General features: G+C 39.2%; 2 protein-coding genes across 3 annotated transcripts; both read right to left on the reverse strand.

Moving 5' to 3' along the window:
- Positions 1-3,326: 3,326 nt before the first annotated feature.
- On the reverse strand, positions 3,327-14,470 carry LOC131233956 (phragmoplastin DRP1E-like). Of its 2 annotated transcripts, XM_058230851.1 has the most exons (15): positions 14,140-14,469; positions 13,980-14,043; positions 13,785-13,892; positions 13,066-13,167; positions 9,250-9,300; positions 9,105-9,166; positions 7,705-7,795; positions 7,546-7,610; positions 7,098-7,292; positions 6,890-7,009; positions 6,725-6,795; positions 5,499-5,724; positions 5,210-5,260; positions 4,212-4,586; positions 3,327-3,598 (listed from the first exon to the last, which is right to left on the reverse strand). In XM_058230851.1, the coding sequence occupies exons 1-15, from the start codon at positions 14,275-14,277 to the stop codon at positions 3,470-3,472; spliced, it is 1,848 nt and encodes a 615-aa protein (XP_058086834.1). In that variant the 5' UTR covers positions 14,278-14,469; the 3' UTR covers positions 3,327-3,469. The 2 variants fall into 2 exon arrangements, with proteins under 2 accessions (XP_058086834.1, XP_058086833.1); XM_058230850.1 differs by having other exon boundaries at positions 13,785-14,043; positions 14,140-14,470.
- Positions 14,471-23,092: 8,622 nt separating this feature from the next.
- Positions 23,093-39,533, reverse strand: LOC131232705 (NAD-dependent malic enzyme 62 kDa isoform, mitochondrial). The gene is made up of 19 exons (XM_058229129.1): positions 39,304-39,533; positions 39,107-39,203; positions 36,833-36,951; positions 36,526-36,693; positions 33,289-33,417; positions 32,731-32,791; positions 31,606-31,709; positions 31,404-31,487; positions 30,516-30,622; positions 28,650-28,761; positions 28,387-28,500; positions 27,437-27,502; positions 27,197-27,269; positions 27,030-27,116; positions 24,244-24,298; positions 24,051-24,122; positions 23,715-23,777; positions 23,522-23,636; positions 23,093-23,446 (listed from the first exon to the last, which is right to left on the reverse strand). Exons 1-19 carry the CDS (start codon positions 39,472-39,474, stop codon positions 23,372-23,374), a joined length of 1,872 nt encoding a protein of 623 aa, XP_058085112.1. The 5' UTR covers positions 39,475-39,533; the 3' UTR covers positions 23,093-23,371.
- Positions 39,534-59,390: the final 19,857 nt, after the last annotated feature.

The raw sequence follows: 59,390 nt of genomic DNA on the forward strand, positions 1-59,390 counted from the left end.
TTGCAGATGGGTAATAATTATTTCCTTTATAATTACCGCATTGTTCCTAGGGTTTGAGTCGATGCTGCCAAATATATGTGGGGCCCACTGTGATGTATGTGGATTATCCACACTGTCCATCCGTTATACTAACTGAATTTAGGCATGAAACAAAAAAATGAGGCAGATTAAAAGTTCATGTGGACCACACCACAGTAAAAAGGAATCGAACACTCACTGTTAACAAATTTTTGGGGCCACTGTTGACTTTGGTGTGGACCACTTGAATGTTAGATCTGAATCATTTTTCGGCTCATGCCTCAAAACATTCTAGTAAAATGGATGGACGACGTGGATATGTCATATAATCACGGTGGGGCCCAAAATTTTAAGTCATTTCTTTTGGACCGTTTTTTGAAGCATAAATATCCGCATATTTTAAAATAGGATGAAATTGTAATAATTGATTATTTACAGGGCATTTACAATAAATTTCGCCTTAATGTGGTTCATTAGAGTTTTGAATGGGCGCGCATTAGCTGCTGACAGGTTGAGTAGCCAGACTCGCTACTGAAGTGACGTCACCAAGTTCCTTGGGTACCACCATGATGTATGTTTTGTATGGGCACCTTCCATCCATTTGCACAGATCATTTTAGGGCAGTATCCAAAGAATCAGTTAAATACAAAGCGCACAGATCATTTTAAGGCAGTATCCGAAGAATCAGTTAAATACAAAGCTCCAGTGGACCCAGCATAGAAGACAGTGGGGACAGTGACGCCCACTGTTAAAAACTTCTAAAGGCCACGAAAGTTTTAGATCAAGCTGATATTTGTGTTTTCCCTTATTTCATGTCTTTTTTAACTTTTGAACAGGTTGGATTTCAAATAAACATTATGGTGGGCCTTAGGATAGTTTCAACGGTGCTTATCATTCTCCCCACGGTTTTCTGTGGTGGGGTCCAGTATAAATTTTTATCTGCCTCATTCTTTGGTTCATACCATAAAATGATATCTCAAAATGGATGGACGGTGTGGATACAACACACACATCATTGTGGCACCCACAGAACTTGGTGATTTGATATCAAAAAAACAGTACATTGGGCCTTAGGAGGATTTTAGTGGTGGATATCCAATCACTATTGTTTTCCTATGGTGTGGTCCAGCTGAGATTTATATCCCTCTCATTTTTGGTTTCAAGTCATAAAATGATCTGTAAAAATAGATTAACAGAATGGATGAAACACATACATCATGGTGGGGCCCACAGAGAACCGACCACAGCCACCGGGCTGGTGGCGGGGGGAGTAGCCAATCCGTTTCCATTTTTTGGTACAGAGAAAAGCTTCATACTCTGGCAGTGAATGATGAGTGATACGCAGCACTTAGAAAATCAATACGTGCCATAGAAGTAATTCAAATTAAACTCTCCATATTATGAGTGCTAGTTTAGATTTATCATGCACCAAAAAGTACGGTTACTTGATAATCTGATCATCTGTTTGGTGAAAATTTACTGGACCGTTGAAAATGGCAAATAAAAATAATAAATCCAATGATCCTATTTCAAAAAATAAGTGCCCACGAATAAGACATTAGGATTGATAGAAAATTCTGATTTTGGTACCGTGACTTACTGACAGTGGGGTCCACAATTTAATGCTTTAATTTAATGTATGAGCCTGTACAATTTCTGAGTAACCGAGTATCAAGCGTCATAAGGCATAGTATTAAATAAAATAACTCTCCTTTGGGCAGGGACTATTTTTAGGATGGAACCCAGGAGAGGATTAGCTGTTACCCGGGTAACACGTTAGTGGGTGTTGCCCTGACCATGGGGCCCACCTTGATGTACGTATTGTATATCCACGCCGTCCATCAGTTTTCCCTTCTCATTTTGGGAATGGTCCAAAAATGAAGCAGATCCAAATATCAAGTGGCCCACACAGTAAGGATTGAATGACCACCATTAAAAACCTCACATTCAATGACCATAGTTTCCAGTGGTGTGGTCCACTTTACATTTGGATCTGCTTCATTTTTTGGAGTGCCCTAAAATGAGCTGGAAAACTGATGGACCGCGTGTATATACAGCACATACATCTAGGTGGGCCACACGGTCATGGCAACACCCGCTAACGTGTTACCAGCGCAACACCTAATCCGCTCCCTGCATGGAGGGGAGCGTGAAGGGCCCAGATCCTGCACACGTGTGCTAAGTCAGCACACATATAATGCACTCGTGTTTGTCACTTGAATATGAGGCGTGTGGAAATAGCATACCTCCCCAGCAGATGTGAGACCATGACACACAAATTCAAGTTCCGGTCGTTCATCAGGTAGGACCGACAGTGAAGATGACCATTAATCAGGTGAACTGTATGAGTAGATAGGCACCTTTAGAAAAAAAAAAGTGCGAGGAATGGTCAATTCCGATGTATACTGGCAGGCCTGATGAACGGACCAGACAGATTTTGGACCAGTGCACCACCAGATGAACGGTTCTAATTTCTAGCCAGCACACAAGGGAAAAATCAGATGGCTGCCGTCATCTTGAGTGAAAGCTTTTGGTTATGCTCCTTTCAAAACTGGGTCAGCACTTTCGTGGGTCTGGATTACCATGTGCCATGTGTACGGTTGTGAGTTCACCACCATTTTCAAAATGACAGTGAGCTACCGAAGGAGTCTGTCTAACCAGAGCCACAGAGCTGTTAGCAGGCTGGGCCCTGTCAAGCAGCATGCCTGCATCAAACTATTCACAGCTTTGGGGGCCCTACTTGCTAATGGCCCAAAGCTCAAACTCATCATACAGTTCTAACCGTTCAATTCAACTTTTGCAAAAAGAAAATGAAGGGCCTAAAAGTGGGGTTTGAGCATATCTGCAATTACAAAGTCTCTGAATGGGTAGTCCAATGAATTTTAAGGGTTCCAGAAAGGGATTGGTGCTCCCTAGCACAGTATTGTAGGGTGGCCAATTTCAGTCACCAGCTTGCATCATTAGATTCATCAGTCGTTCATGTTCTACTTACTAGCATACCTACGTTGTTGTCTCACAATCACGCTTCATTGAAGATCCTAACCTTTGAATCCAGGAATTGAAGCCATTAAATACACAATCGCCATTTTAGAAAAGTTTTTTTTACAATGGGCCAGGTAGTATAGAATCGAGAACATGAACGGCTCAAATCATCATTTAAAAATACACTCTGGGAGTGGAAATCATTCCCCCATACGGTATTGTGGCACCGAGGCATCACCCCCAATCAAAACCCTTCTGAAAAAATATACAAAACTCCAGATACATTGTAGGTGCCACAGAAACACACAATCCAAAACCCCTCCAGAGACATTAACTCACTCTGTGAAGAAAAATAGAAGAAAACGAGACAAGTAAATTACACAGCCGAAAACATATGATCCAAGAATAAAAGTCAGCCATCACTCGCAGCAATGGCAAATCCACATTTCTATATGTATATGCATCCATCTCATCTAACCCAAGCTACAGAATCAATTTCATCCCTCGCCGACTTGTACAATTCGAGCCTCCTGGCACATTGCTGTCGGCGCTCCATCAATGCCGGGTCCTCGTCTAGCAATTGTGACAGCTGCTTGCCCTGATTCAAAATAAAGAACACGAAGATCCACTTGCATAGTCAGTCCTGGGAAATATACAATGTTGAGGCATGAAGGCATACATGTGGGGTCTACCTTCTGGTGATCCAATCATTCAAATGATATGCCCCCCATGGTGTGGGGAAGATTTCCCCCATGATCACACCGTTGGATAATCCCATTCCTCCAAGCCATGGCCCCCATTAAAGGAAGAAAATTGGTTGAAATTTTCCATTTCCAATGGATGGCTATAACCATCTTATATGGGACACATTATGGCATGGCCCATGATGTGGTTGCCAAAAGGTGGCTGACCTGTAAATGGGTGGGAGGTTTCCTACAGAATCATCCTGCCGGATAATCCCAATCCTCCAGATGTGGCCCCCTATTAAATGTGGAACATTGGTTGAAATTTCCATTTCCATCAGATGGTCACAACCATCTTATATGGGACAGAATAGGGCGTGGCACATTATGAGGGGGCCAACCGGATCTCCAGGGTTTAGGTTCAATAAAGGTGTGGCCCAAGTGTACACCAGCTGGATTGAAGAAAAGGATGCTCATTTCCACAAAGAATCATATGGTACCACTATGGATATACTAGTAACAGAGTACCTCTTTCTTCCCCAGTTGGGTGTAGAAGTTGGTGAGTAATGATCGTTTGGCCTCTCGGACTTGACAATAAACAACGGCCTTTGGAATGGTGTTCCTCAGCGTATCCGATACCATCCCGACATATGAAGACACATTTGACCCTATCCTCCGGAAATGCATATCTGTGTATCGATCAGCGGCGGCAGAGGCTGTCGTAGGGTTCCCTCCCTTCTCCACTTCCTGTGGGAGCTTTCTGAAGAAATCCACAGTTAGATATGATGACTCCATTTCTACCAATCGCAAGGTTGTCTTGCGGCCATCATCACGAAATCTTTCTAAAGCCTCATTTGCAGCAGCTGCCAATTCAGCTTGGAATGTAGGAAACCGCTTCAACTCCTGCTCAACCAAAGGATCAATCGCACTTATTAACAGAATACCTGAAGCAGAGAAACTAGGGTCCTGAGGTAATCTATGGAGGCAGACAATTAAATGTTGAGCCCATTGTTCCATGATCCAAAGGTGGATTTGATGAGCAGTCCGACTGTTAGGGGATGCCCAAAAGATGCCAGATCTGGAAGGGCCTACAAATAAATGTGCAGCTGAGGAAAAATAATATCCAAAATGGTCCACACAAATGGGAGCAAACGTCAAGTATCGAAGGGTTTGGATCTTCCCATCTGGAAGTTTTTTTTTCAATATTTCCCATCCACGGCAGGGCCAATCATATTAATCATCATTCATCAATGACCTGCACCACCAAACCATGGACTCCACATGTACATAATTGGGAGCTCAGTAAACCACAAATTTTGGTTAGGCTCAGGACCTTCTAATGATTCCCGACGTCTACATCTCAATGCAAGGTTTAAAGCTGTCTAAAAATGGTACATATTGCCTGATATGTACCGCTCGACCATGAAAGATACTGCTGTATTGGCCCATATCAGCCCAAAACAGCTCCATACAACGCAACGATTTTAAACCTTTGTCCAAATGACATGTTTACTTAAAGCATTCACCTGAGTTTCTCCTATTGACTTCCGAACAAGGTCTTTCAAAACAAAGTGAACCTGCAAAAGATGTTTCCAAGAATGTGAATATAAGAATCAAACCTCAGCTAAAGATGCTTATGTTTCTGGTTTCTTTTTTTTAAAGCTGGGATCAAACTGGTCAGACCAATTTGCAACCATTGTGTCATCATCACTTTGGCACAAGGGTAGCCCCACCTAGAAATAGGAGTCGTGAAGAAAATGATGGTAGATGAGGGAAAAAAAAAACAAGAGAGAGGTAACAAATGAGATTGAGTACAGCATCCACTGAAGCTTCAGCTGGGCCCTTGAAATAATTGAGAGCACCATCAATCAGACGCCGATACCCTTGCTCAGGAGCAATCAGATGGGGCTGATAACCATCTGCTTCTGAAACCACTTTCCTCACGTTCTGCATAGAGAGATGCCGATCAAATGGAAGCTTCTTCAAAGCAGCAGGGAGTTGGTTGTCAAAAACCCCATATATCCGATCACCACCAGGCCGCCTGTGCTCAAGAAGACATTTCAAAACGAATCAATGCAAACTACATGTGAAGCAATTAACAGCCAAGATTGATCAGTTCGAATTCAAAATAATTAAACAGAAAATATAAAAACAATCACAACACACTTAAAAGAAACCCATGATACACCATTTGATTCTAGCACAAGCTCAAAACCACTATCATCGGTCCTGAATGTTTCCTTTCATCTTCTTGTCCAATAGTAACCCTCATAACTCTATCTTCACAGGTTGAATTTAGACTATTTCAAGTCATTGGAATGGTAACTTTCAAGCTTCCAAATGAGACCAAAATTGCCCTATTGAACAAGCTCAGGCAGTGATCTAATAATATCCAGTGCAAACAAGTGTAGACTCACTGGCAGAAATGGAGGAAGGTCCATTATCTACTGCCTAAAATGAGAACTTTTTTAGTAAGTTAACTGAAATTGCATTAAACTGGAAGAGGAATAGGATCCCCATACCACAAGAAGTGATGAAGCACACCTTCCTTAGCCAGGTCAAACAAAATGGAATCAGTGGCCCCAACTGACTGAGCAAATGAAATGTTTAGCCCAGCAGCAAAGCCCTGACTGAAATGAGAATGCAATAATAAATGGTATGGCCACTATCATTGTGCCACATTTTAGCGCATTTTCACCGTCAGAAGCATTTAACACATCCCAACATATTTTGTGGTTTCAGAAAACCCCCGACTTCACAAATTTCCACCCGGCAGGCAGCGCTCTGCACCATTTGCATTTTGGGATACATCCAAACAGATGATGATATTGAGCACAACATACAGGCTCCACATATAACAATAGAATATAATTTATTTTAATTTTTTATTATTATTTTTTGGGTTGGGGTGGGGGGGGGGGCCTGTAATTCACTTACATAGATTACCAAAAAGAAAATCACAGACTAAGTGTTTGTTTTGAAATACAAATGTAAATAAAACCTTCTATGCAATTGAAAAAAAAAAAAGTCAGTGCCTTTACCCTCCTTCGAGATGCTCTTTAAATATTCGGTCAAATGCACGACAGAGTTCTAGAATAGTATATAGTTGAGCCTGAAGATATACAAAATACGTGCGGGCATTAGTTTAAAGTCACTTGCAGTTACTATAACATTTTCTGAAAAGTGGCAGAGATAAAAGAACTCACTCCAGCATCAACAGCAATGGGCCTGCCAAGATGATCCATCTCTGATTCAAGCTCATCGATGCTTTTGTTTATTAAGGACGTGATACTTGGTATACGAGCCTTAATAACGGATTCCAAGTGCTGAAACCATGGTAAATAATTAAAAATGGTGAGCAATCTCAAAATCCATAACTAAGCAAAATTTATTTATGTGAGGTAAAAGTTCTACCCTAGAGAGAAGTTTTGCAAGATATTCTGATCCCATTTTACTAGACAAGTGTCCATAGTCAGTACTTGTCGCGAAGTACTCTCGCTCTTTTCTCCTAGCAGCAATCATGTCAACATTCTTGTTGATATCAGCTTGTGAACGATTAACAATTCCAACCCAAGGGTGTTGCAGCCGGTAAGACCTTCCTTCAAGAACCTTAAAAGATGCCAAGGAAAAAAAAAAGGGAACAAAGGCTAGTTTAGATACAGAGAAATTGGTAGAACTTCCAGAAAAGGCCAATTACAATGCCCCATCCTCTACCTGAATGATCACATGAAACTAAACTAACCAGTTATCATGTAAATGTAATATTGCCACGAATGACTAATTGCTGTGCATAGGAAAGAAATAGGGTGGGGGAATTGTCTTAATGTGATCACAGCTAAAATCATAGAGTCCAGTTACTCACATCCAGTGCATTTGTCCCCTTATCCATCAGATCTAATTTTGTCAAGACCCCAAATGTCCTCTCACCTAAGCACAGTCCAAACAAGTAACAACATATGAAAAGTGAACTAGAGTGATTATCTGTGTCTAAAGAAAATTCATAAATTTGACCAGATAATACCAGAGGGGTCCACTTCTCTAGCAAGCTTGATAGCATCTGATGTAGCTATATCTTGATTGGCAGGAGATATTGCTAGAATAATGCAGTTAGGCTACAAAAACAAGTCAACAGTTTGTTATGATAGAAAAGGTGCAATGTAAACATATATAAAAAGAATAAACAGAAGGACAGCAGATCACAGGCATGAACCTTATATGCTTAAATGACAGTACAAGAAACTGTGACAAAACAGCAACCAGAAATGCAGGGTGAACCTGAGATAATCAATTATGAAAATCAAGCCAGATCTGGGAAATAGGTTCTCAATTGTGGAACAAGCACTCAATTGTTGAACAGTTATTCAGTAGACAACACAGAGATGGCAACAACAGTCAAAGTGGGAAATTCACTAAAGAGGCTAATTAACATTAAGCCATGTTGTCACCTATCTTGAAGCAATTGAATTTAGCCACTCCGTGGCCCCATTGTAGAACTCTTGAAAAAACAAACAACTGCAACTAAGACAAGTTTAATAAGGAACAACAAGTATGTCAAAGAAAGATGCTATTGCCAATATGCAAGATTAGCTGGCAAAGGAATAATAATTCAACTCAGAAATTATGTACAGGTAGCATTATGGTCACCAAAATATAGAAACTATAAGTTCATGGCAAGACTGTTATGCTGAATAAGCTATCAGTATCATTTCTTCTCAGTAATTATCAAGATTTCGCTTCCTTGAACGCATCCTACTACCAACAAGGGAAAGAAAAGGATGCCTCCTCATCCTTCATAAAAACATGACAGCTTTAAGCAACCAGGACCATATGAATACAAGGGAAGAGCTTTATCATATTATACTATGATATTTGGGGGAGGAGCTAATTAAGGTGCATTTTCAAGCATCCTTGTTACAAATAATGGAAACTGATGAGTAATGAACAGCTTCTTCAACTAAACTGTTGATAGAGCCACACTTAACTAGAGAATCTGGTGGAAAATACTCGAGTTCTGTTTTGAGATACTCTCAAGGGAAGCAACAATATGGTTGATATCCTTGCTAAAGGGAAGATTGCGAAGAGAGCTTTGCATGTGGAGCAATCTCTGACCTTATAAGCATTTTTAAGTAAGACTGCCACATACAAAATTTACAGCGCACGCATATTTACTAAAGTGCCATGAATTTAGTAAATGAAAGACATGTTACACTTTCCACAGTTATTTGATCTGTGACATCCATGTATAAAGTGGAATCTCAGTCACCGTCAAAATTAGTCAATTCAGTCTTGGAAGTCTATCGAAATTAGAAAGGGCAATCCTCAGCCAAAAAGTTCTCATTTTGTTTCCCAGAACCCACTGCCATACCAAGTGGTTATGTTGTACTTGATTTAATAGTCAAACTAAAGATACTTAATCATTACCTTCTCGACATAAGAGCGGACCATGTTCTCAATGTCTTGAACAATACTATCCGGCTGTCCCTCTGCAAAGAAAAGTCTTGCATGAAATTCAAACAAAGAAACTTACCATAATGAACCATGTGAATTAATTTAAAAGAAACATTACCTACAGCAACTTTTGTCAATCCAGGTAGATCAATCAATGTTAGGTTGACAACTGCAGAAAAGCAAAGCAGAAAATAATGTCAATTTAGTGTACAGAACAAAGAATTCATGCGATCAAAGATGAGAGAACATAACGTACATGGAACAACTTGAGAAAAATGATGAATTAGTTTACAACAGGATTCAAGAAAAAATTTGATAGCAAGAGCAGAAAGAACCTAAGAAACAGCTACAAACAGCTATGGAAAAATACAAAATAATAAGCCAAAAATCATTGGCAATTTCATAAATATCACCATGAGATCCGTAGAAGATCAATTCTTGAGATATGTTAACAGAATTGCTACATTCAAGCTCAAAAACAATCAAAAGAGGGTAATCTTGTGATTTCTTCCTGAAGTGTCGAGCACATTCCTCTACTTCTATTAATCAACCCAATGGCATTCATAGCATTCCCTAATCTCTTCATGTCCCAACACAATGCCTGAAGTACCAACCAAGACAGCCCTTCACATCACCACCACTCCATTGATGATAGAAGGCCCGCATGTTATGGATGAGATTTGAGGGGCTATCTCGAATATAGATGGTAATAAACCTCCTGGTGCTGTTGGTTTTATGATCAATTTCTTCCAATTCTGTTGGGAGTTTATCAAGTATGATCTCTTGGCCCTTTTTTAGGAATTTTTCGAGAGAAATAGACCCATTAAGAGCCTAAATGCAACTCACATATGCCTCATACAGAATAAAAAAGGGGCCTTGGAGCTGCGGGATTTCAGGCTGATTAGACTCTTAGTCAGCGTCTATAAAATCATGGCTAAGGTCTTCACCAACAGAATTAAGAAAGTCCTCCCTCTTATCATCTCTCCTTATCAAGGTGCATTTGTGGAAGAGCATCATATTCTCTCTTATAGCCAATGAATGTATCCTCTTGAGAAGGATATTGCAAGAGCCGGGGATCGTTTGTAAAGTTGGCATGGAAAAGGCTTACGATAGATACATTCATTGGCTATAAGAGAGAATATGATGCTCTTCCACAAATGCACCTTGATAAGGAGAGATGATAAGAGGGAGGACTTTCTTAATTCTGTTGGTGAAGACCTTAGCCATGATTTTATAGACGCTGACTAAGAGTCTAATCAGCCTGAAATCCCGCAGCTCCAAGGCCCCTTTTTTATTCTGTATGAGGCATATGTGAGTTGCATTTAGGCTCTTAATGGGTCAATTTCTTCCAATTCTGTTGGGAGTTTATCAAGTATGATCTCTTGGCCCTTTTTTAGGAATTTTTCGAGAGAAATAGACCCATTAAGAGCCTAAATGCAACTCACATATGCCTCATACAGAATAAAAAAGGGGCCTTGGAGCTGCGGGATTTCAGGCTGATTAGACTCTTAGTCAGCGTCTATAAAATCATGGCTAAGGTCTTCACCAACAGAATTAAGAAAGTCCTCCCTCTTATCATCTCTCCTTATCAAGGTGCATTTGTGGAAGAGCATCATATTCTCTCTTATAGCCAATGAATGTATCCTCTTGAGAAGGATATTGAAAGAGCCAGGGATCGTTTGTAAAGTTGGCATGGAAAAGGCTTACGATAGAGACAGTCGATTGGGGCTTTCTAAGCTACATGATGTCCAGATTGGGCTTCACATCTAAATGGAAGAGTTGGGTTCTCGAATGTATTTCAACAGCTCATGTCTCTATTTAGATCAACGGGACACCTCCATTAGGGCTTTCTAAGCTACATGATGCCCAGATTGAGCTTCACATCTTAATGGAAGAGTCGGGTCCTTGAATGTTTTTCAACAGCTCATTTCTCTATTTTGATCAACAGGACACCATGTGGGTTCTTCAGCAGCTCTAGAGAAATAAAGCTAGGGGACTCTCTCTCCCCTTTCTTGTGTTGGTTGCTGAAGGCCTTACCAGCTTATTTTCCAAAGGGGAGAGTTGTGGGTGATTGAAGGCTTTAGATGGGCAATCTCTCCATCACTCGCCTCCAATTTACCGATGACACAAAGGCGTCATGCGAAGCGTCACATAGAGTAATAGCCAATGTGCAGGTGATTCTCAAATGTTTCGAGGCAGTGTCAGGGCTTATTGTGAATCTGAGTAAGAGTTTGATATCTGGAATTGAAGTTTGTAATTACCATCTCCATTCTTTGGCGGACCTCGTGGAGTGTAGCTGCCAAGGTTTCCCTATTTCATATCCGGGCCTTCCACTGGGGGCTAACTTCTTGTCTAATTCTATTTGGTAACTGGTTATTGCAAGGATCGAGAAGAGGCTCACTGCTTGGGATCACGAATACTTGTCATTGGGAGGGAGGATAACCTTAATAAAATCAATATTAGGGCTGCCTATTTACTTCTTGTCTCTGTTTTAAAATCGCGCAGGGGTAGCAGGAAAAATTGAGAAATCTACATAGTTTTTGTGGGGGGATTCCTTGAACCTGAGGAGATTCCACTTGGTGAAGTGGGAGGAAGTCCAAAAGGCTTAAAGTGGGAGGCCTTGGATTAGGTAAGGTTAGAGAGAAAAATATTGGCCTCCTCAGTAAATGGTGGTGGCGACTTGTCATTGGGAGGGAGGATAACCTTAATAAAATCAATATTAGGGCTGCCTATTTACTTCTTGTCTCCATTTAAAAATCTGGCAGGGGTCACAGAAAATTTTGAGAAATCTACAGAGTTTTTGTGGGGGGAACCCTGAGGAGATTCCACTTGGTGAAGTGGGAGGAAGTCCAAAAGGCTTAAAGAGGGAGGCCTTGGCTTAGGTAACGTTAGAGAGAAAAATATTGGCCTCCTCAGTGAATGGTGGTGGCGATTTGGTAAGGAAAGAGACGCAGTGGCATAAAGTAGTGGTCAGAAAAAAAAAATGGTTCATCAAATAGTGGTTAAGAGTTGAGACCCCACATATTGTCATAGTTCCCCTCTTTCTAAAATATGGGAAGAGGGGTTAGTGTGTTTTTCGGGGTATGGGGTTGTATTTTTCATTCATGTTTTCTGTTTTTTTTTTTTTTTTTCTTATCAACTCTTCTCTTATCTGCTCTCCCAAAAATTAAAAAATAAAATAAAAAGCCATGCCTCTGACTCAATAATGGTCTATCAGAGACAGGATCCAAGTTACCAGCACAGGCAAGCATGCTCTCAATTCAGTGCCTGAATAATCAGCTCTGGCCCAGGAAGAAGATGCCACACCTGTTCTAGTATTGACTGCTCTTGCCCAGGAGGTCGATGCCAACAGATCTCAAATTGACTGCAGTACTTGAGTTTTTTAATCAACTTCATTCTGTTTTGTTTGGGGTGTGCAAATGTCCCCAATTTGAAATCTAATTGCAAAGAAAGATGATTGGAACAGGAAGGTTTCTTTTTTATAACTTAATTCTGATTTTCTCCTTTTCTAGTCTCTCCAATCCAACTATCCAAGAATATCTAATTGCAAAGAAAGTTGATAGGAACTGGAATTGTTTGGAGGTGAATTTATGCATCTCCCTATCTCCCTGAGGAATAGAGTTTATTGTGACAACACAAATAATGGCATATGAAAGGTCTAATAACATGCACTCTTAGTGTACCTTGTTCTGAACTAATGATAAGCAATTCCTAACATTTCAAAGATGCATGATTATACACGTAAAAAATAAAAAGGAAAAAAGAAAGAAATGATTATGAAAAAACATGGGATACATAATCACAGCTAGAGATAAAAAGAAACGGGGCTCCACTCATTTCAATTGCTTACAGTACAATAAATTACCAAAGCTGGCCGTTAACAAATAACACAAAATGGAGAAAATGAACCACTCAACCAGCCATATGTACGCACCATTTGGAGAATATATGCTGAGATGAATAGGAATTGGAGATATCTGTTTAGATCTCCCTGTCATTCTATCAGTCTCATCTTGAATTTCCTTGCGCACAATGGCTGCCAAATCAAATGACATGGTCAGACCATATGATACATATTCATAACTCTTCCTGAGTAGCCACTAAAAAGAAGACAGTAGGGAATGGAACTTTTTCAGGAGAGACAAAAATCATAAATAGTTGTAAGCTTGCCACTAACAACTAAAAATATAATACAGAAGCATGAACCAAACAATAAACCAATACACATAAAAAAAAAAATTTAAATTAAATTTTTAAAAAAAAAAGTAAAAAACACAGTAACTATAACCACTGAACTTACAAATAAATTTTTTTTTAAAAAATAATAATAATAAAAATCATTTTTGTTATTGGCAACTCAACAACTTTACAAACTGAGAATAAAATCGAAATTCATAAGCATTTCTCTCTAAACTCCACAATTTCTTAAAAGAAATTAAGAATCGTTATCCGAAATTTCAGCTGCAGATTCACACAAATCAGTAAAAATAACAAGACCCTAACTTGAACAATAACCAATACAAGAGTTTGGGGAAACATGCTGACATCTGCAAATTCCTTCTTGAAAACGGTATTCCAACAAATTGTAAGCCAATACAAAAACACCACGAATCAAACATCGAATCCACGAGGAAATGGAAAAACAACATTTACCGAAGTCTGAAAATCTCCTCTTTGGCAAGTGAAGAAACTCGGCATACTCGGGCTGTCCTTCGTCCGTCTTGTGCAGCTGCAGAACCAACGGCCTCCGTGTGACAATCCCTACAAGAAAACCACAAGATCCACCGTAGAAAAAACTCAAAAAAAGAAAAAATAAAAGCAAAAGAATGAAAAATTCAGAACTCCAACCAGATCCCCTGGGAAGAAAATCCCGCCCAACGATGCTCTCCAAAACCGATGATTTCCCAGAACTCTGCAATCAAATGAAATAAAATCAAAGTAAAAATAAATAAATAAATCGACATAAATGAAGACGCTGAAGTACATCGTGACAGATTGAGAGACAAACCTGTCCACCGACGACGGCAACGGACGGAAGGGCTTCCCAGAGAGTTGGCAGGGCGTTGTCGCCACCGTAGTCTCCGAGGACCGTACAGGCTCTCTGGATCCTGTTCACGAGACCGATCAAACTCTCCATCGTCGTCATCTCCACAAACCCTAGCCCTAAACTTCCGGCCTGCAAACCCTAGAAATCGATTCGAAAGAGAAAGAGAGAGAGAGAAAGAGAGAGAGAGAGCTTGGAAAGTAAGCGAGTGTCTTGCAGTTGGAAGGTTATTCTCTGTTTTATTTTCTTTTTATCATTTTTTTTTCCTTTTTCTCTCTTACCCGTTTGCAGTGGGGAAATGTCGGTCGGATAAAGTGCGTACGTGTACATGTTCCAACCCGCTTCTGCAGTTTTAAACTTTCAAATTTCAAAACAATCTGTTTTCACATGAGTGCGGCACGTGTGTGCAGAAGCGGTTGGCCCACCACGATGTATTTATTTTATCAAGGCCGTCCATCCATTTTCCCGGCTCATTTTAAGATATAAGTGGTAGATCCCACGCTCAACTGGACCACACCACTGGAAAAGATAATAAAGTCTACCGTTGAAACCTCCTTAGGGCCACGGTGATGTTTTTTTGCTATCCAACCGTTGATAAGGTCACACGGACCTGAACGAAGAGAAAATATTAACATGAGCTTGATCCAAAACTTCTATTGTAGCCCGAGAGAAGTTTTCAACGGCAAGTATTTGATCCCTACTGTTTCATATGTTGTGGTCCACTTGAACTTTGGAACTGCCTTATTTTAAATTGGATGGACAGCGTGAATAAAACACATACAATATGGTGGGGCCCACCGAGCTTTGCCATCAGCTAGCTTTCTGGTGTTGGGTAACCCGCCAAACCGCGTCCTGTATGTGCATGTATGGCACACGTGCAAGGGACGACGAACGTTGGCCCGAGGGGACCTCTGCGTAGTTGCGCTGGACACAAACTTCGCTCCTGCTCAACGGGCAGTTGAACGGGCAGGGAGCGCCTGACGGCCGTGGCCGTGGATCACGTCAGCCGATAACTGGACTCAAGGGATTTTTGGACGGACGCGGATTGCGTCTTCCCCCCGTCTCTGGCCCCAACGGGCACTTCTGTGGGCGGGCCCACCGTAATGTATTTGTTTATCTAAGCCGTCCATCCCTTTTCTCATATTATTTTAAGGTACGAATAAAAAAAAATAAGGCACATCCAACGCTCAAATAGACCACACCACGGATGACTCTGGCATTTAATGCCTTGTACGTTTAATGCAACTAAGCTTATTATTTGGTGTGGCCCACTTGAGCGTTGGACCTGGCTTTTTTTTTTGTTCAAGCCTTAAAATGATGATGGCCGGCTTGGATAAACAGATATATCACGGTGGGCCTGCCCACAGTACTGCCCGTTCGGGGGCTAGAGATGGGCGGGGGCAGGACGCAATCCGCGTCCCTTTTGGACCAGAGCGATCGTGGGCCCCACCGTATGGACGGCCCGATCTCAAACCCACGTACCCTGTTGGCACAGGTGAGCCGACTTCGAGAATCGCGAGCCTGCGTTTCCGGCGCGGATGAGATACTGACAAGTAAGTAGCCAAATCCCTACTCCCTACTGAAGTGATGTCACTAGCTCTGTGGACCCCACCATGATGCATGTGTTGTATTCATACCGTCCATTCATTTGGAGAGATCGTTTTATGGTATAAGAAAAATAATGAGATAGATCTAAAGTTTAAGCAGACCCTATCATAGAAAATAGCGGAGACAGTGACATCCACCGTTCAAAAATTCTCAAGGGCCACAGAAATTTTCAATCAAGCTTTTATTTTTATATTCACTTCATCTATATCTATGTTAACTTATGAATAGATTGGATCTAAAAAATACATCACGGTGGGCCTTATAAATGTTTCAAAGGTGGGTATGACTGGTCCCATGATTTTCTGCAGTGGGTCCACTTGAACTTTAGATCTATTTCATTCTTTTCCCATGCCGTAATACGATCTCTACAGATGGTTGGACGGCATGGATACAACACATGCATCATGGTATGGTCCTCCGAACTTAGTGACGTCACTTCAGTAGCGATTTCCTACTGACCTTGTCGGTATCCAATCCGCGCCCCTGCATTTCTGGTCTATGGAGTGGAGGCTAGCGGATCCCGTTGGATAACGACAGCGGCTCATGATGTGCGTACTGGCAGATGAAATGACCTCTACCATCATTCTCTGTTACACGTGGCAAGGTGATGCACAATCTGAACCGTCTATCAAGTGACGCCGGTGATAGATGATCGTTTTCTAAAATCCCGGACATGTTATCCAATCCTGCCTATCATTCGTGTGCACTTTTTGTCACAGAATTTTGGCCGTTAACTGGTTGTTTTATTACCGTTGCATTGGACGAGTCTGATGGACGTGTGTTTGGAACCATTTTCCCTCTGCTGGTGTGGGATATTAGATGGAATGCCTCGATTTTATACTTCACCTTTGCCACGTGGAGATGAACCGGGGAAACACCTACTTCAGTGAGGCCGTGACCTTGGGACCCACCTTGATGTATCCACGCTGTCCGCCAGCTATTTTAGAAAATTTCAGGACATGAATACAAAAATGAATCAATCCAAAGCTGTCAGATTATAGTGTATCAATGTATATAAAAGGGGCTTTATTACTTCAAAAGTATCGCACCATTCACCTATCTAAAGAGATCATTTTAAGGCATGACATAAAGAATGAGGCAGATATAAAGTTCAAGTGGACCCACTAAAAACCAAATAACAAAAAGGAAGGACAGTGATGACCATCATTGAAACCTTTTTAAAGCCCACCATGAAATTTATTTGATATATTACCTATTTATAAGTTAATAAAGATATAGAATAAGGAAAAATATGAATATTAACTTGATCCAAAACTTTTATAGCCCTTCATAAATTTTTAATAGCCGGCATTCCATCCCTATTTGTTTTTTGATGAGTCCACTTGAGATTTGGACATACTTATGCCCTAAAATAATCTCTCTAAAAAGATGAAAGCATGGATGTAACACCTGTGCTGTGTCAGTTCAACAGTGAGATTCGCCACTTGACAAATCTAATTCCTTCCATGGGTTTTGAAATATCATAATTAGGGCTGTACACAAATCGGGCTAGCCCGGTTAACTCGCTTGACTCGGCCCGAAAAAGCTCGACTCAGCTCGACCCGGAACTGAGTTCAGGCCGGGACAGGTCATTTTCTTCAGTCTGAAATTGAGTTCAGGCCGAGTTCAAACATGTCACAGTTCGGCCTAACTCAGTCCAAAACCCGACTCAACCTGGCCTGACTCGGCCGTTTATATATATATACCCTTAAATTTTTATCCTAATCATTTGAGACAGAGAAAGTAAGAACGCCGTCTGTCCCTTTATATATGGAGCACGCCCGAAATTGGCCCTTACTCGCCTGATTGTTGACCGGGCCGAATTCAGGCTGGACATGTTGGCCCAGTGACTGAGTTGAACTGAGTTCGGGCTGAGTGTGGCTGGTGACCGAGTCAGGGCAGGTTAAGCTCAGTTCGACTCAAATCAAGTCATGTACAACCCTAATCATAATAGGACATAATTTTAAAAATCCAGAAAATAAAAAAAACTTAGGTGGATCACACTAGACGAAACAATGGGAAGAGAAATGTCCACCATTGAAACCTCCCTTGACCATGATAATTATATGCCATCCAAACCATTCATAGGTTTACTGCTACTCAGATAAACCATTATTACAAATATAATCCTGATATAAAACTTACATCGCCCCAGGCATTCAATCGCCATGGATTTTTGGATCTGCCTGATTTTTTATAGTCATACCCTACCGTGGTCTTGCAAAACAGATGGACGGAGTGGATTTTTCATGTACATCTCTTCGGGCACCACACGGCCCCAAGCACAAAAATATTATGTGCCCGGGTCACAGGCAATCCGCTAGCCATCAGCGTTTAGGCCTCACTATGGAGGGTGCATCAGGACTATAACATAGGCCAGCTGAGGTTTACAAAGTGTCCGTAGGTTTTCAATTCTGATGAGTGGGGCCCATTTTTCGGTAATCAAGATGATTGGTTCATTGAGTTTGGAGATGAATATTCCTTCCCCAAAGATTTCTTGGATTGGTAGATTCTAGATACAACAGGGATACATGTCAGTTGAATGTAGACCTTAGTTTTATTTGGCTTTTAAATCCACCCGTACTCCATATAATGCAAGCAATCTTGGACAATTTTATCCCTATAAATAGTTTTTAAGAATATTTAAACTTACATTAAAATGACATTAGAATTAATTTAAAATAAAGTTAGGGGTAATTAAATTGGTAGAAGCCTATGGTTGATTGAAAATGTACAATTAGACTTTACCCACAGAAGCTCGTGGGCTTAGATTTTATCATGTAAAGTTCATGTCTTTATGTTTCTTTGTATGTAATCAACCCCTTATCTTTTTTTTTCTACATATGGGTATATCCTATAGATAAAATAACTTCATAAATCTCTCCAATGCATGGTAGAAGTCTCATGGTATAACCATAGGCAGTAAATAATCTTTATGAGATTGCATTTCAAAACAGTATCACACATTTTCTGATATATTTATTTCAACAAAATCTTATGTAATTTGAATGGTAAAAGATCCTTTATTACGTCTTATCTTTTTGTGATTTTCTTTAGTCCCATCGATGGGATAGAAGATGCTGAAGGGTTTATAAATAATTGCTCAATATAATCTCTTATGAAGTGCGTTGAATTATGCCAAGCCTATACATGCGCACAAAAGTGTAGCAGGTGAGAAACCTAATTTGAAAATTTGAGTCTTTTAAAAAGGGAATTAAAGTTAGGGTTAAACATATTCTAAAAACAAAAAACAAAAAACTTTTTTATCATCTTGCAAATTTTTTTTTCATTTCCTTGCAATTGAATTTTCAATTTCTCCTAGGCAAAAGAGAAGGTGGAGTGTAGTCTATTGTTGGTATTGGTATTGTATTTCTCACATAAAGTATACATTGTGCAGAAATCACTTGCTGGAGAGTTGTATCACTGGTTCAGCACACGAGGCGTGTGAACTATCTCAAAGATAACAACTTATATGCATCTTGATCCAGCAATTGATTTAAATAATTGTTGATCGATCGCTGCAAGCATCTTGAATCTACATTTAGGTGTGGTGTTCCTTTATTCCACATTCAGAGTTGAATATTCCCCATTTCCATTACGTATAAACAACATCTTCTAGTCAGAGATACACATTATAAGTGGCCTACTAATCTTAAGTTCCATGAAATATAATAGCCACCCTAAAACAATATAATTATCATACTTTCAATCTTCAAATGTTAGATCATTTTAAATAGATTTTTCTTTACTTAATGACAGTAGAATGTGACAATGTAAAATAGTTAAAGCCATTCAGCTTCACCATGCTTGTACACAAATTAGGTTGTTTGTCTTATTCAATCTTCCCATTCTCTAGAAACAATCAACCAAAATAAATAATTCAATTGGAAACTAGATGACCCATAGGCAAAACCAAAACGGTTAGCAACAGGCTGCCGCTGCCGGCGTAGCAGCCTGCTGTCATTGTTGTTGCATAGGGAGGGATTTTGCGAGGAAAAGGTATGCAAAAAAGGAGAGAAAAATGGAAGGAAAAGATACATTTGCACCTATAAAGAGAGAAGATTGTTAGCGGAGAGGAGCAGGCAAAATGCAAGCTATCTATTAAAAGCTGAAATTTTAGAAACCACTTATAAGTACATATATTTTCAAAATTTTAAAAATATCATTCATTTATATTAAAAATCACATGTAATGTCTCAAAGATTCTAAAAAGCTAGGGCACGGACAAAAATGCCGTTGGTCCCTTACCTTATATGCAGTATAAATATATGATACATATTTATTATACATTAGGGCTAAGATGGACGGTCACAATCCACCTAAGTAGGTTGTAACATGGAAATGCTGCCTGGTTGCGTTTGGAAGGATAGCAGACGTCTACTACACAATTAGATGGATGATAGTGTTATTGTCCAACTGGTGCATACGTGTCATCTTCTCACGATGTGTGCTAAAAATCAGATTTATCTACTTATCATCAAGCAGGCCATGCCGTGGAGATTAATGGACAACCACCAATTTGGACCACTTGATGAGTGGATCCGTCGGAATTTATTGTGATGGTGGGGCCCGCTCATCACGTTGGCCAACTGATTTTTGTGCACCGCATACAAAAATCAGGTCGACCAACTTATCATGTTGGACACCATGAAGGAAAATAGTGGACAGTTTAATCGGACGGATGGAAATGATTCAACGTGCATGTGGGCCCCCATGATGAATCGACTGTGGGCCCCACTGTAGGAGGGGTGTAAAAAAATATATAAAATAAAATAAAATAAAAATAAAAATAAAAAATCATTTTAATAGGACACTCCTGACCATCTAAAATTCATACTTCCATTGATTATATTCTTTTAGGGATCATCCTAATTCCTAACCCTTCGATACGTGGCTTACAAATAGAAAACCAACCTCCTTTTTACAAAGAAAATGAAAAAAATAAATACACTTTCGTGCCAAAAAGAAAAGAAGGAAACATATAGGATCATATCATACGTGGCGGCATCTTTTTAAAATATACACGCATTTTAAATTCTGAAAAGCGGGATCCTATTTTCGAATCTACACCATCGATCTGTTATGCCCCACCTTGCATTGATGGTTACTCGTCGATGCTGTAACGTAAGTCAAAATGGTGTGTACTCTTAGAGGACTGGAATCCTCCACAGTACCAGCGGCTACCATGCCCAATGTGGGTGACATCCACTACATCCATGGGGCCGAACATCAGTCGAATCCACAGCTGAGGTGGGCCATCCTAACCATGGGTTTGTGAGTGGGGTCCACCATAATGTACATTTCACATCTGCGAGAACTTGGGAGGCTTTGGGCGTGAGTTTGCATTGTTCAACTTGGTATGGCTAACCTGAGTTTCTGATCTGGCTGATTTTTGGGATGTGCAGTGAACATGAGGAGGTTCACCTGATGGAAGGAGGGGATGTCACTCACACATTGCGGTGGGCCCCACAGAGAGCGGTTGTTGTAACCAATGCCTACAACAGGTGTCATGGAGGACTCCCTCCCGTCCATGAAGGACTACCCGTTCCTTGCTGTCCCCATTACTTTTCGTTTTCAAGGTGGGCCATGTCCTTCGCTTCTGCCAATTACCATAGGATAGCTCTTAGGAAAGCTGAGATGGGTGGAGGTCAATCATTTTCCACCCACCTGGAGCCTTTTTCTTTAAAGGGAACGATAACATTGTTGGAATTTTTGAGCTGGGTGTGACCCCCCCTGGATGTGTATGTGCAATCCCAACCTTGAATCTCAAGAGCCTTCTCATGTTCACCGTAAATCCCAAGAATCATCCTGATCCAAAACTCTGGTGGCATACACCACAGGGAGCAATGTACAATCCTGCATAAAGCCTATATATTCACGTGGTGTGGCATCCGTGTGAGAGATCCGAACCGCTCAGACAGCATCTGCCATTTGGATGCCTCGGTCTAAGAACTCAGAATAGCCTCTAATTAGGCGAGCGATGCACGTTAGTCATGGACCATAGATCAGTTTCTTTAAACCATACATTTCTTTTGGGCTTATGTGTCCCCATTGATTAGCAAATTGACCTGATTTTTTGGTGAGGGCATTTACAAGGTGGGTCCCACCTCATGAACAGCTTGGATCTTGCAGGCCTTACCACATTGGCATGTGTAGGCATTCATTTACTCGCTTATATCTTAATCAAGAGCTGATTATTGATCTTATTTTTGTATTAGAAAAAGGGAGGTCCACTTACATCAAAGTTCCTCTTTAAGATGATGGAAACATCGTGGCCAATTAAATAAGTTGATGGCGCAGCATCTGGTCCCACAAATCTTCCCTGCCAAAATGCCACTTGTGGAGGACATCAGTAGCATGAAAAAGGTAGGCCCCACCAGGAGGTACACGTGGCAAAAAATCAGGACAGTCTATTCATTAAGTGGGGCCCTCCGTTGGAACCAATGGACAATCAATGATCTGACTCAACATACACGTCTGGCCCACCTAGCGAGCCATCAGGCCGATATTCAGGAAGGCTGACCTCATGACAGTGCCCATCGTTTTCAGGGCACTGATTTTCTAAGCAAGCAGCGCGTTGGTGGGAATGATTGTATGGCACCGCAAGTCATGGTATTGTTGCCTGTATCTGTATGTGATCAAATCCTCAATCAATAGACCATGCATTGCTGACTCAACCGTGTCAACCTGGTTCGGTACCATGAGTCACCCCTCAAGATATTCCCAACTTGGCACGACTCAGACTGAGTCACCCCCAACTTACTGCTGAGTCCTGAAACAAAACAGAACCAAACGAGTCTGTCTGGGTTGCCAGGTAAATTAAAAAAACACCACTCATAGTTCAACATGATCACAGCTAGCATCAATGCCTAGGCCCGCAACCACTACATGCATTCTTCAAACAATGAGCAAGCACAGTAGGGTCGTGGAAGGGTAGTTGTCAGGCAAATGGCTATAAGTACAAATCATCCATGCAAAAAATAGCATGGTTTAAAAACTCGACCTGAATCATCTGAGTCAACTTGACCAGATTTTACAAGACGTGAATAAAATTAAAAAAAAACTCGTTTTGGTCACAACTCTGCCAAAACTCGAGTCAACCAAGAAAAGCTTGGTAAAAATAGTAGGAGCTTTTGAGGAATTTGTCTGAGCTTTCAAGTCAACTTCTCCTCGCGTTTTTAAACTATGCAAAATAGCAATGGAACATATGCATGATACCAACCCAACTCAACATGGTCAGGCCCCACATTGCATTGTAGAGATTTTCAGATCAACTAAACAGGTCACATATCTTGATATGTCTAGAAGATAACGCAAGCAATTTATTTAATTTAATCAATACAAAGATGAGAATGCCATCAATTCGCCTAATGATGGAGGGCTGCACTAAAGCCTGGTGGAGGTCGGCTCAAAAACTCTTATCACAGACATGCACCATGTTACATACCAAATTACAAATGATGGCACGCGAATGACCACCAAAGAGGTCTTTTGCAGAGTTTTGACAATGATCCCCAGGAATGGAACAGTTGGTGCTTGAATCTCCCATGACTGTATATTATCATCAGGGACGGAAAGATGTTTGAGTTCACTCGTTTTTGTATACCAAGTTAGGATAGTTTGGAATCCACATGTTGTTCTTCACGTATTGTACGATTTCCTCCTTCAACCCATGAGCATGAATGTTAGATAGATGGTATTATGATGTGAATGCAGATGCATGGCAGAACATACAGACCTGATTTAGCTTTCGAATCTCTCGGGCATCCATGTCACGGTATCCCTCTGCAAGGTCCTCTACTATGGCTTCTCTCACCACGGCTGCAGCTACTTCCTTGGTTATGTCACGAATGCTGCGGGCAAGGTGGATAAATAGAAAATGTCAGGAATCTGTAAGGTATTTGCTTCAATGGAGCGGTCTTCATTTATACCTAGATATTGAAGGATAGATGATGCCTGTAAGAACCTCCTCCTCTGTCATGTAAGCGGCCAAGCTGCAAGGAAATTCAAATGTGAAAATGGAATGCTGAAGAAATTGTAATTGTTAAGATAGCTAAGGTGTGTTTGGGGGTCTTAGAATGCACTTGGGATAAATTGATTTCCGTCCAAAATAGACGGTCTTCTCATTTCAGGTCTTAGCTGACTGAAATGAGGAGAGTATCAATTTTGGGCGGGAAACTGATAACCTCATCACTGTTGCACTCCCTGGGACCCCATGTACTTCCAAATGCACCCTTGATGACAAAAGGAGTTAAAACTGGATCTACCATTCTGCTGCAGCCTGTAGCATGCCATCAGAGATCACCCGTGCACCGGATAGAAGTGTACCAAGACCTATCCTGCACGATTGAGAAGATGACAAGTGTTTGATATGACATGAGAGAGAGAGAGAGAGAGAGAGAGAGAGAGAGGGGGATGGATGGACTAGTCTTCACAAGAACAGAAGCAAACAAAACTGACCCTGGAAAGAGGTACATGTTATTTCCCTGGTTGCAGTGGCCGACCTGACCATTTCCTGAGACGATAAACAGTTTCAAGTAATGAGTCTGAGACATCTATAGTAATAAACTGAAATTTTGTCAGCATGATTTTGCAACCTGCAGGAAGTTAAAAACACTTAGTTGCAGCGGCCAAACCAGCCATTCTTCAAGAATTAACAGCCTGGAATAAAGTCAGAGAAATTTGAAGTCTTCATCGTCGTCATCATCTAAGCCTTATCCCAACTAAAAGAGGCTGGCTACACGAATCCTCTTCCGCCATTCCACTCACTCTATCACCATAACTTAATGCCCTAGCATGAGTTGTGAATGTCATATCGTTTAGATTCATGATGAAGGTTGTCACATAAGTTTGACACTGACTGCCAACCTGACACAATCCTCTTCCTTTATCCATGCTTGGGACTCGCAATGAGAGCACAAAACTCCCACAGGCACAATGAAATAGACTATTACATGGTTGGTTACAATCAAGCATTATCTAATAGTCTATCACAGTTGATTACAATCAACAAGTTTAGAGATATCTGAGTATAAATTGTAATCTTGCCAGCATTATTTTATCATTTGCAATAAGAATCCACATTGCAGAAAGTATGGTTTTTATATTGTAATATCCTCGAAGAACTTAAAGAAAGTAGTCTGCCTGTGCTGCCTGTGCCAAATCAGATAAAGCATGCAGGTGGGAACCTGCTGCTTCCACAGAGAAAATAACATCAGCTTTAATATATTTGTTACTAAAACATTTTGTTGTTCATAGAAAAAAAAAAAAAAAAAAAAACAACAACAACAACAAAGGGAGCAGTGTTCGAAATATTGGTATAACGTTACATATCGCATCCTTGGGATACAGATACATATCGGTTATTGCATGAGATATATCGTTTGTATAGGGCAATTTATCGCACTTTTTGGGAAACATGGGAAAATATTGGGAAATGGTTGAATTTTCAATGAAACTTTTAGGGATTATTAGAAAAGGCCTTAATATACACTTTTAAATCATAACATCTCAAAAAACAAGTGCACATAATAGGTTTCCTTTGTATAGGGTTCCAAGCTATGTGTTTTCTGACTGAACTAATGTAACTATATTCAAATTGAATGCATAACATTTAGAGTGTATGCGATGATCATTTCATCAAACACTCCTAAATACTTCGAAATTAGTTGAAGGGACTTTTTAAAAAAAAAAAATATTTAAAAAATATCTTATTTATTTTTAATTAAAAATGATTTTTATTTTTTGAAAATTGACAAGGACTTAACCAATCAGTAGATCAACCCTCATACATGCTTGATTCCATGTTTGGAGTGCAACATTGCAAGCAATTTGGGAGAAATAGGGAAATTTTCAAAATTTCCCCAAAATTTCCCAAATCAGACAACCCACACTCAAATTTCAAAATTAGAGTGTATATGATGATCATTTCATCAAATACTCCTAAATATTTCCAAATTAGTTCAAATTGACAACTAGTTGAAGAAAAATTTCGAAAAAAAAAACATGGAGAAAATGAAAAGCCAATGGATATCAAAATCAAAGCTCCAACTCCATGATTTTTCATACAAAACATGAAGAACTTATGAATTTATAACCATTTGACACTGATTTAACATAATTTCAACAAAAAAAAAAAAAGATCAAAAAATTGAAAATGCTCACCGGATCAAATATGGGGATATATCTGCACTACCTATGCATTTCATATCACACAGGTGGGATGCAATATATGTTGTGGGATATATCTAATGTTTTAAATATCGTTATCGCATAAAGTATCACACCCTTGGGATATGGATAAATATTAGTTATCGCATGGGATATATCGGTTGTATTGTGTAATGTATTGTTGTTGTTGGGAAACGTGGGAACATTGAGAAATTGGTCGAATTTTTCAATGAAACTTCAGGGATTGTTGAAAAAAACATTAATATACACTTAGAAATCAAAACATTACAAAAAAAAGTACACATAATAAGGGTTTCCTTTGTATGGGGTCCTAATATACGTGCTTTCCAACTGAACTGATGCAAGTATATTCAAAGTCTATTCATATAATTTATAAACGTAAGAAGATATGTATGGAAACACAAGCAAAACATTCAAAAGCAAAAGAAGAATCACTAAATCAGGTTACGTACATGTTTAATTTTGTTTTTGGAAATAAAGATTGCAACTGATTTGTAAGAAATTGAGAAATTTTGATTTTTCTCAAATTTCCGCAACTTGGCCCATCTCCCCTAAATCTCGAAATCGAAGTTCCAAATCCATGATTTTTTTTTATGGAAAACATGAATAATCATATATTTGTAACCATTTATCACTGGCTTAACATGATTTACAACAAAAACATGGATCGAAAATTGAAAATACCCATAGGATCGAATAGGTGGGATATATCGGCACTATCTGTGTGTTTCGTATAGCACAAGTGGGATACAAGATATATCGTGGGATATATCGGCTGATATCGTCGATATTTAAAACACTGGGTATAAGTTAAGGTTCTAAAAGGACAAGGAGAAGGCCCAAAAGGATGTGGGTGGAGGTAGTAAGAAAAGACTTGATGACCTATCATCTAACTAAAGTTATGGCCCTTGACAGAGTGGAATGGCAGAAAAGGATTCATGTAGCTGACCTCAATTAGTTGGGATCAGGCTTAGATGATGATGATTATGATGATTCATCTTTATGTCCTAAACCAGGAAAGATTTTTAAATGAAGAAGTTCACAATAATGCATACCTAGAGTCACGTCATTGAATGGGCTTCCGCTCGCAAATATGATGTGGTCACCCACAATGGAAAAAGCTTCGTCAGGGGTGCATTCAGCTACCAAGCAAAGCATTGAGAAAATGAAATTAGTATTCACATAGAAAGGCCAACCCAGGTAACAGTCTGAGTTAACATACCATTTTTTGTAGGATTGGACATTGCAAAAATAGCTGGTCTTGTAGAAGTTGAATCTTTGAGGGCCTCCAAGACCTATCAAAATAGTACACTAAAAAAATGTCAACTTGACTAGTACAAAAAGTCCATTACACCTTCAAAAGGGGGGAAAAACAAACAAACAAAGAAAAACAAAAAGTTCATGGTAGTCACAATAACATGTTGACCGGATGACCATTTAAGTAATGAAAGGCACTCATTACCTCCTTGGAGAACAAACCTCCAACTGCAGATAATCCAAGAAGCACATCAGGCTTTACTTTTTTAACCTGTTGGTAGAAAACTAGATCAGTTTGCTAGAATTAATCATTAAAAAAAAAAAAAAAATGCTTGGACAAAATGTACGATGATTGCTACATATCTGCAGAGAAAGATCCATCAAAACAGTCTTTGCTATTAGAAGTACACATTTAACCTCAGAAGTTAAAGAAACAAGTATGGTCTGTCAATCTTCAGTTCTACATCATAGATTGATCTTTAAAGAATCTTTGTTTTATTTGTCTCGTTGGACAGTCCAAAATTGATAAGTGAATTGTTCAATCTGGATGATTAGTTTGATAGGCTGCCTATTGGCAACTTTTTAATCAATAACGAGAAACTTCATTAGAAAGAAATCCACGGAAAGAAAACAAGCCGCTTGACAAGGCCAACAGCTGCCCTTACACCAAGACATTAAAACTGCGAATTGAGAACTAAAAGGGCATTCCAGGAGACACATCAGTGATTCAAGTTGCCTCGTCGTGGACATGAGAAAAAGAGACATCTAGATAAGTAACCACTGTTCTGTCAGCAGTGAAGTTCAGATTGTTGTAGCAAGGATCATTCATCAATATCTCTTGATAGAGCAAATCCCATGGTAAAACAAAATGAAAACTGATGCAAATTGTTGTTGTTACTATTGGTGCCAAATATGGGTTTTTAGACTCAGATTGACTCATTCGCTCTCAAGTTTAGTTGCAATTTGCCCGAGTTGGGGGTGTCTCAATCGCGGGGGGGGGGGGGGGAAGGGGGGTGTTGGGGAGACTCATGGTATCAAATCAGAGTGGGTAGTTCCATATCCAAGTTGACTCGGACAAGTCATATCGGACTCGTCTGAGTTTTAAAACCATGGTACCGAGTGTTACAATTTTTGAGAACCAGAAAACGCACGAACCACTTCAGCTAGGTTTGCCCCTTCCATTAAACCTTGGCGCGAAACTTCTTTTATCTTTCTTGCAAATGGTTGAGCGTCTGGGTCAATATTCTTGCGATCCTCTGTTATCAGACCCTGAAATTCCACAAGGGATGAGTAATTATTTGTATTCCATCTCAAGCAAAAATGTACGTACTTTATGATATAAAAAAAGAATTCAACTTAAGACATCTGGAACACATGTTTTCCAAATATGGCAGGAAGCTTTTGTCCTTTGTACTAACCATGGAATCAACCACCCAGAACTGTCTCCGTGCACTGTCAAATGCAGATTCATTATTGCCTAACATCCTTGCCATGGTTTTCCTTGCGGCATTGAGAACTCCTATTCCTGCACTGTAATAGCATGCAGTAAAACCAAGTCTCAAAATCCTATAGTAGGACTAAAAGTATGTCAGCAAATCACCCTTTCATGTGGCAACAAATACAAAGTTCAGGATGCATAAACACTAACCTGAGTGAAGCATTAAAAGCAAACAAACAGGCTACTAATAAGACTATCTAAAGATTGCAGACAATTTTACTTTTTTACTTTTTTTCTTCTTCTTCTTCTATATATATATATATATATATATATATATATATATATATATATATATATATATATATATATATATATATATATATATATATATATATATATATGGGAAAAGGTACTATGCGCTCGACCTCACGATTAGCTCCCGTGAGGTCGAGCTGTGTGGGCCCCACCGTGATGCGTGTCGACCATCAACACCGTGCATTTGATGGGTACCCTCTAAATTATGGGATATCCCAAAAATTAGCCGTATAAGGAACTCAGGTGGGCCATACCATCTAAAATCATGTGAAACACCGTTAAAACATATAAAAGCACTTGGTGGAGCCCACCTGAGTTTTGAATGCTGCTGAAACTTGGTCTGAACCCTCATGCAAGTGGGACACACATAATGGATGGGCTGGATTTGCAAACCACATCTCGGTGGGCCCAAAAAACTGATTATGAATGTTTTAATGGTGCATGGCCCCTCCCCACTTCTGTATGTGGTGTGGCCCACACAAGTCACGGATTGACTTGATTTTTGAGACCTAGGTCCACGATGGAATGGTGCATCTGACTGATGGGTTAGATGTTCAAAACGCATCACGGTGGGGCCCACACAGCTCGACCTCATGGGACGGACTCGTGAGGTCGAGCGCATAGTACCTTTTCCCTATATATATATATATATATATATATATATATATATATATATATATATATATATATATATATATATATATTACCTTCATCCATGTTTTTATTATTTATTTTTTTGCACTTTCACTATAAGAACACTTACGTGCATATTGTAGTAATTAAGAATGTTCACAAGGACAACAAATCAATACCCAACTACTATACCACCCTTCATCCTATTTATGTCCAAACTAGCCACCAGCTTTTGCCAACTCTGAAGTGCAGTGCATAAAAATTATTAAATAAATAAATAATAATAATACAAGGTCCAGACCTTCCTATTCGATTATTATACCTTTACAATAAATGCATGTTCGGGCATTTCATTCTCATATCTTTCTTTTATTTAAATAAGGGGGATTGTGATCTCGACCCAAGGATATTCATATTTCTTAGTATCCTTGTTGTTTCAGTTTGTACAAGTGGGGCCAGTGGTGAGCAGTACACTACAGACAACTATCTGTTGGAACCACAGTAGATGTCAAACCCAAAAGATCCCAAATTGGAATTTCCAAAGCATCTAATCTTCAAATAAATGTGCACTGTACATGTACTGCTTTCATAATTGTCCATTTGCAGGCCACTAATTGATTGAGTTGGGATCATCCCATCGACGAGATTTTTAATACATGGTCCATCCACTGAGGCCCATCAGGTCATTGGTTTGGATCGCCCAAAAACTAGCCCCAATGTGCAAACTGAAGATTCTAGGAAACCATACATATCCTCTGGTCAAGGACCCTTTTGATGAAGTTGTTGCTTATCAGAAAGAACAGTAGAAAAGGAATATGTAGCCATAAAGGTTTCTCTATCAAGATTTGCAAGTTCTCAACATAATTCTTATAAAAAAAACATTGGTACAGTATCAAACCTTCCAGCACCAGCAACAACAATTTTTTGCTTTGGGAAGTCTATCATTGGTCTTCCTTGCGCTCTTACAGCTCCCAAAAGACCAGCTATTGCAACACCAGCAGTACCCTGTTGAGAATAATGAATCTGTCAGAATCAAAGATGAGTATTTTCTTGCAAATGTTATAGTTAAATGATAGATACAAACATCTGGTTCACGGTTTATGTGTAAAGTTCAGATGCTGGCATCAAACTTGCAAGAAGAATGGGAGAAGTGTTTCATAGGAATCACATATAGTCTAGGTTGAAGAATTTCCAATTCCAAATCATGTGCACATAAAGTAACTACCATCAACAAAGAAAATTTAATTTTATGATTATCATAACCCAGAAAGAGCTACTGTAATATCAAATAATACAACACCCAGAAAGAGCTACTGTGATTTTCATAACCGAGTCTTTAGTGATTTTTTTTTAAAATTTTTATTATTATTATTTATTATTATTATTTTTTTTTGAGACAAGTCTTTAGTGATTTTAATACCTCAAGAATAATAAACGTCCGGGGAGAAGCAAATCATGCCTCCAATCAGCTCTTGAAGCATAACTCTCAAGTTTAAAATCAATTTTGTAATGGGCTTGTCCCACCTTCATCCTTCCCTCCTGGTCTTATCTCTATCCTAGACGAAGACAGGATTGGCAGCTTGTATTTATTACTGTAATTGTTTCTTAGTTAATTCGGGTTGGGACCTTGCCAAAATCCATCATAATCTACCTAGCAAGATACAGGAAAGATCCACAGTATGGTAAAGTTTCCTGAGAAAGCTTAAGATCGAATAATGAAACAGATGTTGCTAAAACATGGGTCATTGTCAATCAGACAGCTACAAATGCAAAAATAATCCTTTACCTGAACATCATCATTAAACATTCGATAAGTATTCCTATATCGCTGCAATAATTTGAAGGCCCACTTGCTTTGGAAATCTTCAAACTGCGTGCGATCAAAGCTGGTTAGAATATACTCATAACAGCAGTTACGAGGAGAAAAATACATAAGACAATTTCGACTATTTAATGATAATAAACATAAACAAGGTGTTTCAAGTTACCTGTACAATAACGTGAGGCCAACGAGTAAAAACAGCCTCCATAAATTCATCCATAACCGATAAGTACTCCTCACCATCAAGACGATGCTGTTGCAATCCCAGGTCTACAAACCAAAATGAATTATTAGATATATTCCAAAAATTGAATGGATGGGTAGGCATAGAAATAGGAATAGATCTAAATAGCTTGAAGGTGACAAGCAACAGGATCAATGGCTCTGAGCCCAATGAATGGGTGAGCTGGAAGTAACTGATGACATCAGAAATCTAAAAAGGGAATAGATCTGAATAGCTCGAGGGTGACAAGCAACAGGATCAATGGCTCTGAGCCCAATGAATGGGTGAGCTGGAAGTAACTGATGACATCAGAAATCTAAAAAGGAATGCATGAAACATTATAGATAGCATAAAAAGATGCCGACGGCAATGCAGTAGCACTAAAAAACAAAAACGAAAAATCAATATCTAATAGAGGACGTGTGAATGAATCTATACTGCATACGAAGATGGAGAGAGAGAGAGAGAGAGAGAGAGAGAGAGAGAGAGAGAGAGAGAGAGAGAGAGAGAGATGTATAAATGGTAAGGCACTGACGAAATTAAGACGGCAATTTCTGATATCTAAATGTCTAACCCTCAATGTGCAACAACATTTCTTTTCTGTAAACAACTAAAGCCAACATGCAGGTAGCACATTGAGCAGCTATGACATAAATACATTCATTGAAAAGTGGCCCACACGGTCACCTTGAAGAGAAGAATTTGTACTTCTAGCAGCAGCTAGCATGAACTCCAAAATTGCATTAAATAAATTGTGCATAAGATGTGCATTGGTTACTCATACACTACTTCTAAGTAAGGTGGATAACATTTTAAAAAAATTTAAAAAAAATAGAGCATTCATAGCATTACATAATACATTGACAAACAGCATAACACAACAGATAAACAAAAGCCATCTCTTTGGTGGCCAAAGCCGACAAAGGCTGCATGCCAGAAATCTGCATCAATCATTTTAATGGCTAGAAGTAGTCACCTTCATGTACAGTGTTATTTAACTAGTTATATGTACAAACTTCATAAATGCATTCTATCTGCACCCCTGGATGGTAGTAAAAGAAATCTTACATAGGGGATTTTTGAGAAGCTTCTCATTGTTAGTTCCAATATCAATCATCACTGGAAGTACCTACAGTGGAAAAGTAAGTTAGAACTTCCAGTGTTGAAATAACCTGCAGTAATGAGTTTGGAGATAGAAATGTAACAATAGTTGAACAATGGATATTAATCATTATTAACTGTTGAAACTATCAGTCCAACTCTAAAAGGAGAAGTAAGATGCATTCTTTTCCATTTGACTGAAATAGCAGAACTAATGGGGGAGAGAGAGAGAGAGAGAGAGAGAGAGAGAGAGGATGGTTTGCATCTTTCGGATCTTTTCCATTCGAAAGAAATAACAGAACTAAATGGAGAGAGAGGGAGGGAGAAAGTGAGAGAGAGAGAGAGAGAGAGAGAGAGGATTAGATGATTTGCATCTTCAGATCTTTTCCATTCGAATGAAATAGTGGAACTAATTTTATTTTTATTTTTATTTTATTTTTTTGGGTGAGAGAGAGAGAGGGAGAGAGAGAGGACTAGATTATTTGCATCTTTTGCAGACTTTAATGGAATAAAATAATGAATTACCCTCTGAGGATTTATGCCTGCAGCTGCAACATATAGATCCAGCTTCCCAATTGCAATGCCAATACCCTGAACCCCAAGATCTCCAAGGCCCAAAATTCTACTCCCATCTGTCACAACAATCATATCAACCTACAAGAAAAGTAATTTTATTACAAACTTATAAAATGGCAAAGTTCGTTTTCTTGTTGGACTGATAAACAGTTTCTTCAAACTGCAGAACCAATAGAACAAAACAGTTATAGCCCAAAGGTCATTTGCTACCAGATTAAAATTCCAATTCAAAGTTCGTAGTAAGCACTAGCAAGTTGCTGAATCACCAAAAAGCAAAACAAATTGATAGTGGAAATTCAGTTGTAGTACATAATACATTTGGCACATTTTATTTAGATAATATTCAAAAGTAGTGCTTGCTTGGGCCAGTCATTTTTGTATTTTCTTTGATAGAACTATTTAACTGACTGCGTGAATGACATAACTTTGTTTCTCAACAGGCATGGACAGTTTATTTTTAATAGGGCTGGCAATGGGAAGTCTTCAGGTTGCTTGAGCCCCAGATTTTGAACTAGTCAGGCCAGGCCTGCTCCAAATATTGATTTTGCCAAGCCCAAGCCTACCTAGCAACCCTAATTTTGAATTAACATATGCCACAAGTTTCAACTTCCTGCTTATCAACCCATGGTGTGCCGTAAAGGCCAATACATAAAGATAACGGTGGCAACCATTACACGTTACAGGGTCTTAACGGCCATAACAGCCGTTATGGAAAAAAAATGGCCCGTAATTGCCGTTAACAACACGATACATCGCCTATAAAGGCCATAATAGCCATGTAATGGTCTATTACGGGATAGCCACAAGTTTTTCATACTTTTTAATCAATATTACGGGACAGGTACAGGTTTTTCGAGGGTTTTTCAATAAATCAAAAAGAGAGACCGTAACAGCCATTACAAGGTCGTAACAGCCGTTATGCCCCGTATCGTAAAGGTAACGGTGGTGGCCATTACGGCTACCATTACCGTTACGGAAGACCTTCTATCAACCATCACACCCTGCCATGGTATAAATCATTAACTCTACAGAAGAGAATAGGAGCACACCCTTTCTAAAAAGTGCATTCTTGACTAGGGCATAGAGATGTGTTCTTACCAATAGAGTTTTGGAAGCGTAGTGAAAAATGAACTTTTTTACCAAAGGTCTAGATTAATAGATTAAGCCTTAAGGATTATCGTTTGGATATTATCATGTTTCTAAAATCAGCTAAAAAAATGATTTTAGATCTGGCCATACTTCTCAATCATCGTTGTTGAATAACATTGGATAGCCAATGTTGTACCTTCTATGTAGAAGGTTCTCTCCCAAAACTATCCCAAATGAGGAGAGTCGCCTACATGCAAAACCATAAAATGGGCTAGGGCTAAGCACGGAGAAATGCATGCACAGCAGGCCACACATGCACGGATATGTGGATACAGGGAAGGGAGGAAAGAAGCTCTCTCTCTCTCTCTCTCTCTCTCTCTCTCTCTCTCTCTCTCTCTCTCTCTCAATGGTGATGCCCTAAGGTGGCTTGGGTGTCCAAAGCTCTCTCTTTTGCATGTCTTCTCTCTCTAGGATAGGATCTTATTAAAGCGGAGCTAGCGTTTCAGGGAGAGACACCAACATGGTGCTCCACCACCCCATAGACTTTGTTATGCCCCATTACATTTAAAGTTTGTGAATCCTACCTAGCTATATATCCAAATTGACTCCATCCCTCCACTAAACATGGCCATCCATCTTTAATCCAAATTCCATGCAAACTAGTGATGGACCGGAAGATCTCAACGGTTCGAATTACCATCAAGAGTGGTGAAAACACTTTAAATGGTTAAAGCAAAATATTATGGCTAAAAACACTTGTAAAATCATTTCAAACCTTTGGGGTACATGTACCAATGAAAAAACCACTTTGACGGATGGTCTGATCTACCAGATCTTAGCAACAAGAGTGTTCCTAGGAGACCAATGGTTGTCTTGTTCATCATATGGACCTTAACTGTATCTTCATGCATGAACCCGACAACACCTACATACGAGCCACTACAATTGACTTCGTGAGACGGGTCAACGCACACTACATTAGGAACTTGAACTCCCTATATGTCCAGATCTTAGCAATGAAAAAACCTTAAATTGGAGTACATGTACCAATGAAAAAACCACTTTGATGGATGGTCTGATCTACCAAATCTTAGCAACAAGAGTGTTCCTAGGAGACCAATGGATCTCTTGTTCGTCATATGGACCTCAACTGTATCTTCATGCATGAATCCGACGACACCTACATACGAGCCACTACAATTGATTTCGTGAGACAGGTCAACGCACACTACATCAGGAACTTGAACTCCCTATACGTCCATAGGTCTAAGGATAAGTCAAAGCTAGTACATACATAAGTTGATCATAGTCTAAGCATGATGGGTCTCCTAGGCACTTGAATTGATCCTCCAATTTAAGTGTTTAATCGATCCAATACCAGAAGCCTATTCCCATGGCACACTAACACTCCTATATAGGGTAGGAATAGGCACACCGACTCATCGTCGAACCCGATGGTGGAGATCTCCCATCCCGATTTGCCATCGGTTCCCTTACACAAGAAAACCACATAAAAATGATAACAACCACAGGTTCATCCTACAAGCTACTAAGTAGTCATGGAACAACAAGGTACTAAGATCCATGGAACACAATCTTGACCAGTGACCATTGTGTCCAATCTCTAGTTCCCAAAGACAATCTGGAGGAATCCATCTCCTTTAACTCATATACATGTATGAGTTCAAAACTTAGGATATATAATATACGAGTCAAGACAGTAATGACATGTCCACACAAGGCCTATGGTCATTGTGATCTACGGTCAAGATCATCAAATCAACAATTAATATGAGCCCTTTGGCTTTGCAAGGGACATAACGCTAACACCCATGGGAGTGGAAATCGCTCACAAATCACCATAGCATTACTCTTACCAGTGAGACAAATAAGGACATTGTGACACATGCAAGAGGATATCAGAGGAATTAGGCATAAAATTAAAAATATTTATTTTAATGTAGTACAGATTAGATTAAACTAAAGTAAGGACATCAACATACTAATCACGTATTAATGGTTGCTATCAATGTCAAAATCCAAGTAACAAAAGATAACTAAGCTGCAAGAATTGCTTCATCAACATGAGTAAACTACCTGATCAGCTGGCCAGTTATAAACCATTGACATCATTTCTCCACGATCCTCTGCACTAAAATACATTCCCCTTGGTCTTCTAAACAAGCCGCTATAGTTCTGGCAAACAAGTCCAACAGTAGGTGTATATACAATAGGTGCATATTCCTCAATTTTGTCAATTAAAACCTGCCAAAAATTAAGCAAGCTCATTAGAAAAAAAGTCATTGAACCACCCATTGGATATCAGAGTTTTTTTTTTTTTTTTCCCCTCAGAACATATACTTGAAGCTAGGGAAAAACTGAGATGGGGCATTCAAGAAATCACCTTGTAGTACATCGTTTCATTTCTGTCATGCAACCTGTTAAGGATCCGCCACATGGCTAAGGCATTTGTATCAGAAGGTCCATCTCTGGCATTCACTTCTAGCCTTTTTAAATCAACCACTGTCAAAAATAAAATTCAAAAACTATGATTTTGAAGAATCAGTGCCAGCTTTCATGCAACAACTTAGCAGCCTGCACGAACCTCCATTATCGCTATCCCCAGACAGTGCCAGCTTTCAAGGGCATTCACACACACTCATCTAGAATTCTACAATGACATGTGTCCCTCTCTCCCTCCCTCCCTCCCTCCTCATCTGAATTCTACAATGACATGTGTCCCTACCTCCCTCCTATAACCTCATCTAGAATTCTACAATGACATGTGTAGGTCATGTAGTTCCATGACATGTGCATGAAAACATCTCTATCGTAAATATGGCACTTGTGCATGGTGATCAGGAGGGCTGATTTTGTGGGCCACCAGGTGGGATGGCCCATATCCAAAATTGTGAATTGGACTGTGGTAGCTATACAATCAGTGGCCTAAAGAAGGAATTGTTTGCTCAAAACAATCAAAGGTTCAACGACTGGATGACCAGAGTTTTCGGATCACTGCAGTTTTTGGTCTATAGCCCAACCACAGGTCCACATCTTAGCCTGACGAATCAATACTCCTGATCATTCCATAATTGCAACCTTGAATGTAGGGTGAGAAGGGCAATGCGTACAACTTCAAGTGTGTGAAGTGACATGCTTGGACTATTTCAGCAGTCACTAGTCAATGCTCCTATGTGCAACAACCACACTATCTGAAGTAACGTCTGGTTGTATACAACAGATACATCAAAACCGAAAATCTTTGTGGCATCTTCACTTTTACGAATGCTGCATTAACCTTATACTTTAAAATGATTACTTACTGAGAAGTTTCACAGAAAAAAGAATTATACAGAAGCATTCTCCCCTACTCCTATTAAAACAACCAACTGAGCTAGGGACAGAACACAAGCCTAAACAGTTCAATTCGGACCACCAGCCATTTTCTCTTTCACCGTCCATTTGATGCCCTCAGGTTGGATGGTGTGGATTGTCTAATCAGCATAATATTTGGGTGATGATCCATCCACAATGGGGCCCACAACATGGACGATCTACATTAACTCGGAAGTACATCAAGCGGACTGTAAATCAGTAGCTCCCCTTTCGTAAAGGGTCCTAGTTGCTCCTCATAAGTCATAATTGCATTAGATGTGTGCACTTTAAATCATTTAAGGTGTGTTTGGATGAACTGTCAAAATGCATTCCAATAGTCTAATGAAGTAGGAGAGTGTGGATATGTGAGACAGTGAGAGTGGATAACCGTGGGTGAAGAAGGAGAGGCGACGGAAGTGAGAAGCAGAAGGAATAACAATCTACTCAGTTTTCTTTGTTCATGAAAGACTTTCTGGAGGACTGGAATGTGAGGGGACTTCCAGTGAGTCTTCAAAAACTTCAGACTAGTCTCTGAAGTAGAGATTTACTGATTTTGGTGGAGAGGAAAACAAGATATTAGAAGGGTACTAGGGCAAATGTCATCTCTTGGGAGACATCTTCTGGTCTGTATCTGTGGCAAATCTCATGATGGCCAGAGGAGATTAGAGAACTGAAAGAGACCATCTCGGTTTCCTTCTCTCATGTTCCAAGGGCGTGAGATCGGGCATTCTCTTCCTCTTTTTAATGATATCTTATTACCCTTCAACAAAATATAAATATACTAAGGCTCTGTTTGGGAGATTTCTGAAAATGAGTTCATCTCATTTCAGTTAGCACTAATTATGTATTAGAGATTTTTTATCTCTAATACATAATGACTTCATGATAACAGTAATTATGTATTAATGATCAATATCTCTAATAAATAATTACTGATACTTAAAAGGAGATGAACTCATTTTTAAGTGTCAGCCAAACAAGCCCTAATTTAGTAGAAGTAACCAAATTGTAATTTCCTAAGCATTCAAGATTTTTCATTTTTTATTTTTTTTTAAAGGAAAAGCTACCAAGGATTGAGCCCTGGATCACTCACACACACTACACTGTCTCCACCAGGTCGTCTAACGAGCAGGAAACTAGCATTCACGATTTAATCCCCTCGCATATCCAAACACGGTCTAAGGCTATCGAATGTCCCCTTGAGTAAGGATATCTTAAATCGTATATATATACACATTTCGATTCAAACGCTACAATCTCATCTGTCTATTCCAGTACGAGAAAAAACGGAATTCAAACTTACTGAACCGTTCGATTTGCTGTTGGGAGGTCATGACGTTGGGAGGCAGAAGACCGCGGAGATCTAGCCGATCCCGCTCCGTCATGGAGAACGCCGTTCCCTGATTTCAGTTTTTTTATTCAAAGAAAACAAGATATGAATCTGTGAGAATTACGATCCAATGGAACGACAGAGATCGGAGCTCGATTCGAAGATCGTACCTTGTTGAACCATGGATCGTGGAGGATGTCGAGGCTGCGCTTGTGGACTATGGTGGGACGAGATCCTTCGGTGGTGGCGAAAGATCTCCTCGCTCCGTCGATCGTAGCCGTCCGCTGCTTGAAGCGTTTGAGGAGGGAAGAAAGCCGGAGCTGGGACGAGAAATTCGGCATCTAGTCGCGAGAAGAGAAGCCAATATCGTTGCTGGAGAAGAGAGAGACAGAGAGAGAGAGAGAGAAGGAGAGAGAGCAAGAGAGAGAGCTGATGAGCGATCCAGATCGCAAGAGTTCGTTTTGCCTCCGTCGCAACTTAGAATCCACCGGATATTGCCAGCAACCGGGGCCCACGTGCTGAGATGGTTCGATGATTTGAACCGTCCATATTCTCTTAACTGCTATAGATATCTCATCATTCCATGTTCACGCCTCATTGATGATCCCAATCTCCGATTTTTAGAATTGAATGAGAGCCATTGAAAAATTTATTTCCACTGTTTAAAATTCATCTCAGGAAAGCGATGGTCACAATCATCCTTTCAGCATAGTTTTCTAATTGTGGCCCAATAGCTTCGATTTCACAACATGGATGGTTCTGATCATCAGATCACTGAGAATGTGGGTCCATTGGAAGGCGATTGACGCTGGATCTTCAGTCTTGAGTCGCGACAGAATAGTCAATGGTGAAGGATGAGGCTCAAAACCGGAAATTTGGAATTTCTTTTTGCTTGCTCGCGCGCCGGAAAATAATGGAAACATCAGGAGATTCGCGCGAGTAGATATTTAAGAGATTTGCGGTACTCTTGAAAACGAGGCATGTTTGTGAAAGATCGGGAGCGTTAATCAAGTGGTATCTAGAGTTAATATATCCTGGATAAAAATAAAACTGGTTTAATCATCGGATGAGCCATGTATGGAAAAAAAAAACCACTAGAAAATGATGACGGACGGTCATTACTCACCTGAAGAACGGACCAGCTAATTTTATTAGCTAATGCGTGGCCCACCTAAAAATGACCTGGATTCTGCACATGTACAGCTCCAATTTGGCACGTGTGACGCGAATAGCATCTTTCTTCTCTCATAGCGCAAGCCGCCTTGGCATTTTATCGTACGCGAGGGCCACCATGTGAGGTTTGAATGGCCTTGATTCCGGGCGCGGCTATGTACTACCCCGCCCGTGCAGAGAACTCACGACAGGTTAGACACGTATGTCCTGTGTCGGTGGAGAGCGGTTATGTCCTAGTCCAGTGATTCATCAACAAACGGAAGCGTTAGCCCACATTGGTACTCAGGTCCATGGGTAACCCGAACGCCTATTTTTTTTCCACTTACTACATATTCGAAGGACAGATTTCTGCGCGGCCCACAATCATTTTTTTAAGAAATGTACTCTGTTCATGTAGTTCGAGATTTCATTTTAGGATAAAAGACCAATAATGAGGTGGATCCAAAACTTAAGTGGGCCACGATAGTAAAATTTGAAAAGAGACATACCTATAGTTGAGACCGTCCCGGGCTCTCCCTTGATGTTTATATCTCGTCCATCCACACCGTTTATAAGGTCATTAACATTGGAATGAAATGTAAATATAAAAAATTTATCTGAAACAAATCTTTTATAGCCAAGAGGATATTTCAACGGTTCTCATTAAATTTCCACTGTTTTCACTCGTATAGCCCACGAGTTTTGAAACCACCTCATTTTTTGTATAATACTGTAAAACGAGATCTCAAAACGGATGATCGGAGTAGAATTCCCACTAACAGGCAGTGGGCCCCACCCATCATCCTTGGGCTGAAACTTTTCCAAGTAGGAAACGGCTAATGACAGGTTGAGTAGCGAGACAGCTGCTGAAGTGACGTCACCAAGTACGGTGGTAGCCCCGCTATGATGTATGTTTTGTTTCCGCGCCGTTCATCCATCCATCTGGAGATATCATTTTAGGTTAAGATCCAAAGAATGAGTCACATTCAAAGCTCCAATGGACTCCATCACAGTGAACAGTGGGGAGAGTGATGCTATCGTTAAAAACTTCTAAAGGCCACTAAAGTTTTTTATCAAGCTGATATTTGTGTTTTCCCTTCTCTAATGTCTTTGTTAACTTTTGTGCAATTGTATTTCGAGAAAACATCATGATGGGCCTTAGGAAGGTTTCAACGGTGGACATCAATCTTTCCACTGTTTTCTATGGTGGGGTCCACTAAAGCTTTGGATCTACCTCATTCTCTGACTAATGCCTTAAAATAATATTTCCAAGTAGATGGATGTTGTGGATACAACATATGCATCATAGTGGGGTCTATGGAATGTGGTCAGGTCACTTCAGTAGCCAGGCTCGCTACTCAACCTGTCAGTATCATCTAAAATGGATTGGCTACTCACTCGGCCACCAGCCAATAGCTAGTAGTCGTATGTGTTTCATCCATGCCGTCCGTCTATTTTTCTAGATTATTTTATAGTATGAGACCTAAAATAAGGTATATCCCAAGCTTAAGTGGACCATATTAAAGGAAAAAATGTTGAATGAATGTCGACCGTTAAAAAAAATTTGAGAGCCATAAAAGTTTTAGATCAAGTTGATCTTTGTTTTTAGTTTCGTCCGGGTCTTTATGACCTAATTAATAGATTGAATTTCAAATAAACAGTACATTGGGTCTTAGGAGGATTTTAATGGTGGATATCTAATTATTATTGTTTTCTTGTGGCATGGATGACCTAGAAAAATGTTTTAGAAGAATAAATGAACAGCATAGATGAAACACATACCAACCCATGGCTATTGGCTGGTGGCAGAGGGAGTAGCCAAGGAAAAGGAGATGTGGATTTCCTGCTAAAGCCTTTCACATGAAGTTTTTGTGCAAGGATGATGGGTGGGGCCCACCGCCATGTTAGTGGGAATTCTACTCCGTTCATCTATTTAGAGATCTCATTTTATGACATTATACAAAAATTGAGGTGGATTTAAAACTCAAGTGAACCACAAGACAGAAAACAGTGGGGACTTAGTGAGAATTGTTGAAATATTCTTGTGGCCAAAAAAGATTTATTTCACACTAAATATTTTGTATTTCCATTTCATTCTAATGTTAATGACCTTATAAACGATTTTGATCGCATATAAACATCAAGGTGGAGCCCAGGAAGGTTTCACCGGTAGGTATGTCTTTCTCCAATTTTTCCTCTCGTGTGGCTCACTTGAGTTTTGGATCCACTTCATTGTTGGTCTTTTGTCTTAAAATGAGATTTCAAAACAGATGAACAGAATAAATTTTCAAAAAAATAGTTGTGGACGCTACCTAGCATCCTTTCACAAGAACTTTATGTGAAAGGCTTTAGTAGGAAATCCGTCTTTAGAAATAGGAAAAAAGTGGAAAAAAAATGAAGAAAAAAGACATTTGATGTTTTTCATGGATTTGAGTACAAATGCAGGCTAACGCCTCCTTCTAATAATGTGTCATCTTCCTTCATATGTAACCCTTCTCTACTAATACACAGGCTACATGTCTGGCCTATCATGAGCCCTGCATGTGCAGAGGTAGTACCTAATCCCCGCCCCTTGACTTGGACGTGGATTGTGTACTAACCCTGCCTGTTCTTAGTTTCGAATGGGCACTTCTGTGGGTGGGCCACCATGATGTATATGTACATCCAAGCCGTCAATTACTTTTCTCATATTATTTTAAGGCATCAAAACAAAAATGAGGCAGATACAACGATCAAATGGACCATACCATAGATGACTTTTGCATTTAATGCAACAGACATTTAATGCTTTGTGCATTTTAATGCAACTAAGCTTATTATTTGGAGTGGTCCACTTGAGCCTTGGATCTGACTCATTTTTGTTTTGATGCCTTAAAATAATTTGAAAAAAAGGAATTGACGGCTTGGATGTACAGATACATCATGGTGGGCCCACGCACAGAACTGCCCGTTCGGAGATAGGTACGGGCGGGGGTAGTACGCAATCCGCGTCCCCTTGATTCCAGTCGCCATGGAAGATCATTTGCAGATGCGAATGGAAATCGACGCGGATTTCTTTCGCAGGAAGTTCCTGTGCAAGGATTTTGGATGGGGCCCACTGTGATGTTTGTGGGAAATCCAACCCATCCATCCGTTTTTTGAGCTGATTTTAGGATATGCGACTAAAAATGAGGAGCATCTAAAACTTAAGTGGGTCATATGAGATGAAACATTGGGGAAAAGAATGACTACCGTTGAAACCTTCCTAGGCTCCACCCTGATGTTTATTTTCCATCCAAACCGTTTATAAGTTCATTTTCACTGAGATGAAGTGAAAAAATCACAAACTTAAAATGATACAAAACTTTTGTGGCCATATAAATGTTTCAACAATCGTCAATAAATCCTCACTCTTTCTTCTCGCTTGGCCCATTTAAGTTTTGAATATTTGCAGCATGTACTAAAAGAACTCGAAAAAACGGATGGACAGATAGGCTTTCTCAAAAAACATTTGCACAGGAAGTTCATGGGAAATGCTTCAGCGGGAAATCCGCGCCTATGGGATTTAAGCGTACCACAGGAAACAGTGTTAATTGTATGTCTGCCGTTAAAAAGTTCTTAGGGGCCACAGACGTTTTGGATCAACCTGATATTTGTTTTTTTTTTTTTTTTTTTTTCCTTTCATCTATGTTTCATCTATGTCTCTGTGATCTTATGAACAAGTTAGATGACAAATAAACATAACTGTAGGCCCTAGAAAGGTTTCAACGGTGGATATCATTATTTCCAATATTTCTTGTGGTGTGGATCACTTGAGCTTTGGATATGCTTCAAATTTCCGCTCCACCCCTAAAATGAGCTGAACAAACGGATAGACATTGTGGATTAATCACATACATTCACGGTGGGCCCAACATGCCTTTTTGCCGGATACGTGTGTAAGCATTCACACGTACACATTTACACATGTAAAAGCGTCTGCTTATCTAAAATTTTCTTTTTGGTTTTACCACCTTAATTTAGATCCTTTATTTTTCAAACCAATAATTGGGTTACTACATCATTCCAAACAAAGTGATGGGAGGATAGTTAATCAAAGGTGGGCCCACTTGATAGACAGTTTACATCAATTATTAGAATTCTCTAACCTAAACAATATGGATTTTTTATTTCATAAACCAATGATGAAATGGTGATGCTCATATGATCAAAGTGATTTGAGAGGGAGGGGTTATTAAAGTAGGCCTTAGATGATGGATAGTCTGCATGAATGATTGGACCAATGTAGTAAACTCAATATGAGCCATCCATTTCTGAAGCCATTAATCAAATGGTTGGGCTCATCCAATGAAAGTGATTTGAGAGGGATGGATAATCTCCACATGATGGATGGTCTAGATCAATGCTTAAACATCTCTAGCATGCTCAATCTGAATTGTTAATTTCTAAACCACTAACTGGATAGCTAAGATCATCTACTCAAGTAATTTTTGATGTGGATGGGCAATTAAAAGTGGGCCACTTATGATGACCGGCCTTCATTGATGCTTAAACCTGTTTATTATTCTCGACATGGTCGTCCATTTCCCAAATTAGTATTACAAGCATATCCAATCAAAGTGATTTGAGAGGGATGGGACTTCACATGATGCATGGCCTACATCATTGTTTAGAGAGTTAATGTGGAGTGTCCATTTTCCAAACTACTAATCAGATGGTTAAGATCATCCAATCAAAGTGGGCCTCAAATGATAGACGGTCCACATAAATGCTTATATTTATGATATACTCAAATATGGACTACCCATTTCCCAAACTACTAACCAGATAATCAGATACTTACTGGGATCATCCAATTGAAATGTTGACATGTGTTGATGAAGTTGGGCCCATCTAAAAGCAGTTGGACTTATATAATGTCCCACACATACTCATGTGGTCCATTATGTGACCACATATGAAATTGGGTCAGGCCCAGATGGGTTCGGTCAGGTCCAGTTATGTTGAGCCAGGTAAAGTAAAAATAACTTAAGCCCAAGCTCAGCTCAAAAAATTGCTTGAGGCATGCATGTCAAGCCCAAACATGCCTTACAAGCTAAGCCTAGTCCAAAAATTAGTCGAGCCTGTCAGGCCGCTTAGCCCATTACCACCCTTACCCACAACCCCTAGTGAGAAATATGTAAATCAAAATTAAAATGTCAAAATGGTGGGCCCACTTTTAGTGATCCAAACTATTTTTGAGACAGCCTCAGTTATATGCATATAAAAATAAATTATTTTCGCTTAAAGATATTAGGACTGATCTTTTCAATTGAATTGGGACATTCTCATTCCTTCAAATAATTAAAACGTTGAAATACTTGATATTAGAGAGTTGGTATCTCCCACCTATGGTTGGGTCCATCATAAAAATGATTTTAATCACTGAAAAAGAACCCATATCCAACCGTTAATATACCAACACATCGTTCCATACGCTACGATAGTATCGAATGGTTTCGTTTTCTTCTTGTAATTCCTTAAAACCCAAAAGGTGATATTTCTATGGGAATGCATGCAAACAAGCTAATATTTACAGTATTTACAGTAAAAAATAAAATCGATGTGCTAGGTGGACCATGTGCAATATATCTTCCATCTACAAAGGTTCCCCAACAACCTCCTTGCATTCTTCCATTTACTGGAATCACGTTCAAGGCTCAACCTGTCAACCAAGGAAAATCCTCAATAAATGGGCTTTTCCTTACACAGAGTTCAGATGCATGTCTCTCATTTGCTCTAAATATTTCTATGAAGACACCATGGTTGATTTTAATTATGCCAATTGCATCAAAATGCTGCTTACTGAGTCATCGAAGTTCATTTTATAGAACCCAGGATTTAAAGGAATCCAATTTAGTAGGATATGCAAGTAGCGCTTTGGTTCGATCAACGGTAATAGATTCCGGACTGAATAAGCAATCCCTGGCTCGAAAATTCAGTTGAAATCAGATATGTGGAATTTAACTGAGTTTGGCAGGTTATTTGGGTCAATCTAATGTCTTTAAGTGGTGCTTGTTTTTTCAATTATAACTGTAAATGAGGGCAAATGGCTAATAATGACTTTGAGAGGTATTTGAACGAGATGAAAATACATATATAACTGCACCTTGAAAACCACATCCGAATGTATGAAATCGACCGGATAGTATAACTGCAGAGATACTTTGGACGTTCCTTACCGCTGAGTGGGGATTTCAGCCTCGATTACCTTAGGGGGAGGGTAATTGTAGCTGCCTTGTCACTGCTATGTTGTTGTCATGACGCCACTGTCATGCCCCGCCTATGCCCCGTGTGCACGGATTAGCCACGCATGGCCTTGCTAGGCTTGGCATGGCATGGCATCGCATGCCCCACGCATGGCCATGCGTTAGGCTTTGTGTGGCCCTGTGTGCCCCCGGAATGTGTGTGATCCACGCTCAAGTGGACCACATCACAAGAAACATGGGAGTTAATACATCCACCGTTCAAAATTGAAACCTTCCTAGAGCCATGAGGATGCGTATCTATAATCCAACTTATTCATAAGATCACACTGACATGAATGAATGGTATACACAAATATCAACTTGATCTCAAACTACTTCAACCCCAAGAAGTTTTCAACGTCGGGCATTCAATTCTCATCAGTTTGTGTGGTGCGGTTCACTTGAGCTTGGGATCTATCTCAATTTTGGGCTCATGCCCTAAAATGAGCTCGGGGGGATAGATGAACAACATAAATAAGATACACTACGACACGGTGAAATTGTACAAATGTATTCTATGGAGTTCAAAGCTTTGCAGACAAGCTCCTTGTCAATGTGACCATTGAATCAATGCTACAATTACATGTGTAAATAATCATGACTTATTTACCATGAATTATACTCATAAATAAAAAATCAAATAGCCCTAAATACTCTTATATTTTGTTACAACCAAATATTCCATATGACATAGGGAAATATTGCTTTCCTAATCAACATAGAATGGCATTTTGCATTGCATTCCTTAATCCAGCCGAGTAAGGAATCCCGGGTGGAATTGACTAGCTATCACATCAAAAGTTTCAGTGAAAAAATGCCTTGTATGATTCGAAAGGGGACGGTTATGGGAAGATGATTTCGGTCCTCAATACTATTATTACAAATGACACAATTGTTCACAACACTCCAGAATGTATGGCTACCATAAATATCCCAATTTTGGAGGGCCATTTAAGTTCCAATTTATATTTTGATTTGTGTCCTCATAGTTATTCTTGATTATATCATTAGGTAGGTCCCATTTTGCTTGGTAAATTTCATTTGTTTCTAAATTCTGGACTTACTTATCTCTCGCATGTTTATTTTATTTTCCAGCATAACAATTCATTGAGATTACTTTAAAATAATGTCTTTTAAGTTTTATAATATTCCTCCAAGCAACAAGGACAATATTAAGTGCGATGGCTATGAAGTGGACTCCATTGTGTGCTTTAGGTGTGAGTTGTGGAGGGAAAGCGCGGTATGATAAAAGTTGTAAGTTGTGTTTAGAGGAGAGTTATTGTTTATCATTGGTAGGCTCGGTCCTCGAGCTTGACTGGGCAACTCGGCTAGGTTCGGTCAGCAGCTCGTGCCAATTCGAGTTGAGTTCGAATCAAAATCAAGGCATCCGCGGCATTTTCACAAACACATGCTATGCACTTTCAATTTCTTACTGTGGGTAAAACAACTGTTGTTTACAAGTATTTTCATCAAACACCTTATATCCAACATTAAAATAAAGAAAAAAAGATATTTGTTTCATATACATACCTTCCTTGCCACTAGCCGACACTTTGTTGAGTCATTTCATCAAAAACTTGGTTAGCAACATCAATATCAAAGTAACCGAGTCACCGAACTAGTTCGATTCGAGATGGAGTTCTATCCAAGTTGAGTCAAGTCGAGTTTGAACTCAGTTTAAAATTTTTTCGAGCTCAAAAAAATCAGCTCGACTCGGCTTGAACCTAGCTTCGAATCAAGCTTTTTCAAGTCGAGTTGAGCAAGCTAACCGAGCTAACTTGGTTCGTGTACACCCCTGATCATTGGCCTCTATGACAAAATCATCTGGGGAAGCCCACCAGACGGTAGTATAACTATGATGGATGTTAGCAATTCGAGTCGGCTCATCTCCATCTCCCTTGCACTACTGTAGGGCTGGCACGGACTGTCATATCATTTTTCCAATTGTGTCAACATTGAGTACTTTGGAGTGACTGTTAGTTCATCACTGGAGCTCCACTAGTAGATCTTTTACCATCCAAGATCTGTTTTTCATGTATATCTTTCTCGCTAACCCTTACCTAATGATTATTAATTCACTTCATTAATTATTCTCCAGCCTAGTTTTTGGAAGAACACGCTGTTAAATACGGATGTAGATTACATTACATCTGGCAAAGCACCGTATGACTATGTGCTTACGTTCAGGAGTGGGACCTATGGTAAAAAGTAAGAAATTATAACAAGTTACCAATTTTATCCTTTTATGACTATGTTTTTACGTTCTGGAGTGGAACCCACAGTAAAAAATAAAAAATTATAACAAAGTGCCAATTTTATCCTTCTATGGTGAGTTCTAGTTGTAAAGGCACGCATAATGCTTTTTCATTAACATTGGACTTTGCAATGAGTGCCCTTCTTGGACACAGTTTCCATCTATTAAATACATTGATTTTCCTAATATCTAGGCCACCAAACGGTTCCTTCTACCGTCAGCTCTCTTTTCCCTCTCTACACGACGTTGCATGTGCCATACCTACCAAGCATATAATGTCAAGTCCTTTTCTGAGTAATTCCTAGCCATTAAATCTCATGAACAAAATGGGCCATGGTGTTCTAGAAAAAAAAAATTAAAAATTAAAATTAAAAAAATTAAAAAAGAAGAAGAAGAAGAAGAAATAGCCAACCTTGTCTAACACGTTGGGCTCCGGTGCCTTGCATTCATCTTAAATTTCGTACATGTGTGCCACTTGTACAAAATCCAATTCATCAAAATAACATGAATTTAATCATGAAAAAGACTTGCCTAAGAGTAGGTGCCTACTAGGGTCACCTTAACGAGTAAATGGCTTAACGTCCCACATACAAATCCCACCGTCCATTAGACACATCACTGCACGGATTCAAAAATTAGGTTAATTCAAGATGGGCCACCCATAAATTATACCTACAAAGCCTATATTCATGTAGCATGGCCCACTTGAGTTTTGGAATATTGTGGTTTTGGATAGCTCTTTCATCTTGATGAAGTCGTAGCCGGCTGAATTTAAATGATCATGATTTTTGGGTTCCAAGGCAAAAATGAGACAGCGAACCTGATTAATGGAGCAGATCTCATGAAAGTTCAACCCATGTGGCTCTTTGCATCCAAGCTAAGTACCACGGCCATTTATTCTACCAATTAATTGCCTTTCGGTTGTGTTTGGATGCTTAATGAATTAAATTGCAATAATTTTGACTCATAAACTAAAGTAGGGCTAGGCCCACTCCATTCATTTGTGGAACCTAATCCAACTCTGAAGCTACGATCATTTACCTCCCAATTTAAAAATCCATATAATTGCAACGGTGCGTTTGTTTGTCATTTCGGTTCGCTATCTTGGTCCCTTTTTGCAAAGAATCCAATAACCGAAATATGACCATTAGATATTTTTCATTTTTAACCAACTAATAAGTGTCCACCAATTCAATAGTTAGGTAATCAAATATAATTTATGGCTCAAAATACAGCTAAAATGGTACATTAGTAAGTTAACATTAAATCATCCAAGTATTATAGTATACATGGGCCTGCCGTGGCCTTTGGTTTAGGTTGTTAGTCTTTAATGTTATTAGTTTTTCCTATTATTGTTAGATTTTTTTTTTTTCAATTTTGTTCTTTTAGTTAGAGATATTTTATGTAGGGAAATGGTACTATGAAGTTGAGTTGTGTGGGCCCCATACCATGATGTGTGTTGAAAATCTACCCCATCAGTTAGAATGTCAGATGCACCATTTCATGGTGGGCCATAGGCTAAAAAATCAAGTCAATCCATGACTTGGGTGGGCCACACTACATACAACGGTTGGGAGGGGTTATCCTCCCATTAAAACATTTATAATTATTTATTCACATATCCCGCCAATCCATCATGTGTGTCTCATTTGGATGAGGGGTCAAATCACCAAGCTTCTGCAGCACCCAAAACTCAGGTGGACCTCACCAAGTGCTTTTATATGTTTTAGGCCTGTCTTCATGTGGTTTTAAATAGTAAGGCCCACCTAGAGTTACCAGCTGATTTTTGGTATATCCCATGACCTAAAGGAGAACCGTCAAACGCACGATGTTGATGTTTGACGCACATCAAGGTGAGGTCCACACAGTTCAACCTCATGGGGTCAACCTTAAAATACCATTTCCCTTTTATGTAATTTGTATCTTTTATCATATAAATACAACATAATAAATGTCCAACCTTAATCGTTTTTTTTTAAACTCAATACTTTTTTACTTTAAATGGTATCAGAGCCTAAGGTTTGTTCTTATGAATTTTCTGTTTGTTACTCTCTCTTAATTTCCTTCAAAGCATATTTCTTTTTTAACTCTTCTTGATTTTTTTTCAATTTTCTTTGTCTTTTATTCTTTAATATACTTATGTCATCTTGTTTTGAGTCATGAGTGTATTTTAATCCGTTAATATACCCCTTACACCTTTCCATAGTATCCAAGTTTTTCTCACTAATCCAATGGTTATGAACCTCTGATTTTCTGATGTGGGGAACTTTCATCTAATCTCATGTCCACTTCAAGCCCATCACATCAACGGCACGGGCTCGCCGAAAAATGGGTCACTTGTACATGTAGTTGCATCAGGTCACAAGTTAGACACGGCAAATTGAGGAAATGATGACGTGGGCTTCTGAAGTCCCTACGTTAGTCGGAGTACATATGCGTTGCCTTCCACATCCTCTGAAGTCAAAGGTAGAGGGTCTCACTCTTTATAACATCCATCATTAAATGGGCATAGACAGTTTGTTATAGGGTTGTTATATGATGCTCTGGCAGAATGTGATACTTGATACGCAGGCCCTGCAAGAGTCTGCATGTGGCATATGTTAACTCCAATTAAAATGATTAAATTCTGAAACTATTCCTTAACTAGGAGGCCGATTTCCTGCAAAGTTCCTGCGTGCTGGAAACCGAGGTGGGCCCACCGTGATGTTTGTGAGGAATCCACTCCGTCCATCCGTTTTGTGAGCTCATTTTCAGATATAAAGCCAAAAATGAAAAGGATCCAGGACTCAAGTGGGCTGTACTAAAAGAAAAAATGGTTAGGAAAATTCCTACCGTTGAAACATTCATAGGTTCAACATTGATGTTTACGTGCCATCCATACCGTTCATAACCTCATTCCTACTGGGATTAACTGAAAACACAAATATTAGTATGATTCAAAACTTCTGCGGCCCCACTAATATTTCAACCATGGACGTTCAATTCTCACATCTTCGGCCCACTTAAGCATTGGATCTGGTTTTATTTTCCTCATACACTAAAATGAACTCAAAAAACGGATGAACGGTGTGGATTTCTAATAAACATCGCAGTGGGCCCCACCTGTGTTCCCAGCGCCGGAACTTCATATGAATGGCTTCCACAGGAAATCCGCTTCCCCTAACTAAAATCAGCTGATGTATCCTAACTACCGATTCATGGACGCTTTTTTGTGGGAACAAGACCGTTGGTTGAATATTTTTCATTTTTAACCATTTAATAAGTATATTAGATGGAAATCGGATTGTATACTGAGTTACTCAATAGGCTCTTATCGTGCTGAGTAAACTCAGTTGGGCCCACCATGAATGTATGTAGTCTATCCACGCCGTCCATCCATTTTTCATGTAATTTAAGGGGTTGAGCCCAAAATTGAAGCATATCCAAAGATCAAGCAGATCATACCACTAGGAAATAGTGGGAATAATGATTCCCACCGTTGAAACCTTGATAGGCCCCACAGTGATGTCTATTTGTCATCCAACCCGTTCATAAGATCATACAAACATGGATGAAGGGAAAACATTAAAATGAGCTTGATCCAGAACTCCTGTGGCCCCCAAGAATTTTTCAATGGTAGATGTTCAATTCACACCTTTTCTTGTGCTGTGGTCCATTTGAGAGTGGATATACTTGAATTTTGGTCCCTTCCTTCTTTCCGCTGAAATGGATGGACGGAGCGGATAAAATACATAAAGCATGATGAGCCTCACAGGGTTTACTCAGTACGCTAAGCTTACTTACGCAATCCGCTTCCTATTATTAGATGATCGTCAGATAATCATATAAGCATCACTTCTGGCTTGAGATACATCTAAACTGGTATTCATAAATTGGACAGTTTAATAAGAATTACGTATGCCACGTATGCAAGTTTTAAATAATTTTTTAAGTGCCCGTGTATCATCATCTGCCAGCGTATCAAAGACGGTGCTCGCGTGTATTTATGAATAGCGAACGGAAATTATTGACGTAGCGCCCAACCACACCACTGTTAATGATCCTTCAACGTACGGATATTTAGGTAGGTTTGGACACTGACTTTTAAAGATCGATCCTTGCCGCTCTCAATTATCTAATTTAGGGGCCATCAAATCGGTTGGTTCCACGTGCTCTCTCATCAACGGGCTGATGAGACTTGCTGGTGAAAGATGGGCCAAGACCCATATGTTGTACCGATCTTGTAGCTGGTACTGTCTGTCGCCTTATTGGATCCATGGCCATTTATTGTATACCCCACCAGATGAACGGTTTGGATCACCATGCTGGTGCAAGTATAGCTTACTAGACGGTTCCCTGAATAGATAGCCACGTCACGTACGGAGGAAATAGAAGGTGTTGGTGCTGTGTCTGCTGATGGTTCTAACGTGGTAGACTAGAGGGGCGTTTCCATGCAAGATCCCATCTATCATGGATGACCAAAACGTCAATTTCAATTATACGAACTTGCCCACCGGACAATTCTCTTCGAGGACTTGTTTGGAAGCATTGAATTGAATTGTGAATCTTAATTCAAGATTTTCGGCTCTCTTTTATGGCATGGATTTTCAAAAGCATTTTAGAAATTGCGTGATTTTGACTTTTGAATTTCTTACATTATTTTGTGGTATATTTATAGGATAATATATGATGAATCAAATGTTCTTGAATATTCTAAACACGATGCACATGTGAAATGTAAGATGCTAATTGTAATGAGCCGATTGTAATACAATATTGGCAAAAGAAAAACAAAATTCTAGTTTCTTATGACATAAATTTTTTTATATTTAAAATTAAATTATATATTTTTAAATAGCTTTTTTATAATGTAATTTATATAATGATTCCATAAACTTAATTTTTATAACGCTACATCGTCACATTGTAATTGTAAGTAAAAGCTCTCAACACTGTAAATGGACATGAATACCTTAAAGAGGCAGTTGGATGTGACTCCCACACCTTGAATTTGCAAGCTAAGGATATTCCTTAGAAATATAAAAAAGTGAAAATTTTAAATTTTGAACTACTTAGAATTAAAATTCAAGATTTTTAAGGGCATCAAATGATCTCACCTTCATAAATTCTGAATTTCAATTCCCAACAACCGAAAATTCATGGTTTTGAGAATTCCAAACAACCCTATGCGCTGAAAGAAGTTGTGTGAAAGGGATGGGAAGATGTTTGCAACATGCATCGGCAAAAATAAACAGTTAAAGTTAATGGAGGATGACCAAAGGTCCATATTCAATGTAGGCAATGGGCCTACATGATGGGTGGACCATCTCTCTTTTTAGCCAAGGGCACATTCATGAGGTGAGCCAATGCACATGTGCGGTGTTTGCATATGGTCTGCAAGAAGATCTTCATTCATATACCAAGCACAGTCTCCTTATCATCACCATCATCTTACTATTACTAAGATTTGTAATTGCTACTGGTCATGGTTTATAAGACTGGAGTAAATTTGAATTGACTCATCTGACTTTATTTCAAATAATACTTTAATGGATTTGGATGAGCATTGCATCCCCCCTACGATAATTAGAGAGGCTTTTCGAAAGCGGTGGATGGATAATAACAAGGAGAGCAAGAAGAAATCACATTAAGACAATTTGCACAAAAGGGCCTTGATTCTTCCAAACGTTTGTATTATGTGCCTCGGGATGAGGAATCGGTGGACCACCTTTTTATTCACTGTTCTTTTGTTTGTAGCCTTTGTTATGAGGTCCTTTTTAGTTTCGATGTATTGGGTGATGCCCAGCTGGACATAAACCCTATTCCATACTTGGCATTTGGTTAGGAATATTGACAAGAGAAAGTTGCCACTTTGAAAACTTGCTTTGAAAGAAACAACCGCTGTTTTCGCAATTGAATAGGATCGATTCATGGGGCTGTTTCTTCCTTGCCTATTCTCAAATGTGGAACCAGCAAGAAATCAATCTCAAGGACCCACCTATAAAATTGGTGAAATGGTCCCCACCCAGGCTTGAGTGGTGGAAGCTAAACTTTGATAGCTAGTGTATTGCCAATCCACTCATGGGTGGTTCTTGAGTGATAATTAGGTTTGGTGTTAATGGTTGTTTCATTGCTCCATCATGTCACTCTCATTAATGGTGCTCTAGTTACATGGCAGATTTTTAGTCTCCCTTGCTTGGTTTAGAGCTAGCTAGGGCCATTGAGACAAAATGTCTAGAGATTGAGGGCAATTCCTCAGGTAGTTGTGAACTGTATGGGAAGCAATTTTCATTGCCCACCTAATGAGCCAGCATCGGGTCACTTGCATCATATGATATGGATATTACATGTTTGAAAATACCATGGCATTTTGACTGCACATTTGGGATAAAAATCTTCTCTTGGGAAATACATTGTATTGAGTGAGTGAAACTTGTGGTTGATGGACCATGGAATTGTAACCAACTGATGACATTTCACAACTAATGTTGATCAGTTGTATATATATGTAGATTGAATGTCACATTTAAAGGGTATATATGGATGGACAACATGGATAAATAAAATGCAACAATGTGAGGCCCACAAATGTAGCGGATTTCAAAATCTACCCGAAACCTTGCAATATTTACTGTTGGCTCTGGATGATATAATACTAGGATTAATTCAATCCTTCCTATTGTTTCCTAAGGCCGGATGGAATTCACAAATGAATTTAAAAAATTGCATCAATGTGGAGGCCACAAATGTGGCGGATTTCAAAATCCACCCAAAATCATGTTGCATTTACTAATAGGTCTGGATGATATGATACCGGAAATAATCCAATCATTCTCGTCATTTTCAAAGGCCAGATAGAATTTGCATGGGACCAAATGCAATTACATACCATTTAATCTCACATAATACTATGAACTAAACATGCACTAAAGTGTGCTAGAAATAACAATAACGACAACTTACTAAAATACTAATTTTAATAAAAACTAAAAATTAACTCCTCAAATGATCTAGTTTTAGAAAATCATCCCGATGCTAATGGTATTGGCTAGCATTTAGAGTTCATCAATAACTTTCCAATAACATATTATACACCCGAAACAAATAACTTATTGCAAAGTTATGATAATCGAAAACTAAACTTTACTTTTACGCTATTGGATCAAACTTTTCAAATTATTTTTTTCGATCTTAGCCATCCATTTGATTATTATTGACTGTCCAATGATCTCTCCACTTAAAAAACCAAACTAGTTCTTAAATTTAGAATGGTAGTAGCTATCGCAATCACCTGCTTTTATAGCAATTTTTTTTTTCTTCCAACAATTAATGTTGACAACTTATATGTTGGATAAAAATTTTATAGTTATGATAAAATTTTATAAAACAATATCTCACATCATGTTTCCTCATAATCCTTCATGTTTGGGATGTTGGCTGTTGCTCTTAACAATGGATTTACGATTAGTTCTTTCAATTGGCGTTAATTAGTCATGCTATTGTTGCCACTACTATGGACTTTGATTTATGCACTTTGTTTGTTGTGGAGAAGGTAAAAGGGTGTTGATCTTCATTGTGATGAACGTAAAAGTATTCATCTCTTACTGATTTATTTGTCCATAACCCCCATCAATAAACCTTTTATTTTAATCTATCCATTAACTAATGTTTCGAATCAATCATTTATTTTTTCTAGACGAGTTGTCAATCTATTCATGGAACAATCAAATAATCGAACAATGGATCCACCTTAGTGTGATGGCACATGTTGTTAAACATATAATACAGTTGATCCATAAATAAATTCATCATTTAATCTGAAGATGGAATTCGTCAAGACGCATTCCTTCATTGGCATATGTCCACTCTCTTTCTCCATCTTCAAGAGTTACTCTATTTGTATAACTTCACTTTTCTTCTTTGTCTTAATTAAGAATAATTCTATCTACGTAGCTCACTTTTCATTTTCGTCTTAGAGATCTTCATCTCTCTCTCTCTCTAAACATCTGAATGGCCAAAAAGCATCTGCTTCCCTGATTTAACATTGCCTATATGGAATTAGGGCTTACAGATTTGCCATAATTTTACTTGCAATACATGGCCTAAGTTAATTGAGTGGTTGTTGCTTAAAGGCTCCAAACTTCACTTAAGATGGTGTTTGGTTTGCTAGAATATCCCTTGCAGGATTGTCGCCACTTGATCTTTTATTGGATGCCATGACATGATGATGTAGAATGTGTCACAAAGATATTCCCAGCATGGTTGAGCTAAAACGAGGTGGACCGTAAATTGACCGTAACTTTTGATCCGGGTATCGTTATGGGGCGCACAACCTATCAATCTTTACTGAAACGGGCCATCCAAGGTGAACTGACCCACAAAGTGGGTTGCATCTTTCTGTTTCGTCAGAAAACGCGTGCTTTTAGCTCAAAAATGAATTTTTAGGAGAAATTTGCTATTTTTGGTAATTACAAAATTTAGTTTATTTTTTCTTTATTAATGGTGTAAGGAGACGCATTAGAGTATTATCAATTATTCATTAATCAATTTCGAATTTATTAGAATTTATTTCTATTTTCTGCTTTCTTTCCTCGTGGATTCGAGAAGTCTCTGTGAGGAGTCCAGAGAAGTTTCGTGGATTCGGAATAGTTATCTTCTTGAGAAAGACGGTGCTCGAACTCACGTCCTCCCCTGCGTCAGTTTGGTATCAAAGCAAGGTTTCTCCTCGGATCGATGACTTCTAACGACGGGTCGGGTAACAATCTCATGGGCGGTGCTCCAAAGAATTTACCTTTAACAGCGGCAGCTTTCGAATCGGTGCAGCGAGAGAATTGACAAGTCATGCAAGGGCTGAAGGCTTCCATTGATCGCATGGCGGATCGTTTGGCGAAGGCCCTAGGGCAGCTTTGTGTTCATGGTGGTAATTCACCAGCAATTGCTGGAATTCGTAATTATACTGATCATAGGGCGACGTTATCAGTGAACCACGGGATCACTCCTGAGAAGGTGGGATCTAACGACATGATTTCACAACATCCTAGACGAGGCATTGATCAGATAGATTGGATGGGTCAAGAATTCAAGATGAAAGTCGATCTTCCTAATTTTAATGGCCAACTCTACTTCAAGGACTTCCTCGATTGGTTGCTTAAAGTTAAACGTTTCTTCGACTATATGAACATCGTAGAAGAAAAGAAAGTTAAACTCGTGGCCTATAAGTTGACGGGCAGAGCTTCAGATTAGTGGGAACAACTTCAACTCGAGCGGATGAGATAGATAAAGACGTCAATCCGCACGTGGTTGCGGATGAAGCAGTTATTGTGCATGCGATTTCTCCCACGAGATTATGATCAGATATTATTCCCACAAAACCAAAATTATCACCAGGATAGCCGATCAGTAAAAGGTTTTGCAGAAAAATCATATTATTTGTCCACGAGAAACCACCTCATTGAAACGGAATCGCGACAAGCTACAAGATTCATCAGTGGCAAACATATGACCCCTATGGGAACGGAGAATGAACCCAATACTTCTAAAGTGGAGGGGCAATATCTCATAACGGAACGTGCCTTCGTTAAACAATCTGAAGAAACGAGAGATATATATCCATTGGTTGAAAAGAAAAAATATGTAAAGCCTGTGAATATCCTAAAGGATTTAGAATTAGTATCACAGGAGTTCAAGGGGGTTCTACTTGTGAACTACTTAATAAATTACCTCTCATATAAGATATACAAAATCACGTTGATCCCGTCTCAGGGGCAAGTCCGCCTAATTGCCCACATTATCAGAAAGAATATGAGATCTTGAAGGCAGATGTGAAGGAACTGATCGATACTAGTCAAGTTAAGAAAAGTATGAGGACATGTATTGTATTATCTAAAGAGCTTAATGCCAAGTACAAGAAAAGTGGTAATAAATATCGACGCCAGAAGTTATTTCAAAAGTTATCTCAGAATCATGAGTCAAGTCCCTTGAATAAATCGAGGATGAGTTTTTTTCAAGTGGAGGGGTCTGATGTAGAACGTGTTACAAAGATATTCCCAGCATGGTTGAGCCAAAACGAGGTGGACTGTAAATTGACCTTAACTTTTGATTCGGGTATCATTATGGGGCGCACAACCTATCAATCTTTACTGAAACGGGCCATCCGAGGTGAACCGACCCATCTATTTCGTTAGAAAACACGCGCTTTTAGCTCAAAAATGAATTTTTAGGAAAATTTTACTATTTTTAGTAATTCTGATTTTTTAATATTTTTAATATTTTTAGAGTTTTAGATTTTCTTTCTTTTTAGAAATAAATTTTAATTCTACTAGTTAAGTCCCTTGAATAAATCGAGGACGAGTTTTTATCTAAAGAGCTTAATGCCAAGTACAAGAAAATGGGTAATAAATATCGACGTCGGAAGTTATCTCAGAATCATGAGTCAAATCCCTTGAATAAATCGAGGACGAGTTTTTTTCAAGTGGAGGGACGTGTTACAAAGATATTCCCAGCATGGTTGAGCCAAAACGAGGTGGACTGTAAATTGACCGTAACTTTTGATCCGGGTATCATTACGGGGCGCACAACCTATCAATATTTATTGAAACGGGCCATC

Source organism: Magnolia sinica, chromosome 18 (assembly GCF_029962835.1).
Source record: "Magnolia sinica isolate HGM2019 chromosome 18, MsV1, whole genome shotgun sequence".
In the NCBI taxonomy this organism is placed as follows: Eukaryota; Viridiplantae; Streptophyta; class Magnoliopsida; order Magnoliales; family Magnoliaceae; genus Magnolia; species Magnolia sinica.

Bases quoted from the DNA above. Each gene is read 5' to 3' on its own strand.
- LOC131232705 (XM_058229129.1), bottom strand. From the start codon at position 39,474: ATGCCGAATTTCTCGTCCCAGCTCCGGCTTTCTTCCCTCCTCAAACGC. The intron at 36,952-39,106 runs GTAAGTTTGAAT...TATTTTTGACAG, and splicing joins ACAGCAAATCGAACGGTTCA to TGGTTGATTTAAAAAGGCTA. The intron at 27,117-27,196 runs GTATGTTAACTC...TTTGCTTGGTAG, and splicing joins GTCCAATCCTACAAAAAATG to CTGAATGCACCCCTGACGAA.
- LOC131233956 (XM_058230850.1), bottom strand. From the start codon at position 14,277: ATGACGACGATGGAGAGTTTGATCGGTCTCGTGAACAGGATCCAGAGA. The intron at 13,168-13,784 runs GTAAATGTTGTT...TTGATTTGGCAG, and splicing joins GAGGAGATTTTCAGACTTCG to CCATTGTGCGCAAGGAAATT. The intron at 5,261-5,498 runs GTACTCAATCTC...CATCTTTTGCAG, and splicing joins CTGAAGCTTCAGTGGATGCT to GTTCACTTTGTTTTGAAAGA.